The sequence below is a fragment of the Anguilla rostrata genome, chromosome 1, assembly GCF_018555375.3.
Source record: "Anguilla rostrata isolate EN2019 chromosome 1, ASM1855537v3, whole genome shotgun sequence".
Classification (NCBI taxonomy): Eukaryota; Metazoa; Chordata; class Actinopteri; order Anguilliformes; family Anguillidae; genus Anguilla; species Anguilla rostrata.
The window spans coordinates 79,390,632-79,448,703 of record NC_057933.1 but is presented as its reverse complement, the minus strand read 5'-3'; the positions used below and the strand labels follow the sequence as shown (position 1 = coordinate 79,448,703).

Sequence of the window (58,072 nt, the reverse complement as noted above, 5' to 3'; positions counted from 1 at the left end):
CCAGCAGTCACGCACAGCCGCGCCGTCCACTTAGTTTGGCCATTGAGGTAAGGGAGGCGCGGAAGGCTAGACGTAGGTCAGCGTTATGCCATAGACGGAGGCGAGCCTGAGTCTGTGGTGAGCAATCCAGTCTGTGCTGTTCTGAGGAGGTGCCCGTCGTGGATCAAGCAAGCTATCACTGCTGCTCTACTGTGATGTCAGCAAGTTACATCGAATCAGTTTTGTGCTCAGCTGGAGTTCGCTCGCTGTAGGTTTCGTGCTCAGCCGTGTTAAGCATGAGAGAGGCCCCTGTCTTTGTGCTTTGGTAACAGCCCAGTTCTGCTCGTGCACGCACTACCTGCGACGCACATGGAGCTAAGCTGGTGAGGGTAATGCCCAGCGGTCAGAGAGGCCAGGGGCCCAGGGACGGGTGCCAGTGTCTCTTTGCTGGAATACAGGGCACAGAGTGTGCCAGAGGGGGAGGGGGAGCTGAGAGCTGGCCGTTAAAACCAGCAGGATGCGTTCGAAAGGCGCCCCCTGCGGGGCGAACCGTTTTTTGGCTGAAATATGGGACGGCCCTGCTGATCTGGGACTTGTGTTTGCCTGGCCCCCGGTTCTGTGGAAGGAGGTAGGTGGGGTGGCGGGGGAGGGGGGGGGGGTGGAGGGTGACGAAGCTAAACTGAGTCTGCAGTGAAGCTGCTGACGTTCTGTATGTGCTGCAGAGCCTCTGTCCAATCAGAGACAGGCTGGGGTGGGGTGTGTGTCTGTGTGTGTGGTGGGGGGGGGGGGGGCAGGCAGCAGACAGATGGATGCTGGGATTATCCTCTGTGTGGGACATCCTGCGGCGGTGCTGACATCATAGCTTTTTTAACAAACCATCACATACTCGCATGCACACACACTCTCTCAAACACACATACTCACACACACACCCACACACGTGTGCGCACACACACGCACACATACACAGACACTCACACACACGTATGCACACACACACTCACACAAACACCAACACACGTGAGCACACACATACACACACACACACTCACACGCATGCGTGCGCACACACACACACACGCACTCACATACACACACACACACTCACACGTATGCACACACACACTCACACAAACACCAACACACATGCGCACACACACACACACACTCACACGCATGCGCGCGCACACACACACACTGGAACACCTCTGCTGTACTGAGGGGATATTGGGTATTTCAGATGCTGTAGTTGTGGGGTGGGGGCTGTGGAAGGGGGGGGGGGGGGGTGCTGGTGCTGTGGATGGGTCCTACTTCCTGCCAGCAGATAATAACAGAAATAAAATCATGGCTTTTGTGCAAATGCAGTAATCGCATTTTCTACGTGGGCGGTAATCTCGGTGACCGGGAAATGGTTCTATATATTTATAAAGCCATGTTTTTTTTTTTCATGTACAATTAATGTAAAATGTTGAGAGAGAAGTTGTTAACAGAAAAAAAAATTCAGTGTATAAATCAGCGCATATAGAACACAAAACATATGGTCCCAACTGGACTAGCACTGCGTGAACACTGGACATTTTACTGTGTGTGGGTAACGACTCCATTTTATCTCTCCTTCCCCGAGTTGTGCCCCAGCACCCATGTAATTCTCCTTCCTGAATTAAGCTCCAGGCTTCTCGGTATCTTCAGACGGTTTCTGCTTGAACGGAAACCGTCTGAAGTCATAACTGAATAACAGGTGACGTAAAGACGCAGCTCAGGCATTACCTGCTCAGGTATGCACACCTGTAAATTCGTCCTGAACGTGATGCTTACACAGCAACGGGAAAGACCCCCGGCGTTCAGCACGTGATGGCCGGAGAGGAGATAACGGAAATGTCAGGCTTTGTCTGTTCCGGTAAAATATTTTCTCATAATCGGGACTGGTGGTGAAAGGAGACCGTAGATGTGATCTCGGGTGAGTCAGGACTGCCAGAATCAGTCTGAAATCGGTCAGATATCAAGTAACAAGCAGATGTTGTTTTTTTTTTTTTTTGGAGGGCTGGAATATTTATTACCCGAAATTAGTTGATTAAGTATGTGTGAGCCTAATGGGTATTTTCTGTTTGAATCAAAGGCAGAACTGAATTGGAGAACTGTAAAATGCTGGAAATTACAGGATGAGTGCATAGTCCTGCAGTATGGTGAAAATGGTGGCGTGCTCACTATCGATCAAGAGGGCTGTTGGAAGCTTCTTTTCTTTTTTTTTCTTTTTTTTGAGGGCAGCACAAACCTGTTAGGTGTGGCAGTCATATTTAAGATTTGCCTACTGTAGGAATCCGCACTGGACCGTTTATTCCTGGGTCTGCACGAGTGATTCTGTAGGCTATTCGTATGCCGAACACAGTCTGTAAGAAACAAAATGCATTTGATAATCTACAAAAGAAATGTCAGTCGAATGGTTCTGTTTTGATAAAATTTTGAATGCAAGCCCAGTGCTTCAAAAGTAGGCCATTTGAATCGTTCCCTCCGATGTTGAGTCCGGGGCGAATACAATTAAAGTGAATAGAGCGCCATCTTGTGTGCATCATGACAATCAAATTGTTGAAAAAAATTTGGACGTTATCCAGACTGTCAAATTCATATGCTGTAGTGGCTATGCTGAACCGCACATACTTAAACAGTACAAGAAAAAACAAACATATTATTTTCAAAACCTGTACTTTACCAGGAAGCATCTTAAATTGAATTACATTCCGAAAGTGAAACGCAGAAAATGCGTCTTCCCAAAATTGATATAGCTATTATTAATGTACTTAAATACATTTGCACAACTTCTTTGGAGATATAAACCAGTTTATTTGATGGAAGATGCTGGAATATCATTTGTGAAATGTTCAAAATCGTGGAAAAAATAATTAATGACAGCCATAAATTTGAAAAGCTGTAATCAGTTTTCTACAATGATTTTGCCGTTGCGGCACTCTCAGGCTGTATTGGCATGTTAGCACGATAATAAGGCGTGTTTTCAAATTATTTAAACTTCTAGGCTCTAGAGCTCAATTGTACCGCACTTCCAGGAAATTATCAATTCTATATTTAGGATAATAAACGAAAGAAGCCCAAAAGGTGTCAATTCTTTTATACAAGCGATTAAGCAACTCGCCTCTAATGTAATTTGGGTTTTTGTTTGATTTCTTGTTAAGGCCGATTTCTTGTTAGCATAATCCTTGTCTCTCTATAGCCTCAGAGTGAAAACCAACACTGTTTCCACTTCACATGGGAACTACATTTGAAATTGGCTTCCTCTTAAAATCAAACCCTAATGACTGTAATAGGCGGTTAAATATTCTGTTTTGAAACTATATCGGGTAGGCTGCGTAGTCTAACAAATTCCCTGAAAGCAGGGTGTTCTCATTTTTTTTTTCCACATTACATCTCACTTTGGATTGGATAGGAGTCTTACACGTGTCTTGGTCAACGTTCTTTAAATTTGCTCACGGCGCTCAGACGCGCATAAAGACCGCGCGAGAACGTTTAACTGATGTGAGAAGAACAAACTGCAAAACAATGAAATCCTTATTCGGGGGTCTGCTGTACTGTTTGTCCGTACTGGTGTGTGAGGTCCGGGGAACGTACAGGCTTTACGGATACGACCCACAACGACATGCGACGAGACCTGTTGCGCGACCGCGCTTGCACCCGAATTTGCAACCGCTGCACAATACGCTCAATTCAGGAGGTAGGTTATTTCCGTTCTTCGAACCAGTAGCCTTTTCTCTGACTTGTCAATTGTACAGTGTATGCACCTTACACAAAGTGGGCATATAACTGCTAATTATTTTTTTTTAAATGTATTAATGTTTTATTTACTTTAGTGGATATTTTCAAGATAAACAAAGCCTTATGTTTTTTGACAAGGTTTTCATAACACACACACGCAAATTCAGTTGTAATGCTAATCTGTGGAAACATAAAATAATGGGACAGAAAAAGTACATTATTTGTTTATCACAGGTACAGGTTTAACGAATCTGATAAAATGTTGGAATCCAGTTAATGTTGCTTAAACGTCATCTAAAGAGTTTTCTCACTTTATTATTAGTAAGTGGCCTTCACAAAAAAATTTTTTTATTCGTACAGTGTTATACTAATATTAAATTCAAGAAGACAATTCCTAATTATACAACGTCATAGTCCTTCTTATTTTGAAATATTTTTGAACCAATGTCATGATTTATGAAAATTTTCTTCCACAGATCGCTTTAGTTTACATTAGACTGACAGTACCGGTACAGACGTATTCGCCGATATGCTAACCTAATCGTTATCGTATTATCCTCGAATGTTTGCATCCAAATCAATATCCAGTAGCATATGGGGTAGAGGTAATTTCCCAATTTCGGGATCTGGGACTGAAAGAATTGGTTTGAATTTACATTGTAAAAGTAATTGGAATGCCTTTGCTCCTTGTACAAATGTGAATGCTTTAATTGCACCACACCATTCATTTGACAAGAAGTGTCGGTCTATGGACCGTTCTGTAGCATTCAATAGTCTCAAAAAGTAAGCTAAAAGCTCTGTGTGAGTAACAGCTAGCTTCTTTAAAGCTATGCTTCATCTCTAGTAGGCTAATGTTTGTCATTCTTGGGAAAGAGTTCAATACATTGGATATTAATTCAACACCTATATGTAAAAGAAAAAAAAAATCTTGACAAAATAAATTTGGAACAGAATAGCCTAAATTAATGTTCAGATTTTTTATTATGTTTTATATAATGTTTTTTTCTTAATGATTGCCTGGTGAAATAAAGGTGAAATAAGAATAAAATAAAATGATTCAGACGACGCATTTTAATCATATATAAATTAATATATCCCCTACGAACAATATACATGCACACGTGATTTTAAAAAATTACAACGGTATTTTATTTGCTGTCCATGTACCGCTGCAGATGCACGTCCTTCCGTGCAGGGCCTGAAGCACGAGACACACATCCAAAAAGTTCGCCGGTGCTTAGCCAACTAGCGGCATGCTTCTGCTAATAACATTCCGCCGTCTCCCTCCAAAGCAGCGACAACGCCGCGGACGTCTTCCCCGCGCGTGCCGCTGCCAAGCTATTAACCAATGCTCTACCGCTTCTCCCCTTCTGGTGGCCCAAAGTACACGGCAATAAATACAGGTTTTATGGCTATCACTACTATCACCAACCGCCGAGGATATCGCCGCCGGTCATATACCCACAGCCAACCACGCCCTCGCCACCAGAGCAGCCGGTCAGTACCCAAAGTGGCATCACCCCCACCGTCACCCCCACCGTCAGTGCTGACACAGGTAGAAGATTCCTCAGTGAACGAACGGTTTTTTTCTTGACCAAACCACACCAGTCACAATCAATTCGTTTTTTTCCCCCAGCCTGGAAGAGTATCTTCTTGTGTGTTCTAGTGTTCATTCCTCCTTGCTTCGTTTCTTTCCCTTTGAACATTTACCTCTTTTCTTTTCATTTGCAGGTGACACAGATTACAGTTAGTGCAAATACTGCTATTTTATTTATGTATAAATAGGCCTACATTATGGTAGGTCTGCAGAGAGAAGAAGAGTAACATGAAATAGTTACTGTGAAATCTATCGCTTTAGATTTTCAGTTTAAAAAAAAATCATCACTGCTTTATGTTCTTTGATGGCAGGTTAGCCTACTAATGAACACATAACAGCAAGGTTTCCGTTTATTGCCGACGGCATCTGTTCATCTTGAACCCATAATCTTTTATAGATTAAGTGCTTGGCTCACTGCTTGTGAAAAAGACCTTGCCTCCAGTTAAGACCAAAAAAAAAAGGAAATTTCACCTTTGGGATGAATGGGGTCAAAGACTTCTATTCATCAATTATGTCTGTTCATATTTCTGTCCATGATTGCGGGATTCTTTTGAAATTACTTTGTTATTATTTAAGGCCAAATAAAAGATAGACAGGCTAGTACACATTCAATCTTGGAAGGCTTGTTTTATGCCCTGTGTGGAAAAACTGATTTTGCATTGTGGGATCGCTTATAATTTTTCAGATGACCGTTAAAGAATGTACATTGAAAAGTAAAAGGAAAAATTCACCAAGCAAGTAACAGAAACTGATAGATAATCTAAAGGCAATGATACAAACACCCTGAGCATGATATATGTAATTTCTAAGACAGCTTTATAAGACAGCTCTCCTAAAAGTTGGAGAAATGGCTCCTGATTAACTCCTGTTCAATACTAAAAGTATGTGTGCATTGGTATTTCATGCACTGGGTTACTAGTCATTAAGTCCACTGCAGAGTCTTTACCTACCAAACCTATGAGATGTTGCTGAAATGCTTGATGAGCAACGTGTCACGATGCCAAACTGGAACACCAATTCTTTTTCAAGCACAATGCCATTAAAAAAAAGTACATGTTACAATTTACGAAAACGAATCAAGCTATTAATTAGATTACAACCACAGTAAACAAGGGCAACAACATAAGGATTTAACTAATTGTGGTGAATTTTTCTTTTAAAGAGGGTAACCTGGAATGTGCTGTGCGGATTTGCCACCAGTCAACTTCAGCAGTCCAACTTTGCTTCTGCACAGCAAGCTGTTCTTCCACTTAATGCCTGATTCTGCTTCTCTCTACTTAATGCCTAACTGAAGCTGTTATCTGATTGGCTAAATGTGCCAATGCCTGACTGAAGCTGTCATCTGATTGGCTAAACGTGCTAATGCCTTACTGAAGCTGTTATCTGATTGGCTAAATGTGCTCAGATCTCAGAGATGGGGACCTTGTTGAGGCTCATCAGAAGCTATAGTCAAGGTGGAATATAAAAACCCGGTCACAAAGTGATCTCTCATTATTCTTCTGTCCGGTAGGTTTGAAATGTGGGGGTTTTTTTGCGGAAATGTTGTGAGCAGGGGAGCCCAGACGGTTGTAGACGGGGTGGGAGCCCGGCGGGTGAGATGAGGGGGTGTGAGCCCGGTGGGTAAGATGACGGGGTGGTTTTGGGATTGGCGGCGAGCTGCATTACCCCTGTTTGTCCAGCAGTGACGCACTGCAAGAGCCGCCCGCTGGACCTGGTCTTCATCATCGACAGCTCCCGCAGTGTGAGGCCCGGCGAGTTCGAGAAGGTCAAGGTCTTCCTCTCCGACATGGTGGACACGCTGGACATCGGGCCGGACGCCACCCGGGTGGCGGTGGTCAACTACGCCAGCACGGTCAAGATCGAGTTCCTGCTCAAGGCCTACCTGAGCAAGGTGGCACTGAAGCAGGCTCTGGCGCGGATCGAGCCGCTGTCCGCCGGCACCATGACCGGCCTGGCCATCCGGACGGCGGTGGACGAGGCCTTCACCGAGGCGTCCGGCGCCCGCCCGCGCAACGCCAGCATCTCCAAGGTGGCCATCGTGGTGACGGACGGCCGGCCGCAGGACAAGGTGGAGGAGGTGTCGGCGGCGGCGCGCGCGTCGGGCATCGAGATCTACGCCGTCGGCGTGGACCGCGCCGACATGCAGTCCCTGCGCCTCATGGCCAGCTTCCCGCTGGACGAGCACGTCTTCTACGTGGAGACCTACGGCGTCATCGAGAAGCTCACCTCCAAGTTCCGGGAAACGCTGTGTGGTAAGCCAGAAGCCGAATGGCAAAAAAATAAATCTGTCCCGCCGCACTTTCAGGGATGGCCAAAAACATTCTAAAAACATTGTCTTTTGGTATAAAATACAAAATGGCACCCACAATATATCCACATACTACTATAAAATTTGTGTTCCTTTGCCGGGGGACACAGAGGTATACACAATACAAAAGAACTGGCCGTCCATTTCATAGCGACATTTAACAGTATAGAAGCAGGATGTGGTTTTTGACGGCTTCACCTGTCATGTGAACATTTATGTGTCAGTTGGTTAGTTTGTTTGTTAGAGAGGAACATTGTCACACCAAATGAACAAAATGTTTTGGAATCCATAATCTTCTCACAGGGCTTAGCGTCTCAACCACCCATTGAATAAATGCAGTAGTACTTTGTTTCTAAATAATATGATATATCAGCATGTACATTGTATGTCCTGTGTATTCTGTACAATGCAGCGTCTTCTAGCTTCTGTCTGTAACATGTTTTATCCCTCACTTAATGAATGAATCTCAGTTGTGAAGTTATTTTAATTTCACTTAATTCAAACCCAATCATAGACGCGGTCGATTGAAGCTGCACTAATCCTGCTTGCTTGGTGACACTGTAACTCGCGCAGTCGCTGCCCCGGGGAATCTTTCACGAGCGTTTGTTCCAGGTCTGGATCCCTGCGCGCTCGGACACGACTGCGACCACATCTGCACCAGCGTGAACTCCTCGTATTACTGCCTGTGTCGGGAGGGCTACGTCCTGAACGAAGACAAGAGAACGTGTGCACGTAAGAGCGCCGGATTGCCGCCGTCGCTTATGAATTCCGTCATGGAGGCCCGGAGCGTTCACTCAGCGGTTAGAGAATGCAGACCACAAAGAGAACACAGAGGAACACAAGGATATGCATGTAACATTATCAAATGTAGTGAGCATTCACTGTTAAGGGGGTAAACACCAGCGGAGGATAACTGAATATTACCCATTTTGGAATGAACATCAGTGCAGGTCCATGAAGGTATTCTGGGACGATGCTCCGATTATTATTATAGTGTTTAGTGAGGGTTTTTTTTTTGCTGTGTATGGAAATACAACATTGTGTTATAAATCAAAGCCATTTACCCAGCGAGCGCTCCATCATGTCACTGAGAGCTAAAATAATTCAGTCTCTGCTACTGTATATCACTCCGAGTTATAATGATTTAGCCTGTAGATGAAATCCAGCACATTTTTTATTCAGTTTCTGTGTCTCATCCAGAGAATATGAACTGAGCAGTATTTGATTTATGATTTAATTTTAGTAGAACATTCAATTGCATCTCTTATGAAATGCATATCTGATATACAGTACATAGTACACACACACACACACACATATTCAGTATCTGTGGTTGCCATGCAGATGTAGAGTACTGGTAACTGTTTGTCTTTTCCTGCACAAATTCAAAAACGCTGTAGGGTGTGTTTGCAGTCGTGGGCGTGGTCATAGAATCTCCACCTTTGGAGCTGAAGGCTCGCTCCTGCAAGGCCAGGGTGCTTGACCTGGTCTTCGTTGTCGATGGTTCCAAAAGTGTCGGTCCGGAGAACTTCGAGCTGGCGAAGCAGTTCCTCAACCGCATCGTGGACTCGCTCCGAATAGCACCCAGTCCACCTGGGTCGGACTGGTTCAGTACGCCAGCGTGGTCCGGACCGAGTTCAGTCCGCGCCGGCACGGCACCAAGAAGGCCGTGTAGCAAGCGGTGGGCGGACGGGATCTGGTACATGGCCAAGGGCTCGATGTCCGGCCTGGAACTGCACCACCTGCTGGAGAAGAGCTTCAGCGCGGCCGAAGGAGCCAGGCCCCCAGCGGCCTCCGGCGTGCCCAGGGTCGGGGTCGTCGTCATCTTCGCGGAAGGCCAGTCGCAGGACCACGTCTCTGACCAAGCCCGGAGCCTCAGAGACCGAGGTGAGCTTTCTCTGCGTTTCACGATGATGCCGTGCTTTGTTTCGCCTGAACACGCAACACACACGCGCTACCGGATGATGAACTTTGGGCCAGGTTAATGCAAGGAAACTTCAAAGTTTAAATAGAAGAATTAAGAAATTAAGTTTAAAAAATACCTGTCCTGCAGAAATGCTGCTGGTTCACCTGCTAATTGCCATGCTCCTTAGACCCTCCTTGTCAAACAAAGTTGTGTAAGGTGTTAGCCTCTTACCTGAGATTTGAGGGAGTCTTGTGTTGCGTGCCCGCAGGTGTGGAGATGTACGCCGTGGGCGTGGTGAAGGTGGAGGAGCAGGACCTTCTGGAAATCACCTTCAAACCGCACAGCGAGCACTACTTCTACTCCGCCAGCTTCACGGCTATGAAGGGCATAGCCAAGACCCTAAAGAGCAGGTTGTGCTCCGGTAAGGAGGGCCAGGAGGAGGCGCAGGAGGAGATCCAGGAGGAGGTACACACGGAGGCCTGCCGCACACGCTTCCTCTCCTGCCAATCACCCCGGAACGGCTGAAGGAAGAAAACAAGGAAGTGGCGGAATGAAAGGGAGAAAAAAATTAAAAATAAAAGTCTTCTGTTGCCCTGCTTTGGGTTTGTCGCTGTGCTGGCCCGATGCTCGCGGATGTCTCGCCCTGCTTGGGGACACGCCCTCTACCGGTTTGTTCCGGTAACCATGGCGAAATTATTTTTCATTCGGCCGTTCTGCCGAGCGGCGATCTGACGTACTCACCGTGACCAAATCAAGCCCTAATCGCGGAAAGGTCCTGGCGCATGAATAACCGCTTCTCTGGAATTTGGCTTAATTGCCGGCCTGTGCTTTAATCAGCCACATTAATCCTCTTGTGATTTAGCGCTGCCACGATTCTCTGATGATTCAGATCGCTGCGCTTGTGAAAGATCTACATGTTCTCAGCCGGTCTTGCTGATTCACAGTGCCTGTGCAATCTCTGTGGACATCACAGTGGGCTGAGGTTATGACAAATATTTCTCACGGAAATTAGAGCATCATGTGTTTCTGCAATGTGTGTTAGAGATATGCAGTAAGAACACAGATGGTTAACTGAGGCCTGTGTTTAGTGCGTGCTTGTGTGTGCGCGCATGTGTGCGTATGTGTGTGCATGTGTGTGTGTGCGTGTGTGCATGTGTATGTGTGTCTTCATGTGCTTGCGTGCATAACTGGAATGTTCTCAACTCTTTTCAGTTGAGGTGGTGGCAGAGATTGTTGAAGACCCTTGCAAGTGTGAAGCTCAGGTTGCCTTCCAGAGGAAGATGCTGTCCACCATTGAGGACCTGACCGGCAAACATATCCTTTCATTTCTGTCTCACACACTGCCCAACTCAAGCTATAATTTTACTGTATTATTTATCTGTTATCTTGTTTTATGTGTTCTTCGAGAAGTTCTAGCAAGACTTCTTGGACTTTGTTGTGTTTGCTCAAAAAAATAATTTCCCCCTGCTTCATAAAGAGAAGTTTAATTCCTTGACTTATTTTCCCACTAGATCTTATGACAAAGAAGGTTCAACAATTTGAGAACAAAATGTACAATTTCTAGGCAACAAGACCACACCCCCTTCTCTTGGGAAACGCTGTAGAAAGCCACCTTGTCCGCAGCTCGCTAACCCAGCTAATCCCATGTGCAATTTAGCTTTAATCTCCTGCTGCTGGGACGTACCACCCGTTCACTATAGGCCTCTATAAACCCCTCAATGTGCAGCCATGTTGCTAACTCTCCATGCTAACCGTGGACAATAACATGTCTTTATGTGCAGGGAAGGTGATGTTCTGGCATATCCCATAATTCCTCAGTCCTGTGTGGCTCCTCCTATTTTTGACAGGCACATGAGAGACATACAGCTGTCACCCCTCCGACCCTGAACACCTTGCTACAGTAACCAGAGTGTACAGTATATGCATGTGTATCTATATTCTGTGTATCACTAACTGCTTTAAATCTTTACCTAAGCTAAGTTTTGTTACATTTTTTAAGGCACCAGTAATGAGCTGAATTTTTAAAGCAAGAACTTTTTTTTATTTGGTCCTGTATTTGTAAAAAAAAAAAAAAATTCCTTTAATTTTGTACAAATATGGAAGTAGGTTGAGTTACCCTAAGTCTAAATGGCAAAAGGTTTATTTAAATGGGGATTACAAAAAAGAAAAAAAATCATAAAAATGCGTGGAAATGTGCAGTGTGAATTCTATTCTATGTGGGACACTTTGTAAAAATGTATATGTGACAATAAAGAATTATTGGAAAAGTGTATTGTGGTAATAGTTTTTTGTGAATTGAGATCAATAGTTTATTTTACGTGCAGATTTGATTTTATAGAAGGAACAAACAGAGTTGGTGTCAATATTATATGCATCAGTTAAGGACAGGGGAAAGGTGCAAACCGTAATTATTTCACAAGTAGACATGCACAATGATAAGTATCAGGATATAATACAGCAGTTTAAAATGAGTTTATTTTAGCCAGGGATGTATTCACTTTTTGGCTACCCATAGTTAGTTAGTGGGTAACTAACTTACCCATCCAGTACAAAAATATTAGACAATATCTATGGGCTGCACGTAAACTTTTAAAAAAATAATATCAATTATAGCCTATCACCGATACTCACAAGCTTGTGCTCTTATGCTTAATAATTAAGTAAGCAAAGTTAAAATGTCTTGCAATACAAATAAAACGAGCTACATTTTTCCTTCATAAAGTGGCACTTGTGCTCGCCTGATTCTTCCGCGAATATGAAAACTTGGTTGCAGTTTGCATTTTTTTTTACTAAAATAAAAAAATGGTAGCATTGGTATTGCTATTGCCACGCACCATGAAGAATTCGCTGAAATTACAACTTCAGTTTCAAGTCTGTTCTAAGACTGGCGATACTGGTGATAGACTATATTTCAAAGTCCAGTGGCTAATCAGATTATCACACACATGCAGACAATGAAAGTTTTATAGTGGTACTGTAGTATTTAAAAAACGACTTGCAACAGTCACAGGTACATAGAAGCATTTACAGTCCCCAACAGAAGATACGTGGTTACTCTGAGTCAATAATCTTCTTATGAAAAAAAAAAGAAATAATCTTATTATTTTATTATATAATTCATTTACTGTTTAGAACAAAATCTCCTCTACTCAGGCTGATTTATATTGCTTACATTTCACATAATCTTTAAAATGTATAGTTGGGTTTAAACATGAAATTCCATGTTTTATGCAAGCTAACTGTAATGTGAACTACACATGCCGCCCTGCCAAGGCGTAACTCTTTGATAATCCCAATTATAGGTCGCATTTAATCCATGAATGGTCAAGCATCGCTCCATACTGCTTCCCCATATAGGCCCCTAATGTTCATAATCTTAATATTCTGTTATTTCTGAATGTTAAAAAAATCTCCCCTCCGTTTCTGAAATACATTTCCATGATCACAACAGCATTAAAAAAAACCCCAAACCCTACGATAAATTATGCGCCCACAGACACAAACGCTTACCACCAGCCGCAAGTGACATCACAAAAACTACAAGCACAGACTACAGAGACCATTGGCCATGGGACAGGAAGTAAGCATTAACCACCCTGTATTCCGGTTTGTGGTTACCAGGGCACCGAGGAAACAGCAGCTTCTGCAAACGAAACGTATCCATGCACAACTAAAGCTAGTGGATAATACATGGCCCTAAAACTATATGGTCAGATACAATTGGTAAAAATACGTTATATAAAATTGGTTTATGTGCATATTATTTTAGAAAGTTCGCTTTAGTTTGCTAGCTTGTAGCTAGCCAGCAAGCAACCATAGTTGGAACCAAATCTCAGTTCTATTTAACGCTGCTGGAAATATGTTTATTTATCTCAGTAAAAAGGTAAGATTGCACAAAATGACTTGAGTCCTTTTTTCAAAAGCGACCTGCGTCTGGCTACGCGGTGTATTAGCTATAGGAACGTATTTTATTTCTGTTTGTTGAAAATTGTCAGCGCTTGCAGCAAATCATTGCTCAATTAGCTAGATAAGGGAATACACTGCTAGGCTAAATAACTAAATAACAAATTACAGTTATACTGTACTGTAACGTTGGCTAACTAGCATGCTAATCGTGCATCTCGTTGGAATGCCAAGCTAGCGGGCCAACTAGCATGCAAAATAGACGCACTGAATATCCGTAACACTTTACCTTGCTGGGCAGTAACGTTATCTAATGAAAGCCAGAAAAATACCTGACGCTAGCTTGCCCGTTTGTTAAGTCTAAAAAAAAAATTACAAACATATCGTTAGCTTTTCACTACACTGTAAAATAAAACGGCAATAATGTTGATATCAGTCGGTTGTTTTTCTACAATATAACTGGTTATTAAGAAGTCTATACCATAGAACTTAATTATAGAAATAGGAGCATAGTTGTGACTAGCGTTATATCGTTTTATGTTGTCAAGTGAAATTACACATCATTTTATGGCTAGATGAAGTTGGATTAAAGTTGAACAGTTCTCGGATTTGCTCAGGTGGAAGCTAGCCATTTTCTGTGTGAGTTGACCAGCTGAGCGACTTGTTGCAGATTGCCATCCCTAACAACATACGGCTGAAATGCGTTTCCTGGAACAAGGACCAAGGATTCATAGCATGTGGCGGGGAGGACGGGCTCCTCAAAGTCCTGAAGTTGGACACACAGACCGGTAACCAGTCCCGATACACTTACTTACCTACTTTGAACCTTAAAATCCATTACTTTCCTCAATAAACTATTACAGGAGCTGCACATACAGGCCATTTTACATGCATAAAAACCAGAATGTGTGGAAACATCTATTGGTATAAAAGCATACCCAAAGCAAATTCATAGGCAGTTAATAGTTAGCCTTTCAGCGATGTTAATGTTGTAGTATTTATCGGTGGCAAAATATGATATTAAAGGCAAAGCAATGAGGCAAAGGAAAATGATTTGCCCTTGCATGGCATCATTGGATGGCACCATTTTAAAAAATGAGCATCGTACATCAGCTACATGATGTGATGGTCCTGAAAGACCTGGCAAAAGCACAAAATAATGGCAATAAGAAAAAAAAACTATATGTTTTGAAGATACTGCATCACAGTGATACGTGGGGCTATTTTGTGCCACTGTCAATGTTCTGGTATGGCCAGAAGTCTAGAACATTTTTGGTTTTAACCCAAAAGAGCTCAAACCAAGAAATCTGAATAAGGTGGCAAAATCCTGCAAAGTGGGCACCCTTCAAAATATCTCCACAAAACACTGTGGTGCAGCTTGTAGTGCTCAGCAGTGTAGCAAACGTGCATAAAATAAACCAAAAATTTTTCCACGGTTAATCTCCTTTAACTGCCTGTCTGAATTAAGTGACTTTTGGAGGGAAACCCAGTGACTTCCTGCTCCAGCAACACCACCTCCCTCTCTTATGTAACAGTCCCTGCTCTTTTGAAAATTGTGTTTTCTACTCCGTGCTCCTCAGCCACGCTCATGTGATGAAGATTTATGACACGCATCACACATTGTGATGTAACAAATAAAGTCTGGGAATCCGTAAGTCTCCAAAACCTCTAATCACGGTGTGGGGGGGGGGGGGCCCTGGTGCTTAGACAGCGGAACGGTGGTGTAGGGAGCAGGGTGGCACCGCTCTCTGTACAGGGAGAGCTCTGGCCCCAACAGCCTTGGGGGGGGGGGGGGGGAGGACTGAGTCACACGCTGTGCCTCTTTAAAAATGTCTTAGTCCCAGCTGATTGCACATGGGTGGAGAGCTTGAGGAGGACTAAAGCAGATGTTTTAATAGCTGCACTTTGATGGGAGCTTAGACTTTAAGCGGCAATATAAATTTACCTCTGGTCCCCGTCAGATTGATTATGCTACTGCAAGCGGAAATGCTGTACTGGGATGTTGCTAAGAATTCTCATGTCTCAGTTACAGTACTGCAACTCCTTGAGACAATTTCTGAGAGTGAGTTTTCTCATGAAGGTGTGCAGCCTATCTATCAGAGTGCTTGTCTCCCAAAATATGAAAGGCGCACCTGCATACCAATGATATAATAAATAGAATTTTATCACACTGCCAGGAAGGCAGCAGGGCATGTGCTGTGCTGTGCACACTGTCCATGAAGGTTTGACTGAAGCATTACTTTTAAGTTTCAGGATTTATTTCTTAATATTTCAGTACCATTACAGTATTACCTGGGGTTTGATAAAAATTGAAAAGGCAGTAATATTTCATTTTCTCTGCATATCTTTAGGTGTAGAACAGGGCTCTGCAATCCTATCTGTAAAGGGCCGGTGTGGGTGCAGGTTTTTTATTTTAGCTCAGCGCTAAGACACCTGGTTCTACTTATCTAGGTCTCGGCTGCAGAATATGATTAGTTAATTAGTTAAACGAGGTGTCATAGTGCTGGGCTAAAGCTAGAACCTGTACCCACACCGGCCTGTTTCGGATAAGATCGGACACCCCTGGTATAGAATAGGAGCCTCCTCCTCTGCAGCCTGTACACACATTTGTAGGCTGACTGTGTCGTATGCGTTTTCACAGATGATGCTAAGCTCAAAGGACTCGCAGCCCCTAGCAACCTGTCGATGAATCAGACGCTGGAAGGCCACAGCGGTAAGTTACGTGGTGTCCTTATGGGGACTTTGTGTTCGGTTGCACCAAGCTGTTAATGTGCTGTTTCAGAGCTATGGATCTCTTGAGGTAGTGCTGAAGCATAAACTTTCTTTATTTCCTGTCTGTGTGTTTATGTTGTGTGTGTATATGTGGCACAGGGGCAGTCCAGGTCGTGACTTGGAACGAACAGTACCAGAAGCTCACCACCAGTGACCAGAATGGGCTCATCATCGTTTGGATGCTGTACAAAGGTGCAGAGAGGGCAGAGATGGGAACTGTAGCCCACAGAGCCTGACTGTGTCGTTATTTGAACCAATAGGGTTCATTGTAGTTAAATTTTGGACCAATCACAATCCATAGCTATATCACTTATGATATGGAGGGCCCCTTAGCAGATACTATGCCTGTATTTTTCCATTCACATGAGGGTTCATGGGTGCTTACGTAGCGCTAGTGAAGATGTTATGTAGTCCAATGGCTTCTGTGAACAATTTGTTTCACCCACATGTTGGAGTCTTCAGTAAAAGCATTTAGAGCTTAAATTTATGTTGACAGTTGTCAACAAAAACATTGTTGCGGTTGTATTTGGCCTCCGTGCCATCTTAGCTCATATATTGCCAGAGAGGTGTCGGTTTTACCCCCGGCACGACACCTAACCCCGATCGCTCCCGGCAGGCTGTCTGGCGCCTTTCTTGGCTGCCTTGTTGGCCGTTCGTGTGTGACTCTGTGTGTGAATGGGTGAGTGAGAGGCATTCATTGTAAGGCCCTTTGTGCAGTAGTTTCTGGAAAATGCGCTATGTAGATGAAGTCCATTTATCATTACCAGAACCAGAATTCTTTCCTGAAAAATTGGGTTGACCGCTCGGCCCGTTCAGTGCAGGGGGTTGCCGGAGACTGGAATGTCCAAACGGCTGTAATACATTATCTTAGATTGCGCGGGTTTCAGCAGACGAAAACTCAGATACCTTCTCACATTTTACGGGAAGCTTTTGTACATCGCTGGTCTGTTCGTGCCCCTGATCGAGCTGAAACCCGAAACGGATTTCTGTACGGAATAGAAAATGCGTCTGCGGCGGCCGGGTCGCGGCGAAACGGCGTGTAGTGTGCGGTGGGCGTTTGGGGGACTCGGTGGGCTTTCGCTCACCTGAACTCCTGTGTTGGTGTGCAAAGGCTCGTGGTACGAGGAGATGATCAACAACCGGAACAAGTCGGTGGTGAGGAGCATGAGCTGGAACGCGGACGGCCAGAAGATCTGCATCGTGTACGAGGACGGGGCGGTCATCGTGGGGTCCGTGGACGGTGAGTAGCGGACGGTTCCTCACCTCGCGTGACCAAGCGACCTTTGCTTGTCCCAAGCCGTGTCTTTCTGCACACGTAGAAAAGCACGGCTTTGCAGTTTGTGATGTTGTGACGGTTGCCAGAGCAACCACATGTTCATAACTTTGACTAGCAATTAAAAGCAAGAATTATGCATTTTTCTTCACAAACCAAGTTTCAACTCATCTGACTCTTCAAACTGAGTTTGTGAATAAAAAATGGGTTTACTTGGCCAAATTAAGGACAAATGTTGATTGAATACAGGTCAATGTCTGTATCAGGGAGCAAGTTTAATTGTGAGGCTGTGGATTTGTCTGTACCTTTTCCACTTTTTAAAGTCAAGTCAAAGTTTATTTGTATAGCACATTTACAACAACCACAGTTGACCAAAGTGCTGAACAGACTTAAAATACCAAAAAACAAATATAAAAGTAGATAAAAATAAGAATAAAAGGAAGCAATAAACATAGTAATAAAATAATTACGTCTTAATCTCGAGACTCTTATTTTGTGCAGTGTGTTTAATGTAATCCAAAGTAACTAGTGAACAAACGGGTGTGAGAATGTTTTTGGCTCGGGGTGTCTCTGACGCCTGTCTGTGGTTGGTGCCTCCCAGGGAACAGGATCTGGGGGAAGGAGCTGAAGGGCATTCAGCTGGCCCATGTGGCCTGGTCACCCGACAGCAAGATCCTGCTCTTCGGCATGGCCAACGGTGAAATACACATCTACGACAACCAGGGCAACTTCATCGTGAGCATTTCTTCCTCGCTTTGTTACGATATCAACGATATAGCTGATTGTCCAGGGAATTGAAACCACATTGCTCAGTCAGCTGTATAAGAAGGAGTTATTGAGAGAAGCCACAGCTGGTTCTACGTCTGGAGTGTCAAACTCCTGTCCTGGCGGTCTGCGGTGTCTGCTGGTTTTTTGTGGTTTCCTGTCAGTCAACAGCTTTGGAGACAAGGTGCGTTGAATATTCAGCTCAGCAATGGCTTAAATTAAGCATTTAATCTGGGGAAGCACACTGCAAACCAGCTGCACACTGCAGCCCTCCAGGATTTGAGTTTCGAGATCTCCCCGTCCTACGTACTTCCTGTCCTGAAGGCTAGAGCTTGCGGTTCTTTTGCGTTCTTTATCGAATGCCGCCTCGCGGTCGTCGTGTGTTGCAGATGAAGATGGCGGTGAGCTGCCTGGTGAACGTCACCGGGGTGGTGAGCATCTCGGGGATCCACTGGTACCCTGGGACGGAGGGCTACGTGGAGCCCGACTGCCCCTGCCTGGCCATCTGCTTCGACAACGGGAGGTGTCAGATCATGCGCTATGAGAACGATGAGAGTGAGTATGGGGGGGGGTCCGTTAAATCATCTGGGACAGTCAGCTCCCCAAACCACGCTCCCACACCACTGTCCCAACCCCCTCCTGCCCTGTCAGCCACATATCTAACACTACCTGATTAATATTGCTATTACTTATTAATAACTCCTGTTATTACTATAGTAACTGTAATAGCATCTTGAATTATTACAAAGTAATGCTACTGCTACTACTATTACTTCTACTAACAACTGCTGTCCGATGATCATATCCTCAATGCTATTGGGCATTGTTCATGAACTGAGTGGGATCGTATTTAAAACTTCTCAAATACGCGAACTATTGTAAACGTAACCATTCATTTTACACATTGTATAAATGCAAGTATGCAAGTACGGAGTGGCTAATGGCTAACGTTTTGGCCGCGGCGCAGACCCGGTACTGATCGACACCGGCATGAACGTGGCCAGCATCCAGTGGAACCAGAGCGGCAGCGTTCTGGCCGTCGCTGGCTCGCAGAAAGCCATCGCCATGGACAAAGACGTCAACGTGGTGCAGTTCTACACCCCCTTCGGAGAGGTAAGAACCGTCCAATCCCCGGGCGGGAAGCATAATACTGTGCAATTGCAGGCAGGTGGTATTATGTGATGTCACAGGTCTTCTTCTGTGGTTTAGTCTGCTGTGATTTCCTCGTTCTACTTCTCGCAGCATTTGCGGACCCTAAAGGTTCCTGGGAAACAGATGACCGCGGTATCCTGGGAAGGTGGAGGACTGAGAATCGGCCTGGCCGTGGACTCGTTCATCTACTTTGCCAACATCCGTCCGGATTACAAGGTGAAGAGCTCGAACCCTGACAGCGGGCACCGTGCCCCTTTGTGTATCAACATGGTGCCAGTTACACTGGTCCCTTTATGGAGGAGCACCCCAGTATTAGAGAATAAACAGCCACTCAGCTGATCTGATGAATTCCGCTGAGCACAGTTTTGTCAGTGTGGATGACTCACATGTGCAGTGTGTGTGTGTGTCTGCGTTGTGCTGGCGGTGTATGGGATGTGAGGTCATCGTTAGCCAGTGTGCGTCCCTCTCGTGGCTGAAGTGCGTTCTCTGTAGACGCGCCGTGTGTGGACGGCCCTCCGGCTTCTCGCAGCATGTCGTGGGCAGTCTAAGAGCTGCTCTGTCTAAAGGCAGTCGAGTTGGGATCCGCGGGACCGCCGGTGCAGAGGTGGCAGAATAGAATAAGCTTTTAAAGATAACACTGATGGGTCTCAGAGCTCACTGGGTGGCATGGCCTGCCCCTCCTGAGCTCTGGGGGTGGGTCAGGGTGCGGCAAGCAGGTAGTACCAGTTAGTTAGACCCGCTTCAGGTGATAGTGATCTCTCTCCTTCTCTCCCTCTCTCTCTCTCCCTTTCTCTCTTTCTCACTCCATCTCCCTTTTCTCCTCTTCCTCCCTTCCTCTTCCCTCCCTCTCTCTCTCTCTCTCTCTCTCTCTCTCTCTCTCTCTCTCTCTTTCTCCTTTCTCTCTCTCTGTCTCTCTGTCTCTTCCTCCCTCTCTCTCTCCCTCTCTCCCTCTCTCTCCCTCCCTCCCCCCCCCCCACTCACAGTGGGGGTACTGCTCTAACACGGTGGTGTATGCCTACACGCGCCCGGACCGGTTGGAGTACTGCGTGGTCTTCTGGGACACGAAGAACAACGAGAAGTTTGTGAAATACGTGAGGAGCCTCCTGTCCATCACCACCTGCGGGGACTTCTGTATCCTGGCAACCAAGGCGGACGACTCGCACCCCCAGGTAAACCAGCCCTCCCTCCCCCCCTGCTTCCTGCTACCCTCCCCCCGCAGTGCCCCTTCTGACCCCAAAAGAACATCTGCCTAATGAGAAAAGGACTGGCAGGAAATCCCGCCTCTCCTCTCTCAGAGCTTGACCAACTTTACTGCTGATTGGCTGCAGGAATCCTTGATTTCCCTGCCCACCTCGTTTCCCCTGGTTGTCACAGCCAATGAGAAATCAGTTCCCATTGTCTGTGACAGAAGTGAATTCATTCATTTCAAGAAATTGAGAAAAGTGCTGAAAAAAGAAATGTAGGAAGGGATGTAAAAGCGAGCCAATCGTTCTGTCTTTGGAGTTCACAGTGAGTTCTGTTGTTGGGGGGGGGGGGTGGGGGGGGCGTGGTTTCAGAGCTAACGTGTCTCTCGATGTGTCCGTTTAATTCACCGCTGCGCAGGAAGACGCCGAGGCGGACGCGGTAGCGGCGACGGTACGGTACTTCCTGCTGAGGTCACTTCCTCTGTGCCCCGCGAATGCGTGTGCTTCAGTCTGTTTGCTGTTGTGGTGTATTTAAGGTGTTTAACCCTTTGAAGAGTAGGGATTTCGGAATGCTTTTACAAATAAATTCTCAGTCAGTGTTCTAGAACTCCACTGCTTTCAGTCACCAGCCGTGATTGTGACATCAGCATTAGAATGTTCCAGCAGTGATTGTGACATCAGCATTGGAATGTTCCAGCAGTGATTGTGACATCAGCATTAGAATGTTCCAGCAGTGATTGTGACATCAGCATTAGAATGTTCAGTTAAGAGCATTCTAATCACATATTTGCGATCTTGCACTTCAAAGGGTTAAAATGCTCTCGTGACGTGCAGTGCTTTCGTTCCTGAAGCTGCGTTAAAACGTGTTGTGGAGGTTCTGCTGTCTTGTTCCTGGACTCATTGTTGCAATTTGTTGCGTCTTGTGTCTGTTAAAGCAGAAACGTCAGTCACATGACCCTGCCGTGTCTTCCCGCCTCCTGCAGTACGTGCTGGTGCTGTGCAACTCCATCGGGACGCCGCTGGACTCCAAGTACATCGACATCGGTGAGTGACGCTGGGGACGGCGGGACGCGGGGGGTTTCTGGGGCCCTGGGACGGTGCGGTCGAGCGTGTTCGACGTTAAAGCTGAGCCCTCACCCCTCACCCTCCTGCTACCTCCCCCACCCCCCTCACCCACACACACACACAGGCAGCCGAAAGGCAAACACCATTAGCACGGGGGTGGGGGGGGGGGGGGGGGGTCTGTTTGGGTTTTGCGTTCTTCAAAGGGCCGTCGCGGTCTCGCCCCCGTTCCCTCGCCAACAGTCGCGCCTTTCATGGGCCTGCGCCGCGTCCGCGCGAACGTTTCCGAGGCATTCCGTAAAATTCCTGCCCCGTCGGGCGAGCCGCTCGTACAGCGTGTCCCGCTGCCTCTGTCTGAGGAGTCTGCAGGCAGAGCACTCTCTGGCCTTAACCCTTTGAAGAGAAGTGTTTTTAAAATGTTTTTTTTTTTTTTCCAAAAGTCTAAGTCAGTGTTCTAGAACTCCAGTGCTTTCAGTTACCGGTAGCGACTGTTACATCAGCACTAGAATGTTTGTTTTGCAGAACAGTGTTAGTTGTACTGTTCTAATGGCATATTTATGATTATGATAATACCTCAAAGGGTTGAAGGTCTGGAAACCCACATGTTGCAGGACGCTGAACGTGACAGAGTACGTAAGAAAAGTGTCTTCAGTTCTGTGGCCTCTTTTTTCCCCGTGGAATGGTTGGTTATTTTATATATGTTACGGGAAAAGAATTTGAAAGGCAAACGTTCCTTTTAAAGAAAGAGAGATATTTCGCATGGATGGGTCTGCCTCTCTTTCCCCCGTGGGGGGGGCTCTCGGTGTTTTGTCATTAAAGGATATTGAGAACGCCACTGATCCAGAACTTTCCGTCAGCTCAGAAAAAAATGCATCCCCTGTCGCTCAAGACCCCCCCCCCCCCCCCCTAGTTACGCAAAAGTTTTGGTTTGTATCGTTAACCGTCCTTTTCACGGTGTGGTGTGTGTCCCCCCCGCAGACCCGCTGTTCGTTACCATGACGAGGACGCACGTCATCGCCGCGTCCAAGGAGGCCTTCTACACCTGGCAGTACCGCGTGGCCAAGAAGCTCACCGCCCTGGAGATCAACCAGGTGGCCAAGACCAGGAAGGAGGGCCGGGAGAGGTGAGAGAGTGGGGCGCACGGGGGGGGGGGTTCTGGGGGGGCGCGGCGGGGGGTCGTCGGGGGCAGTATCACGCCTCCATGACTCATCCATCAGGGAGGAAGACGATGAGGTCACCGCTCTGTGTCACCCGGGTGATTTATCACACGTTCTTTCACTCTTGTTGTGTCTCAATTTTTAAAGCCCTCCCAAATACTTCCAGTGCCCTGAGTTTTGTTAAGGCGGTTTTGTTTTGTTGCTTTTTAACTAAGAATCAGTTTTTCAGCTGGACATTTGATGGACCCTGTAAGGGTGAAAATGCACTCTTTTCTGTTTAAAACATGATATGTTCTAATATGCCAGTATTAGTAAGTATAAAGTGAGACTGGCAGGAAATGATTTGTGGACATGTCAGTCATAGCTAAGTCACATCAAAGCCAATCAGATGTTCAGTGGCTAAACTGATTGGGAATCTGCCTCTCTTTGTTGTAAACTATCTGGATTTTTGAATAATTAATGGTGCGGCTGACATGCACAAATTAGCTTATCGCTCATTGTATGCAAGCAAAATTCCCTTCGGAGCAATAAAGGTTTTCATTCATTCATTAATTCATTCATTCATCCATTCATTCATACCCCTACTGAACCCCGCTACCGTCCTACCCGTTTTAGAGAGCGCCCTCGCTCTCTCTCCGATGAGACTGCAATCACGTTAATGTTGACCCCGCTGTGCGCTGGGTTTCTCCTTCAGTCCGTTCTTTTCCCCGCATCGTTATTTGTTATTAAGACTTGGACGTGTGAGGTCATGTTACTGCCGTGTGCTGAGTCAGTGTGAGGTGAGTCTGTAGGCATGGAAACCTAACGGAAAAGGACCGTCTGGTGGTGGGTCACACCTGAGGGTGGACAAGAGTCAGGACCCCCCTGATTGTCTATTACCGTCTGGTGGTGGGTCACACCTGAGGGTGGACAAGAGTCAGGACCCCCCTGATTGTCTATTATCTTCTCTTTCTTTTCCTCTCTCTCTGTCTCTGTGTGTCTCTCTCTGTGTCTCTCTCTCTCTCTCTCTCTCTAGGGTTTACCACATCGATGACACTCCCTCTGGAGTGGGTGAAGGAACGCTGGACTTCGGCAAAGCCTTCACTGTGAGTGGACTGCTGCAGTGAGAGAAATCCCAGTGCGTCCCCGAGAGGACAGGAAGTCCCTGTCAGCATCAGGGGCGGGGCCAAGGGGTATAGCAGGAAAAGGGACAGGGTTAAGGAAATATGACTGGGAAAGGGGCGGACCTAAGGGGTATAATGGGGAATGGGGCGGAGCTAAGAGTGTAACGGTGTATAACAGGGAAAGGGGCGGAGCTAAGGGTGTATAACAGGGGAAAGGGGCGGAGCTAAGGGGGTATAACAGGGGAAAGAGGCGGAGCTAAGTGGGTATAACTGGGAAGGCTTTCCCGGGCACTAGCAGGTACAGGGGGCCCTTAGTGGTGGAAGATTGCATGCGTCCCTGTGCCCCAGGTCATTTCTAGACCCGGCCCTGGTGAGCATCCGTAGCCTGAGTGAAACCGCACGCGTTGGGTCAGGTTGTGGCGATCCGGTGTGAGGTGCTCCTTCTGGTTTGGCTGGTTCTCGTTACGCAGAGCGCGCACCTTTCGTATGTGGTTTTCACCTGGCTGACAGTACACCTCAGTGGCACAAAAGGGCACAGAGGGGCCCAAGCTTTGGCTCTTCGTTCATGTGTGTGGTCTTGCGGCTTACGAGAGTGAGCGCGACACCAATTACAGCCCCCCTGGAAACACACTGCCGGCTTCCTCCCATGACAAGATCACACAGTCAGAGTGCCGGTATTCCACCCGAAGACAGGGGAACAAAGATTTCTTTTTTTTTTGTTTGTGGAATCTTTGCAGACTTTGTTAGCATTTTGTGTGTTTGTTTTGCTTATGTATTTATTTATCCCAGGGAACCAGAGATCCGATATGCTGCGTTACAGCTACGGACAAGACTCTTATTGTGGTACGTATTTGACCGTGTTTGGGACGCTGCCGGTAGCGTGGCTAAGTCTGTGACTGTCAGCCTGTCCTTGTGTTAGTGTTGTTTTGTAGCCTCACCTCATGTTTATTTATGTTTTTTGTAATGACTGCCTGTATTATTAACCTTGACAGAAAGTATATTTATGTCTAATCAGTGATCAGTTTGTCAAACTGTTTTCTAAGGCCCTCCTGATTAGCCTTATTAAACTGACAGTTGGGCAGGAGGGATAAGTGTGTACTTGGTGTTTGTAGAGGTGCCATTTTGTGCCCCCTGTGCTCTTGGCGTTTTTAGGCCCGAGAGTCTGGCACCATTCAGAGGTACAGCCTGCCCAACATCGGGCTGGTGCAGAAATACTCCCTCAGCTACAGGGCCTACCAGCTCTCGCTCAACTGCAGCTCCAGGTACGATCCGGCCGCGCTCTCCACGTTTTATTAGCATGTTAGCATGTTTTATTAGCATGCTAGCTCTGTGTGTTCTCTTAGCTTTGTCACACATTTTATTAGCATGCTAGCACGTTTTATTAGCATGCTAGCTCTGTGTGTTCTCTTAGCTTTGTCACACATTTTATTAGCATGCTAGCACGTTTTATTAGCATGTTAGATCTGTGTGACCCCTCAGCTCCGTTACGTGTTTTATTAGCATGTTATGTTTAGCTAATTTAGCCTGAATTATTTAGCTTGATTAATTAGATTTTGATGGCTAATTTTGCCAGATTGTTATCCCATATGTAGCTTGATTCATTAGATTTTGATGGCTAGTTTAGCTTGATTATTACCCCATATTTAGCTTGACTCATTAGATATTTATCCGCTAATTTAGCCACTTTTTTTTTTTTTCCTCCAGTCGTTTAGCCATCATAGACATCACCGGGGTGCTGACCTTCTTCGACCTGGAGCCGCGGTCGGTGGGGGACAGCTCGGGGGAACAGGCGGCGGGGGCGGGGGACCCGCTCAAGTTCGAGCGCAAGGACGTGTGGGACATGAAGTGGGCCAACGACAACCCGGACCTGTTCGCCATGATGGAGAAGACCAGGATGTACGTGTTCCGGAACCTGGACCCGGAGGTGAGGGGGCGGCTCCGAGGCGCCAGCATTCCGCTCAGACCGGCGGCGTGTGCTTGGACACGCCCCCCGTGGGCTGTGATTGGTGCGTCACCTCCGGCACCTGACCGCACCTCACTGCAAACACGCCGCTGGAAGAGCGCTTCGTTCGTTCGCCCCCGTGAGCACGCTGAGGTCCTCATAAACGATCAGCGCACATAGCGCCTGCCGGATATATTTACTTTGTGTCCGAATTCATGAATTAATTAAGAATTGCATTTATATATCACTTTTTTTTCCGAACGGTCAAAGTGCTTTACGGTGATGAGTGGGATCTCACCTCACCCACCACCAGTGTGCAGCACCTGCCTGGGTGATGCACAGCAGCTATTTTGTGCCAGAACGCTCACACACACACACACACACATTAGCTAATTAGCTTTAGCATTTCTGTTAAAAGTCCCCTCCTGAGTCCGAAATAAAAGCTGATGTAAAAGCGTTGTAGAAAGCGAGAGATTATCTTATGGCTGTTTTTGCTGAATGTCTTTGAACGTCCGGTGCGGTCAGTATTTGACCACATTAAACACGGCCTTTACCTTGTGACCGTGCTCGTGGATGTAATCTGTGTTGCGTGACTCTTGATCAGTTCTTCATTCTGTTCTGGAGGTATTTTCCTTTTATGAAATCACATCCACTGCCCTCCAGTGCTTTTGAAGAGTTGTCCAAATGAGGACATTTTCTCTGACTCGCTGTGTGTGGGATTGTGGTGACTGTAGTGCCTCAGGATGCCATGTGCGTTTGAGACTGTAAAATCTCTCTTATGCAAGAGCGGCGTTTTTACGTGCTAGTGTGTTTAGAGCAGCTCTTAGGCCACCTTTTCCTCTATTTCACCCATCCAGGAACCCATCCAGACGTCTGGATATATATGCAACTTCGAAGACCTGGAAATAAAGTCTGTTCTATTGGATGAAATCTTGAAGGTAACAGTTAGTATGATAATAGTAATGGTGTAGTAATAGTACTTTACAGTAGTTTTGCACATAGCGGTTATCACAGTCATAGTAAAATGTTATATCCGTTTTAAACAATTAATAATGTAATTCTGTTGTGTTTTCATGTATTATCAATGAGTAATTTTGCATCTCTTGAGACAACATGGTAAAAACAAATAGTCGTAAATTATTATATAGCGTTTAATAGAAATATTATGTTTTACATTAATAAATTTAAGACAGTAAAGCGTAATATCTTACTAATTGTCAGAAAGTGTGAGATATACAGGTGTAATGTGCTTTGAGATCAGTTGGTCCTTTTATGACCCCTCCCCTTCCAGGACCCTGACAGACCCAATAAGGACTACCTCATTAACTTTGAGATCCGGTCTCTGCGGGACAGCCGGGCCCTGATAGAGAAAGTGGGGATCGAGGACGCCTCCCAGTTCATCGAGGATAACCCGCACCCCAGACTCTGGTAAACACGCCCGCGTTACCTGCACAGGTAGTCCCTGGTACTGGCACTGGTAGTCTCCCATTACCTGCACAGGTAGTCCCTGTTACTGACTCAGGTAGCCCCCGTTACCTGCACAGGTAGACCCTGGTACTGGCACTGGTAGTCTCCCATTACCTGCACAGGTAGCCCCTGTTACTGGCACAGGTAGTCTCCCATTACCTGCACAGGTAGTCTCAGTTACTTGCACAGGTGCGCTCCCTGTCTGGGATACCACCGTGATTCAAGTGGCCACATTAGCAGCAACAGTGAGAAATATGAGTTTGTGATTCAGACTCGGAGAGAGAGACTCGGGGAGGAGGGAGAGACTCGGGGAGGAGGGAGCCCCGCAGCAGACGTCTGAGACGGACCGAAGCGCGTGGTCGTCTCACGCAGACGAATAAACAGACGGGTCACGGTTCACATACGGCGAACTCGCCCACCCACGCGCACCTGACCGCACGGGGTGGGGGGGGTTGAGGGGGGGGGGGGGGGGGGCGGGGGGTGGCGTGGCGGTGACAGATGTGTTTGTCCAAGCGCACAGCGAGCGGAAAAAGCAGGGGGAGGCCAACGAGAACGAGCGTCGGCGGGTTTATGGTCCGTTCGATGACGACGGGGACGAAGACGATGACGAAGGTGACGTGGGTGACGACGAAAGCGATTACGCCGGAGAGGAGAAGGGGGCCGTCGGAAACCTCCGTGCGGCGTGTCCCGTGCGTCACTGACCGGCTAGGGTCTGAAGAAACGTCGAATTTTACCGCCAAACTCTGTACCCCATGGGCTGAATGTCAAACACGCGGGACGGTCTGAAATGCGCGTGTGTTTTTTTTGTCTATGTGTAGTTTATGTGTGACGTTAGCGTAGATCAGGCATGTCAAACTCAGTTTGGCTCTGGGGCCGGATCCAGACTTTCTGTTCTCAGGTGGGCCGGATCAGTAAAAGAATGTCAACTCCAAATATTTAGCTTTGTTTTTCAGTACTATGCTTTACATATTATAATCACGGATGACAAGGGATCTTTTCTAAGCACAACACATTTATTCACAAACAATGGAAAAAAAAAATGATTTCATGTTAGGCGGTGAATGTGTTAACAACTGGTTTATTTTAACAGTTAAGTGAATGCAGTTTTACACCTGAACCCACTCACCACACTAAACAAACTCAAGTGGGAGCTATGAAAAAAATATTTTCGCCTTAATTGTCATACTGCTTTGAAATAAATAAAAAAAGAAATACAAAATAAAAGTTATAGCAGTGCATGGGCAATAAGATTAGACTACATCAGATCAAACTACTAGGCTGGGCCTACTGAAGCTGAGAATATACTGCACAATATTAATTGTCTTTAATATGAAACCAGATTAATCTTATTTTTAATGATCTGTATTCATGAGTGCAAACAAATTTCGTGTCATCACACTTTTTTTCTCTCTCACTGCACTCCTGCAGTCTACTTGCTGCTGCTGGCTCCTGAAACTTGGGATCTTTTTGCCTTCACAAGTGTATCGATATTAGGTGTCAAATCCTGAGTAGCAGCACATTTAACAATGTCATTCAAGTGTTTATTTGTTAACCTTGAGCGCTGCTTTGTTTTATTATTGTTCATTACGGAGAACACCTGTTCACAAAGATAAGTAGTCCCAAACATGGATAGAACCTTTGCAGCCATGGCTGTTAATTTGGGGTAACCTGGCACGAGATATTGATAAAACGTATCCAATCCCACGGACCCAAATTTATCCTTCATAGCGGAATCGCACTGCAAGTCAATAAGCTCGAGTTGAATGTCAGCTGGCATATCAGAAGGCTTCACTGTAAATGGCGAGCGAAAAAAGCCAAATTTGTTCTCAAGTTCACTGAATACCTGAAACCTCTGCTCAAACTCTCGCAGCAAATCTGTTATGTTGTCTTTATATTTTTCCAAATCATTATCGGGACGGTCCGGTGCCTCCGGACGCACAGCTGTGAGACAAGAGAAATGCGCCTGTCAAGTCACTTGAGTTCTGTCACCCGATCTGCGACAGTGTTCCTCGTTAGACTAATATTGGCAAAGGCAGGTCGCTTTTCAGGGCACACGACTTCTGCAGCCTTCAGCATGCATGTTTTTACAAACTCCCCATCAGAAAATGGCTTGGATGCCTGCACCAGCTCGTTGGCAATAATGTAGCTGGCTCTTACAGCCCCATCAGCGATATCGCGGCTGCGCGTAAAAGTAGACTGCTGTTTCTTCAGACCAGCCACCAATTTGTTTATCTCGTCTTTCCTTATTTGTCCTTTCAAGTGGTCATACTTGTCTTTATGATGAGTCTCATAGTGGCGCCGAATATTAAACTCTTTGAACACTGCAACTTGCTGATTACATACCAAGCACACTGGTTTTGCATTCACTTCTGTGAATAAATAATTCTCAGTCCATTTTTCCTTGAAAACTCTGCACTCCGTGTCCACTTTTCTTTTTTTTGACAGTGCCATTTTGGGAAGGGTGTGTTGACCGATAACTTGTTTAGTAGTGGTGAATTGTGAAGCAAGATTGCCGGTTTATTTTTAGTACTAACTCGTGTCAATGCCGCATGCTGGACGTGAGCTCTTTTACACATTTACTGCCCTCCCGCGGCCGGAGGGAGCATTTGGTTTGTATTTATTTTTAAAAATCATAACTTTTGATAGAAATGAGCTAGAGACTCGCTTCTTTTTTTTACATACTCAGAAATTTATGCCGGGCCGGATTAAATCATCCAACGGGCCGGGTCCGGCTCGCGGGCCGTATGTTTGACATGCCTGGCGTAGATGATAGAGGAAGCGCCGGTGCGCTGAGCAGGCCGCTGCTTCTGCGGCTGCCCTTGGCGGGTTGGCGGGTTGGCGGGTCGGTGGGTTGGCGGGTTGGCGGGTCGCGGGAATTTACGGCGCTGTTTATCCGAGCGCGGCGGTTGATTGATGGCCACCGCTCCCGGGAGGCCGGCGATGGATTTGAGCTCCCCGTGTCAGTTCTCACAGCACACCACGGAATTCGGGGGTTTGTGAAAGCGCCTCGGTGGAGTCCTGCGGCTGCGGTCCAGAATGGGGGGGGGGGCGTGGGGTGGTGGGGGGGGGGGGGTGACCTTTAGCGCTTCTCAAAAACGTGCCAAACGAAGGAGAAACCATAGCCCCAACCCGCCGGAGAGCGGCAGCTGGATGTGCTGGTCGCACATTCCCACGGGCTCTTCCGCGTTTGAGATGGATGCTCTGTGTCCGGGACACACATGAATGATATCTATAGGCTGAGGGGGTCGGGGTGGGGGGATGGGGGGGAGGGGAACCGGCCCGGTTCGGTAATAAGGTGCCGATAAGTCCCTCAGGTCTGATCTATCGCGCTGAACCTGGAGGAACACCCCTGGAATGTCACGCCCACGGGATAATGTGGGAAAGAGGGCCTTTCTGTGAAAGAGCGGCGAGCGGCTGTAATATCGCACGGCCGCCGGGGCATAAATCTTCCTGCGGAACGCCGAGGGCTTCGCCGGCCGCTTGAGCTGAAAGGGGGCTTGTGCTGCCTTCAGACTTCAAAATTCGGAACGGCGTGAAAAAAGCGTTTTGGGCTCGGCTGTCGTACGGTGTGGGGGTGTCTGGGATCGCGAAGGCCTTTCGGGGGGTGGGGGATGGGCATCCCAGAGAGAGGAATTTGGACGCGCTCGGGCCCGGTCACGCACGGCAAGCCGGGGGGGGTCGAAGGTCAGGGGTCTGGAATCCTGACGGTCCACATGACCCCCCCCCACCCCTTGTTCCCTTTTCAGGGTTTTCCACGCCGTCGAGTTTGCAAACGGCTCGTAAAAAACCAGAGAACGCCGCTTCTGCTCACGCTCGGTCCGCGTCACCGCCGCCCGGAGCAGCCCGGAGCGGCGGGCTCTGTTGACTGTCAGAAATAAACCTGCTCTCCCTCTCTCACATTCGGGGATGTACGTGTCTGGCCCAGGCTCCTGGTGAGTAATGGCCGAGGGGCTGGAATTCCCATGTGTGCTCGTGCCCAGTTCTTGCTTTGTGTTTAGCACAAGCAGGAACTGCTCCAAACTGAGGCCGTTATGGATGCGGTAATGCAGTTCTTGGCTTTATATCACTTTACCGTCAGAAACTCGCTCTCTGACTTGATTGCCTGGATTACCTGTAAAGCAGTCCCAGTCAAAGTCACGGTTGTTGAGTTCGTACAGGGCCTGTTGAATTGTGTGGAATGATTGTGACAGCGGTCGGTTGTGTGACCGGTTACAAACATATTGCAATCAATATCTTTTCAGATATAGAGTGTTATTTAATGTGTACCACTTGGTTTTTATGGATTTTTTCCCAATTCTGAATGCCCTGATGCATTTCATTTTTATCAATGCTTAACCGGTACTATCGCTGCTCTCGCCCTGCCCCCCTCCCGGCCCCCCCCCCCCAGGCGCCTCCTGGCGGAAGCGGCGCTGCAGAGGCTGGATCTGAAGACTGCAGAGCAGGCCTTTGTGCGCTGTAAGGACTACCAGGGCATCGAGCTGGTCAAGCGGCTGGGCAACCTGCAAAGCGAGGCCATGAAGCAGGCCGAGGTGGCCGCCTACTTCAGCCGCTTCGAGGAGGCCGAGAGGATGTACCTGGACATGGACCGCAGGTGAGCACCTGTGACACCTGTGTGATATCAGGCATTACACACACACCTGTAACACCTGTGTGATATCAGGCATTACACACACCTGTAACACCTGTGTGATATCAGGCATTACACACACACCTGTAACACCTGTGTGATATCACACATTATACACACCTGTAACACCTGTGTGATATCAGGCATTACACACACACCTGTAACACCTGTGTGATATCAGGCATTACACACACCTGTAACACCTGTGTGATATCAGGCATTACACACACCTGTAACACCTGTGTGATATCAGATATTACACACACACACCTGTAACACCTGTGTGATATCAGGCATTACACACACCTGTAACACCTGTGTGATATCAGGCATTACACACACCTGTAACACCTGTGTGATATCAGGCATTACACACACACCTGTAACACCTGTGTGATATCACACATTATACACACCTGTAACACCTGTGTGATATCAGGCATTACACACACCTGTAACCCCTGTGTGATATCAGGCATTACACACACCTGTAACACCTGTGTGATATCAGGCATTACACACACCTGTAACACCTGTGTGATATCAGGCATTACACACACACCTGTACACCTGTGTGATATCAGGCATTACACACACACCTGTAACACCTGTGTGATATCAGGCATTACACACACGCCTTTAACACCTGTGTGATGTCACACATTACACACACCTGTTACACCTGTCTGATATCAAACGTTACACATGCACACCTGTTACACCTGTGTGATATCAGATATTACACACACACACCTGTAACACCTGTGTGATATCAGGCATTACACACACACACCTGTAACACCTGTGTGATATCAGGCATTACACACACCTGTAACACCTGTGTGATATCAGGCATTACACACACCTGTAACACCTGTGTGATATCAGGCATTACACACACCTGTAACTCCTGTGTGATATCAGGCATTACACACACACACCTGTAACACCTGTGTGATATCAGGCATTACCCACACCTGTAACACCTGTGTGATGTCAGACATTACACACACACCTGTAACATCAAATTACACACACCTGTAACACCTGTCTGATATCACACATTACACACACACCTTTAACACCTGTGTGATGTCTCAGGTTACACACACCTGTAACACCTGTGACATCACATTACGCACACACCTGTAACACCTGTGTAATTATCATACATTACACAGTAACCAGGTCTTCTGTGTTATTCATACACAGAGTACATTTAGAGTGGATGTTATGAACACAAACAAGCTCACACACATACCCCCACTCATTCACATACACTCCCACCGAATTAACTTGTGTGTGCATATCCTCATATTGCAGGTACACTAAAAATAAATACTTCAGCCTGTTTAATAAAGTACTGTACCATGACGCGGACGTACAAGCCCATCAGAAACTCCTAAAATCACATCCCGTCCCATGTAGTCATAGGTGGGAAGTGTGGAATTTCGGAAGGCTCTGAGAGCTTGGAGCGGATTATGGAGAAAAATGGGCAGGGCCAGGGAGCTGCAGGGGAACCTCATTCCTGTCTTGATTGACAGCCTGTGATCAGTCAGGGCAGTGCTGCACAGGCTTATCCCAGGTGTACAGCTGCTGGCACTTCTGCCAACTTAGAAGCCCCCCCCCCCTCCTGAATCACTGTCAAAACTTTGCAACCTTTCAGGACTTTGCAACTTTTGCGGCTGCTTTTCCCACTAAGTAAAATTCCTGAAAGGGCTGTTGTTATGTCCAGTTTTGTTTTGTTATTTCCGATAATTGCATTTTTATAAATATTTCTGCTCCCAGAATTTCATAAGTAATGCTCTGTATTAAAACACATAATTATGAGTATATGATCACATTGCGATGTAATGTCATTGCCTAAATACATTATCACCTTGTGCTTCATTATGTCTCCTAGCAACAAATCGACCAATCACTAGCAACATTTCCTACAAAAAAACCATAAAAAACATTTGCTTGTCTGTACTGAGCTGACTGCAGGTGTATGGTTTGGGTGTGGTTGGGGCGAGGGTCTGTCTGTACTTTGACAGTAACAGCGCTCCCTGCTGGCCTGACTGTGCAGGTGTGTGGTTTGGGTCTGGCGAGATTAGGGGTGTGTCTGTACTTTGACAAGAACAGAGCCCCCTGCTGGCCTGACCATGCAGGTGTGTGGTTTTTTGGGCAGTTCTTTGCAGTGGTGCCTGGCTGACTGACGGATTAGTGGGTGGCAGGGTGTCTGTATTGTGACAGTAAGAGCACCCCCTGCTGGTCTGACCTTGCAGGGACCTGGCCATCAGTCTGAGGATTAAGCTTGGCGACTGGTTCCGCGTGCTGCAGCTGCTGAAGACGGGGTCCGGGGACAGCGACGACGCCCTGCTGGAGCAGGCCTACAACGCCATTGGGGACTACTTCGCCGACAGACAGAAATGGTGCCCGATCACGTTCCCATAACTAAAATAGGGTTGTGCTGATGATAGCGCTAAGTTCTCAATTCTCAGTGAATATGAACTTTGGGGGATTAAGCATTAATGACAGGTGTTCAGTCATAGACAGTGAGTATGGATGCTGTGCGTTTAGGCATTAATAGCAGGTGTTAATGGCAGGTATTTTAACAGTAATAACAGACAGTGAGTATGGATGCTGTGGGTTTAGGTGTTAATAGCAGGTGTTTTAACAGTAGTAATACACAGTGAGTATGGATGCAGTGGGTTTGTTGTAAGCGGTGTTTAATAGAATCCAGGTACGGTTGGTGTTAACGTTTAATAATACACAGTGAGTATGGATGCAGTGGTTTGTAGGGTTTTAGAGTTACCAGTGAGTAGGATGCGTGGTTAGTTATAGGTTTCAACGTAGTAATACACAGTGAGTATGGATGCAGTGGGTTTAGGTGTTAATAGCAGGGTTTTACAGTATAATCACAGTGATATGATCGGTTGGGTAATACGGGTTTACAGTGTAACAGTGGTGTGGGTGCGGCGCTCTCCTCAGGGTGAACGCGGTGCAGTACTACCTGCAGGGCCGGAACCAGGAGAGGCTGGCCGAGTGCTACTACATGCTGGAGGACTACGAGGGCCTGGAGAGGCTGGCCAGCTCCCTCCCCGAAAACCACAAGCTGCTGCCGGTGAGCCCCCGTCCTTACCCGTAATCAGGGCTACCATTGGGTGGGGGTTCTGGGTCCTCTGGAGGGGGTGGGGGGCTGGGTATGCTGGAGGAGGGGGTGCTGGGTATGCTGGAGGAGGGGGGGTCCTAATGGTCTGTGAACCTGTGCTAAATATTATTGTCCCTGGCCTGGGGCATAATTACATTACTGTATTATTCCTGGGCCATATTGTCACCTGGCAGCCCTGTGTATTATTACCGTTTATTAGCCTGGCAGAAGCCCTTAGCCACAGCTAGTGGCACGCAGTTTTACACACACTCAGTCTGCACAGCTGGATATACATAAAAGCTACATAATTTTTATTGTTTTGTGTCTGTAGTCCAGCACGTTGGATTTGAAATGAAGTAATATGCATATGTGGTTAAAGTGTGGGGTGTTTTCATCCAAATCGGGCGATCCGCGTAAGAATCATCGCCTTTTTTTGGTACACGGACACTGTCCCGATACTTTTTCATTTAACTGTATGCTGTAGAAATTCAGGTTAAGCACTTTGCTCATGGGTACAATGGCTGTACCTGTGGCCCCACCGAGTATTTGAACTGGCAACCTCCTGAGGAGTTCCCTAAGCATTATCCTTCACTGCAGCCGCATTAGCCTGAATGCTAACAGCCCCAGGTGGTTGTAGCAGTGCTGGGAGTTCTGTGCGAGTACCTGGTCTTGGTAGAAGCAGATTAGCATGCTGAGCAGAAGATGGCCGCCGCAGGCTAGGCTAGGCTATGCTAGGCTTGGCTAGGCTAGGCTAGGCTCTGTAAGCTCAAACTGCAGCGCCTCTGGAGCGCTTATCCCTCTGTCCCAGGGTACGTCTGTGTCCTTGCGCGAGGTGCTGGGCTTGCCCTCCCCCCATGTGAGTGTCCGTCTCCTTACCCAGAAGGCCGAGCATCAACACGTCACAACATGACCTCTTGTGCTCCAACATGTGCAGCCACTGCTCCTGTGAGAAAACGTAATATGTGGATTGGGGGGGGGGGGGGATACGGAGCATGTGGCTCAAATCATGCAGTGAAAATATGTGTTTCCATAATACCTTCTGCCAATCTGCTTCAATATATGTGCTTTTTCTCCCCTTGTGCGTGTGCGTGTGTGTGTGTGCGTGTGTGTGTGTGTGTGTGCATCCCTCTGCTCGTACGGGTTGCAGGATATCGGTCAGATGTTCGTCACGGTCGGCATGTGCGACCAGACGGTGAACGCGTATCTGAAGTGCAACCAGCCCAAGGCCGCGGTCGACGCCTGCGTGCACCTGAACCAGGTAAGGGCCCACTGACCATTCAGGGGACAATGTGTCATTAAAAAAAAAAAGAGTTACAGAGCAGAGGAATTTAACAAGAAAGTCAGAGTGAACAGTGGGACAGTGCATCAGCATGACTGCATATGATGCAGTTATTTTAAACAGCTAGAATAATACAGGTGAGTTTCCTAATACAGGACACCTGCCCAAATCTCACGCCATTTTGCTACAACTACAGCTAGAACAGTACAGGAGAGCTAACCTGACCCCCGTCCACCTCTGACTCCACAGTCCAGTCACCTGACCTTTGCTTGTAGTCTTGCTTCCTGTGTGTTTCGCGCTCTGTGTTGAGTGTTGCCCCGTGTTTTGGATGGGTTTGCTGGACAGACAGCGCTATTCACCGACGGTGCTAATTACACTGAAATTAGCCTCTCCCCGCGTCGCCGCTTCCTCTGCACGCAGTGCTTCACAAAGCCGTCCGCCTCTCAACTTCCTTTGGTTGCCGGGTTACCAGATGCCCCCTTGCTGTGATAATGGTCTGTTGCTCGGGAAACGAATGGGCGTGGCTCGTTGGCTCTGATCAGTGTGTTAATGATGGTGCTTTTCCTCAGTCAGGCTGGTTATATTTAAAACTGCAGGTGGACGGACTTACCAGCTTTAAATGCGCATGTGTGTGCCATCTACTCGATGTGTGGCATGTGTCCCATCTGCTCGATGTGTGGCATGTGTGCCATCTACTCGATGTGTGGCATGTGTGCCATCTGCTCGATGTGTGGCAGGTGTGCCATCTGCTCGATGTGTGGTGTGTGTACCATCCACTCGATGTGTGGTGGGGTACTTTCAACATTTTGAGCTTTTGGTGGGTTCTTCAGTGTCCCCACAAGAAGAAAATTTTGTGTAACTGGGACTTAAAAATACCCGCCATCCTATCACCAGAAAAATAAAAAAAAGTTTGACTCAAGTTTCATGTTCGATGTAGATGTGTTTGTTTATACTGCATCTGCAGTTGTGTGTGCGTCTTATTTTGTGTCTGCACAGTGGAACAAGGCCGTCGAACTGGCCAAAAACCACAACATGAAAGAAATCGGGTCCCTTTTGGCCAAATACGCTTCCCATCTGCTGGAGAAGAACAAGATCCTGGAGGCGGTGGAGCTGTACAGGAAAGCGCATCACTTCCTGGACGCGGCGAAGCTGATGTTCAAGGTAAAAGCGCCGCCTCGGTCCGAGAGGACGCGGTTTCGCCACGCCCATGCTCTCTGTCAGCGGCGGAAACAGGCGGGGGCGGGGGGGACAGTTCACAGGGTTCCGGAACGTTCTGGGCCCTTGCGTTCCGGAACCCTGTGGAATTCCTCTGTGAGGTCACACAGGGCCTGCGAGCCCGCTGCCGCGGTGCAGAGATCGGGGTGTGAGTTTTTTTTCCGGAACATGCGTGCGAACCACAAGCGTGCCGGACGTCGGCCGGACGGATGTCTCGGTCTCAGCGTAAACGGAAGCGGTTTTATTTGCCCCTTCACAGATTGCCGACGAGGAGGCTGGGAAGAGGACCAAACCCCTGCGGGTGAAGAAGCTGTACGTGCTCGCCGCCCTGCTGGTGGAGAGCTACCATGACCAGGTGAAGAGCTCCCAGCAGAGCAAAGCCAAGGGCAAGAAGTCTGAGGTAAAAAAAACCCTACTGTGACCCACAGTAACACCCAGTACACAATAACACCATCGACTTGTGAAACACACACACACAAGGCAGCCTTCGTCTCTATATGAAACGCCAGTCACCTGAGATTGAGTGAGATGTTACAGACTTAGCTGAGAAACAGAGGAGACAGCCCAGGAATCCTGAAAGCTCTGCTTTCTCTTTGATTTTCTCTGCATATCTAAGCGTATGCCTGACTGAAAGAGCGTATAGATTTCCCACTGTGTAAGCCACTGTGCAGCGGATTGGATTATTGGAAATCCGTGAACCCTTTTGGCTGGATTTCCTCCATCACTTAAAGGAACTGGTGACAGCAGAGCAGAAGACTTTGTCTCTTCAGATGCTTCCTGCAGTACTCTGTGCCCCCGCAGTCACACTTAGCCGTAGCCTTAGCCCACCTCGCCTGCTGCGGACAGGACGGTTTATGAAGATAACAGAGAAGCCGATAGGCGGGCCTTCGAGTTTCCACTCAGTGACGGATTTACGTGCCCGCCTGTCGCTTCCCCCCCACGTCCCCCCCCCACCCCCCCGCTCAGGCCACGTCGGCGCTGGAGGGGCTCCTGGAGGAGGACTCCGCCTCGTCTCACAGTCGCATCGTGGACAGCGCCTGGCGCGGGGCTGAGGCCTACCACTTCTTCCTGCTGGCGCAGAGGCAGCTGTACGACGGATACGTGGACGCCGCCATGAGGACAGGTACGGCACGGGCGCCCCACGCCTGGGTACCTCAACACTGAGCTGTGAGGTCCTCAACACACTGCAGTTACTGTGGCACCTCAACACTGAGCTGTCAGTGCAGAACCTGAACGCACTGCAGTTACTGTGGAACCCTGACACATCTCTGCCTTTACAGCACCTCAACACACCGCTCTGACTAGCACGCCTCAACACAGCACTTTCACTGATTCTTCGGTGCTGTCAGTACAGAACCTCAACACACTGCGCTCTCTGCAAAACCTGAGCACACTGCTGTCTGCAGAACCTCAACACAGTGCATTCACTACACCCTAACAAAGTGCTGACAGAGGCTTTTTTTTCCTGTTGTCTTTTGTGATGGAGGAATTTTATTAAATAACTGTTCAATCACAAACAGTTTTTAACTGCTGATCAGTGAGGAAGTTTGGATTAACCAATCAGGAATTCATTGTGTTAAAAGAATAAACAAATAGCCAAAGATAGCGTCTAGGAAAGATATAAGGTTGAATGAAGCTGTCCATCCACAGTGAGGTACCTACAGCCAGACAGCAAAGATGGAGACAGGAGACAGATTTATCTCTCTCAGCCTGTCTGCTAGAAGAGCCCGTGTAATTGGTGGATATTTGGAGTCAAAGGTCGCACTGGGGTCAGCAGGTCACTACGCAGTACAGTGTAAATGCGAAGCCAGGTGTGATGGACAGGCCGCTCAGGGGGAGGTCTGAGACTTCGGGGTCAGAGGTCATGCATAACCCTCGGAAATGTGCATGTTGCCCTTCTAAATCATACTGACTCCCAGGCCGAGCCATTGTGAGCTCGACGCCACCCGTTAAAGGGGTCAGAGTCAATCATCTCACGTTTGATAATGCGTGAAAGTGGATAGAATTATCTTTGTATGCCAGAAAAAACAAAAGTGTGTAATAAGCTGAACGTGGTCTCAGAAATACACAGAGCTGGCAGAAGCGCTGCCCCTTTAAGAGAAGTGAAGGGCTGGATGCTCTGTAACACTGTTGAGTGGTTATTGGGCAGAAGGGTGACAGTGTAAATGCTCCCAAGCAAATTTAATGGTGCAAACAACATATAGGCCCGGCATTGTCAGGTATAGCTGTATGGACGGTAGATCTCCAGGTGCAGGGTTGGGCTGCCCTGGTTTACCTCCTTTGCTCTGTGTTCTTGTGGCTCCAGAGCCTGTAAGGAGTGAAAGGTAAGCGCAGTCAGTCACCTGAGACCCAGCTGAAACTCTGCTGAATTATGGGATATCAGCAGCAGGCTAACTTCAGCAGCTCGCCTGAGCTCACCCTCTTGTACAGAGGCACTAAGGAGAGACACACAGAGGCACTGAACTAACGCGAGACGCTCAGAGGAGTGTTTTAGCCTCCAGAGGCCGAACACACAGCAGCAGCGGGCGGAGACACGACGCCTAAAATAAACAGTCTTCAGACGGACCACCTGCGTGTTCCTGCGTGTTTCTGCGTGTGTGTATATTTCTTCTGTTTCCCAGCGTAGGCGCGATCTCGTAAATTCAACGTGGGCGATATTTCTGACCCGTCGTGTGGCTGGGACTGGATCGAACGCAGCGGGAGCCCGTCTGCAGTGTAGTGGGGCTCTCTCTGCCCTCACAAACCACTGTGGAATAGGAGTCACTTTTTGCAAGAGGAATTACTTTTCATAAATTGGTTCATTTGATTAGTTGATCAAGCTAATGGTAGATTGATTAGTTTATTGTCTGATTTATCTGCCATTTTATTCATTGATTTATTGGTAGATTGATTAGATGGTCAATTGATTGATAGATTGAGTGCTTGATTAGTTGATCCTTTGATTTTAGCAAATTAATTGAAGAGACTGGTTGATTATTTAAGTGATTTATCATTTTATTCATAGTTTGACTTACTGATTAGCTGATTCATGTAAGGATATAAGGATTGTTAAAATAATTAATTGGTTTCTGGTTAATTACTCGATTGATTAAACTATGGGTTAGTTAAATGATTGGTTGATAGACTGATCATTTGATTGAATTAATGCTAAGTGATAATCAATCAACAAACCCATAAATAAAAGAATCGGATAAAGCAACCGACAATCAAGGATGTTTTTGATTGGCTGAGTGACTGACTGGGCGGGCTGATTGGTTGTTTTGTCATTTTGATTAACAATGAGTGATTGGCTGGCTGGTTGATTGGCAGCTCTCCACCTGCGGGACTACGAGGACATCATCCCCGCGGTGGAGATCTACTCCCTGCTGGCGGTGTGCTCGTCGGCCAATCGGGCGTTCGGCACCTGCTCCCGGGCCTTCATCAAGCTGGAGTCCCTGGAGAGCCTGGCCCTGGAGCAGCGGCAGCACTACCAGGACCTGGCCCTGGAGATCTTCACCAAGCACAGCCCCAAGGACAACAGGAAGTCCCAGCTGGACAGCCCGCCCGAGGGGTGGGTAGCCCCGCCTTCCTATTGGCTGGCCCGGGAGTCATGTGACCTGCGAGGGGTCGCCTGAACAGGGCAAGGGGGAGAGTGAGAGAGAGATCAGTGTAGTTTAGCTGAGCCCTTGCTACATGCCACTAAACTGTAGGTGCTCTACTAGAGAGAAAATTCCCCAACTCACTGCATTGCATGCAATCATAGAAAAGGACACGGCTTTACTAAAATATTATATTATTTACCGAAGCACTTCCATAAAAATGGCAGCATAGTTTCAGACAACTGAGCTCTTTTAAGCCGTGCAAGAGGGGAGGCTTCTGTCTTATGCATCCTGAAGTCCAGCTGATCGAAACACTGATGCCGTTACTATGCAAGTGTCAAAAAATAAATAAATAAATAAATTTTATTTAATATCGTTGCACCTATTTGAATTACGGAGAGATCAGCGTGTATTTAAGCCAGAATATAATACATATTTAAAATTTGTGGGAGAAAAGGCTGTTCCCTGAAATGTGAGTTTAGTATGTGTTGCTCTGCGAGGTGAAACAGGCTGAAATGATGCTCTTGAAGCTGTTGAGAGGGCGGCAGTGTGGTAATTAGGGTGGAGTGACAGCTCCTCACTCCAGACTGTTATTTCCTTTGGAAATGGGCTGCAGAGTTACTCCAGGGCTTCCATCCAGTGGCTCTGAAGTGCTCGAGCCGTCCTTACTGCATACCGCTATCCTTACCACATAACGCCGTCCTTACCACATACCGCTACCCTTACCACATACAGCTGTCCTTACTGCATACCGCTATCCTTACCATGTACCGCTGTCCTTACTGCGTACCGCTACCCTTACCACATACAGCTGTCCTTACCATGTACCGCTGTCCTTACCATGTACCGCTGTCCTTACTGCATACCGCTACCCTTACCACAACCGCTGACCTTACCAACTGTACACGAGTACCCTATTACAATACCGCTACTTACCACTCGCTACCCTTACCCCAGACCGCTACCTTACCCATACCGCTCCCTTACCACAGACCGCTTACCTACCTTTACGCCTTATCCTTACCACACCCGCACCCTTACACAACCGTTCCTACCCCGTCTGCCCCTTACCACATCCGCTACCCTACCACAACCGCTACCTTAGCCGTCCTTACCACAACGCTACCCTAACTACAGACCGCTGTCCTTACTGCATACCGCTACCCTAACTACAGACCGCTGTCCTTACCACAGACCGCTACCCTTACCACATACCGCTACCCTAACTACAGACCGCTGTCCTTACCACATACCGCTACCCTTACCACAGACCGCTACCCTTACCACATACCGCTACCCTTACCACATACCGCTACTTACCAGACCTACTACCGCTACCTTACCCCGCTCCTACCACAGACCGCTGTCCTTACCCAACCTGTTCCTTACAACGCATCGCGCTCCTTACCCAACCGCTACCCTACCGTACCTATACAGACTGCTATCCTTACCACTACCGCTATCCTTACCACACCGCTACCCACACAGTACCCTTCCCTTAGCTGCACGCACTTACCCAACTACGCGCTGTCCTTACCACATACGCTATCTTTACCCCATACCCCTACCCTTACCAACCGTGTCCTTAACCATACCCTTCCCTTACCAGACCGCTACCCTTACCACACCCGCTACCCTTACCACAGACTGCTACCCTTACCACGTACCGCTGTCCTTACCACAGACTGCTACCCTTACCACATACTGCTATCCTTACCACATACTGCTACCCTTTCCACATACCGTTGTCCTTACCGCATACCGCTTCCCTTACCACATACCGCTACCCTAACTACAGACCGCTGTCCTTACCACATACCGCTATCCTTACCACAGACCGCTACCCTTACCACATACCGCTATCCTTACCACAGACCGCTACCCTTACCACATACCGCTATCCTTACCACATACCGCTACCCTTACCACATACCGCTACCCTAACTACAGACCGCTGTCCTTACCACATACCGCTATCCTTACCACAGACCGCTACCCTTACCACATACCGCTACCCTAACTACAGACCGCTGTCCTTACCACATACCGCTATCCTTACCACAGACCGCTACCCTTACCACATACCGCTACCCTTACCACATACCGCTACCCTAACTACAGACCGCTGTCCTTACCACATACCGCTACCCTTACCACAGACCGCTACCCTTACCACATACCGCTACCCTAACTACAGACCGCTGTCCTTACCACATACCGCTATCCTTACCACATACCGCTGTCCTTACCACATACCGCTACCCTTACCACAGACCGCTACCCTTACCACATACCGCTACCCTAACTACAGACCGCTGTCCTTACCACATACCGCTATCCTTACCACAGACCGCTACCCTTACCACATACCGCTACCCTTACCACAGACCGCTATCCTTACCACGTACCGCTACCCTTACCACAGACCGCTATCCTTACCGCGTACCGCTGTCCTTACCACAGACTGCTACCCTTACCACGTACCGCTGTCCTTACCACAGACCGCTATCCTTACCACATACCGCTATCCTTACCACATACCGCTACCCTTACCACATACCGCTACCCTTACCACATACCGCTACCCTGTACCACATACCGCTATCCTTACCACAGACCGCTATTCTTACCACATACCGCTACCCTTACCACACACCGCTATCCTTACCACATACCGCTACCCTAACTACAGACTGCTGCCCTTACCACATACCGCTATCCTTACCACAGACCGCTACCCTTACCACATACCGCTACCCTAACTACAGACCTCTGTCCTTACCACACACCACTATCCTTACCACAGACCGCTACCCTAACTACAGACCGCTGTCCTTAGCACATACCACTATCCTTACCACAGACCGCTACCCTAACTACAGACCGCTGTCCTTACCACATACCGCTATCCTTACCACAGACCGCTACTGTCTTACCCACATACCAGCTATCCTTACCACAGACCAGCTACCACCATCTACCCACAAACCGCTGTCCTTACGCGTGCACGCTGTCCTTACCACTGACTGCTACCCTTACCACGTACAGCTGTCCTTACCACCACGACTACTATCAACATGCTACCACATACCGCTGTCCTTACCGCATACCGCTACCCTTACCACATACCGCTACCCTAACTACAGACCGCTGTCCTTACCACATACCGCTATCCTTACCACAGACCGCTACCCTTACCACATACCGCTATCCTTACCACATACTGCTACCCTTACCACATACCGCTGTCCTGTGTACCGTGATTGCTAATTTCCTGCCGCTCTCCTGGAAGCAGAACTCGTTAGGGCACTGGGCTGGTTTTCAAGTCAGAGTTTATCGCAGTGAGAAAGATCTTTAGAGCGTGTATGAGGGTGAAGTGTGGACTGCTCTAATGCGGCTGTAATGTTGTGTGAGGAGATGTGTGGAACGGGTGCGGTACGGCCCCGAGGCTGTTCGGTGTGACTGAACCCGGCTGTCCCGTCTCCCGCAGGAGCGAAGGCAAGCTGCCCACCTGCATCGTGACGGGACGGACCATCTCAGAGTACCAGTTCTGGATGTGCAACACCTGCAAGCACTGCGCCCTGGAGCAGGAGATCAGCAACCACCGCTACTGCCCGCTGTGCCACAGCTCCCTGGCATAGGGCAACCACCGCTTCTGCCCGCTGTGCCACAGCTCCCTGGCATAGGGCAACCCGGCTCTGATGCCCTCTGTGCCACAGCTCCCTGGCATAGGGCAACCCGGCTCTGATGCCCGCTGTGCCACAGCTCCCTGGCATAGGGCAACCCGGCTCTGATGCCCGCTGTGCCACAGCTCCCTGGCATAGGGCAACCCAGCTCTGATGCCCGCTGTACCACAGCCCTCTGGCATAGGGAAACCCAGCTGTAATGCCCACTGTACCACAGCTCTCTACCACAGGGCAACCAAACTCTAATGCCCACTGTACCACAGCCCTCAGGCATAGGGCAACCAACCGTTAGTGCCCGCTGTATCACAGCCCTTTGGCTGTGAATAGGGCAACCATACTTTACACTGTTCTGTACATGGCCTCAAACTAAACACTATTGATGTAGGGCATCTATTAAACTGTAGCTTAGGGCCGTCAGGCTGTTGTGGAACATATCTGTGCTCTGCAAATTGATTAATGTGTTAAGCCTAATGTTGCACAAGATGGGTGCCTGGTTGGTACAGAGCATTTAATGTTGCCTCTTCTGAACATATGAACAGTTTCTTTTTTATAGACATTTCATATTGTGAGTTTTATACTGTAGCTGTTCTGCATTGTTTGATATTTTATTCTTATATGGTATAGTAAACCGAGTTTGAGCCCCTTTGCTGAAAATACATGGACACCTTTCCTCACAGAAACGTGGACCAGAATGTTTTTTATCCGGTACAATACAAGCCCATGGCCAGAGGCCAACCAAAACTGTAAATGACAGAAATTTTATGAGGATCTCTAGACGTTTTTACATATGAAAGACACTCATGGCATCCTCCATTTGAAAATGAATTTTCGTTTTTTTCATTTTTTCCCATGTAATTCCATAATTTTGTAAATATGTAATAAATTATATACGAACAGAATATTGCTGGGCACTGTTTGTGTTGTTGTGAGAGAAATTAGGGTATATTAAAGGACAGGTAGTGAAACTAATTTTATATGCTAGAGAGATCCTATCTAGTGTTACTGCTGTTACCGCTGTGCTGTTGCAGCTGCAACTGGTAGGTGTACTAATGCTACTACAGCTCTGCCCAATATCTTGCACAATACTGCCACCTAAAGGAATAAAGAGAGAAATACAGTTGAAAATACCGAGCGTGTTAGTCGGCTTGTTGATAACTTGTTGATAACGGAAGACTTGCTGATAACGGTCTTCAGTGTGATTTTGCTGTGAATACTGTGCAGGATTTAAAAAAGTAACTTATGCAGTGTTTTTTTAAGATCTTACAGCGAAGAGTAAATTATTTGTTTTATAATTCCATTATCATTTCTGATTCAATAATTACATGACATAGCTGTTGATAATAATATAAAGACAAAGTAAAATCATCATCTAGGGAAATGCATTCTACACAGGCTTCAATAATATCTATGCATATTTCACCTGACGAAATTTGTTCACATTTATATGTATATAAAAAAAATACTAGCCATATACTGCCCATGCCTTGCATTCCTACATTTTGATTACCCTCTGTAGCGTCCAGTTTGAACTTAATTTCCACATAACCACAGGAAGTACCCCCCCCCCCTATGCTGATAGTGTACCTCAATATATGTCAGGATGTCGCATAGGTTATTATAAAGCCCTCGATATTTGACCTTTCGCTCATGGCCTTACTGTATATTGCGTTACGTTATTTATTATTTATAACTTCTGTTATAACACATTTCATCAGCGTACACAGCAGGCTATTCTTTTATGAAGTAGTTATTCTAAAGTGTCATGCTCGCAGGCACAATACGGCACGTGCTGTGAATGTTTCTTGCACAGTTGTACTGTAATATAATACACAATTCAGCATTGGAGCAACCTAATGGCAACAGTAAATATTGGTTAACGTGTAATAATCACGGTCAATACTATGGCTTTCTTACTCATTTTTATTATTATTATTATTATTAGTTGTTGTTGTAGTAGTAGTAGGCTAGTAGTAGTTGTCGTTGTTGTATTGTAGTTGTAGTAGTAGCTATCTGTACATGTAGATGATATGTTCGGTCATATCTTCTCACCCTTTCTTCAATTAAGTATTAACAGGAAAGCGGATGTCTAAGTTTCATAATATGGAATCGGAACAACGACTGACTTACTGCGCTTTCTCGATAAGATCAACAGGCCATTATTGAGTCAGACGCTAGAGGGCGCTTAAACATCCAAATTGTGAGGTTACCATAAGCAATAAACACCCCACCGCGCCAAATAATTACATAAAATATTAAAGGATGGATTCAATGCCCAGTAGGATGTGTCCTACCACGTGTTTATTTCCTTGCACAAGCACTAGGTTTCAGTGTCAATTTTAATGAACATTATTACTCTCTTATTAAATAGCCTACAGGTATGTCTATGCTTTGAATAACACGGTGCGATTTATTAAGATATGACGAATAATTAAATAGCACGATACGTGACGCTTTAAGTACGGAGTACAATTAATCTTTCAGGTTTTTCATTTACAATATGGTAATTATATCCTCCCACAGTTTACTGCCACTTTGGTGATGCTGCTGACCCGCGGGAGCATCGCCGTTTCCATCAAGAAGTTCTGTCCTTTTTTTTTTTCTCTCCGTAAACACACACGCCCAATAGAATCACAGAGCGTTTTTGCAGAGCCAGAGGAACAGGAGAGAGAGCACGCAAGCCAATGACCATGGACCACTGACGCAAGGAGACCGCCCGCGGGCAGTCGGGCAGACCATTGCTGCCCGACGCACTCCGTGGGAGCATCCTCACGCAACAGTATGCAGCGGGACCGGGATACGCCATACCGGGCGTGACACGCTTCGCGTTAGTTCTGTCGAATAAGTTTGTGAAGATGGGACGCTTCGTCTCCAGAGTTTTATTTAGTAGAAAGAAGGACTCGAACAGAAACAGGTATGTTACAGTGGGTTTTTTTAAATAAGCATTTTACCAGAATTTGACAAGTTCACCGTTTTTTTTCTGTTAACAGCCGGAACTGAAACGTTAACTCCGGTTGTTTGTGGTTTCTTGATTTTCGATAAAGATCCATTCGTTTTCAGAATGGCAACCTCCGATGCTTGGAATGGTAATTATGAGGCTACATGTTTCTTATATATGAGCGAAATCTGATAATAGCTTGTTATATGTAATAGCAATTTATTACGATCTATTTGTGGTGCCTCCCATGAAGTTCATGCAGCGGTTTTAAATTTTACAAAATCACTGGGTCTATATACTCAAATGCAGCAGCGCTTATTCGTGTAGATGTGACTTTTCTAGGACCTTTCTGCAGTTGCAGTGACACACACACCTGTGTGCGTGTGTGTGTGTGTGTGTGTGTGTGTGTAATATGTAAAATAGAGTCTGCTTTTTTGAAGTAACTATAATGCAGTTAGTAGTTTAGTTTGCTAAACTGAATGCTCCCGGTCCTCATTAAAGTCTGCAAAGAACAACCAAAAATGTATTGCAGAAGAGGCACCATGTAATTCTTGCATCGACTCGACCCAACTCTTTCCGCATTACATTCGGTTGTGCATTGATTATTATTTTTTTTAAACTGCTGGCTTTATCAAGTAATTGCACCCGTCCTTCTCCGAATGAGCTCTAAATTATGCCCATGTCATTGAAATTCCACTCAAATCAGGCCATTTCTTCTCATAATCAATATCACCATCACAGCAATTAGTTTTATTCTACGCGAAGTCTGACTGTTACCATTTGTCGCTCAGTACGTGTCACTTATCTATAACCAGCAGTTATGATTATTTTATACAATGCAGTAAGCCAGGGAAGGCATTTTGGTGCTCAGAAAAAAAACAATCAGACTGGTAATTCTGGAGTATAAAATCATTTAACTTGTGACTTGATCTGGCCGGTTTTTCCGTAGTTCTGAAGGGAGAATTGCTGAGCGCGGGGGCCGATTAAGATGTCATCTTGTCCAAAGAAACGGCAACGCTTTAAATTAGGAATTCCGAGCATGAGCGCAGCTGCCTTTTAAACAGAGTTGGGGGGGAGATCCCACAGGAAAGCTGCGTGTTTGGCAGCGGGAGTTTGGGAAAAGAAAGAAAGGGAAGAAAGGGAAAAAAAGGGGGAAAAAAAGGCAAATAGGTGAGAAAATGTTTCCGTCTCTTAGGTGATGGGGCCCTGAGGCTGGGCGGGACGTGAGCTGGCAGCTGGCAGCGAGCCGCCGCGGGCACCATGGTTTACGGGCAGATCCTCCACACCAGCGGGACCGAGGAGGAGGGGGGCTTCCTCAACCTCAACGTGGGGGGGTTCAAGCAGAAGGTGGAGCGCAGCACCCTGCTCCGCTTCCCCCAGACCCGGCTGGGCCGGCTGCTGAGCTGCCGGTCCGAGGAGGCCATCCTGGAGCTGTGCGACGACTACGGCCGCGCCGAGCGGGAGTACTACTTCGACCGGAACCCGCGCTTCTTCCGCTACGTCCTCAACTTCTACCACACGGGCAAGATCCACCTGATGGAGGAGCTGTGCATCATCTCCTTCAGCCAGGAGATAGAGTACTGGGGCATCAAGGAGCTGTACCTGGACTCCTGCTGCAGCAATAAGTTCCAGGAGCTGCTGGAGTACGCCGGGGAGAGGGACTGGGACCGCCGGAGCGACGACCAGCAGCAGCAGCCCAGCTTCGACTCCTCCATCGAGGAGCTCTCGACCCTGGACAAGGACCTGGAGAAGTTCGAGGGCGCCTGGTGCTCGGAGGTGCGCAAGAGCATCTGGCTGCGCCTGGAGAACCCGGGCTACTCGCGCTCGGCCAAGCTGCTGGCGGTGGCCTCGCTGGCCGTGGTGCTCACCTCCATCGTGGCCATGTGCGTGCACAGCATGCCCGAGTTCCAGCAGGTGGACGCCAACGAAAAGGAGGTGGAGGACCCGGTGCTGGCCGTCTTCGAGACCATCTGCGTGGCCTGCTTCTCCGCCGAGTTCGCCGTCCGCCTCTCCGTCACGCCCTGCGTGCGGAAGTTCCTCTCCAGCCCGCTCAACGTCATCGACTTCGTCTCCATCCTGCCCTTCTACGCCACGCTGGCCTTCGAGACCATGGACGAGGAGAACGAGGACCTGGAGAACGTGGGCAAGGTGGTGCAGATCCTGCGGCTGATGCGCATCTTCCGCATACTCAAGCTGGCCCGCCACTCCGTGGGCCTGCGGTCGCTGGGGGCCACGCTCCGCCACAGCTACCACGAGGTGGGCCTCCTCATCCTCTTCCTCTCCGTGGGCATCTCCATCTTCTCCGTCCTCATCTACTTCGTGGAGAAGGAGGAGGAGGAGTCGGAGCTCCAGACCATCCCCGTGGGCTGGTGGTGGGCCACCATCAGCATGACCACCGTCGGGTACGGGGACACGTACCCCGTCACGCTGGCGGGGAAGCTCATCGGGACGCTGTGCATCATCTGCGGCCTGCTGGTGGTGGCCCTGCCCATCACCATCATCTTCAACAAGTTCTCCAAGTACTACCAGCGGCACAAGGCCATGGACGCCGACCAGGGCGACGGCGACGGCGGCGGCGGCGACGTGGGCGGCCGCGACCCCGATCTTCCGTACTTCAACGTGCGGGACCTGTACGCCCACCGGATGAACTCCTTCCTCGCCAGCCTCTCGTCCGGCGGCGGCGACAGCGGGGACGACGACACCGACGCCTCCAGCATCCGCGACGCGGAGGCGGCGTGCGGCGGGGCGGCGACCGCGCCTTGCCGTCAGGGGGCCGGGTGAGCGGCGGCGGCGTTGCCGGCGGCGATGGCGATGGCGGTGATGGCGGCTCGTCTGCAGGGAAGCTCTCGCAGGAACGCGCTCCTCCCTCAACTTGAAAGCACTTTGCGCTTCTCTCAGGGCCCGGTTATCGATTCGACGCGCGTCTCTTTATGTTGTCCTCCGCCCCTCCCCCCTCCCAGGGCGTTATCGGAGGCAGGCTAGGCCCGGACAACGCACGTGCTCAGTGCTAGCTTCGTATCAGCAACTGAAATTACATTATTTAAAAAAAAAAAAACAAACAAACAAAAAAAAATAGTAATTTAGGAGGTCTTCCCAGTCAAGCTCCATTTTGTCCCCGCTTTCCAGACTGAGAACATTCGGAAGAAAATGAACCGATTCCAAAAACGTTGGAGAGAACAAACGAGCGGATTAATTATTCATCTTGTTGGAAAACAATTAAGTATTTATGGTAGTGCCTGGAAAAAAAAGGAAAAAAAGCTCTGAGAGTATTTTATGATATTGATACCTGCGGAAAATGTTTGAATTGATAAAATGGCATGCCGTTGCAGGTCCTGCTCCTGGCTCTTCCTGTTTGGGATGGGATGAATGCATGCACAATCCCTGGACCAGGGGAAATGGTACGGACATTACCATCGAATAAAGCTATGATCTAAAACAGCTATGCATTCTCCTTCATCATTAATTCAATAATAACATGCTTATATTTTTGTATTTATTTCTTACAGAACGTGTATGTATCATATGAATGTGCTAATTGCGGTATTGCAGTTTGCTCATTTTGGGTAATATCTGACATTTTTAGAGTTGTAGATGTCAACAGCATTTTGCCTTCAGTTTTATTCATGCACTGTTCTGTTAATGATGATATTTATTTTGCTGCCGAATATCTTGCTTGTCAGTCAGAGAACTTTGTTTATTATTTTATTTGAACAAAATCATAGAAGAGACGTGACCCTTGAAGTATTCATTGAATATAGTTAAAACTCCAGCTGTGTCCTGTAGTTTTAACTATATTTACGGAGGTTCACAGTAAATATCAAGCTTATAAGACTATGAGTTGCGTCAAATGTTTCTTACTTTATTGGATAACACTTTCTATGAACAGTCGTTCATGAGAGCTATTTAACTCTATCTTGAATTCTTATGTCAATAATGTCAATAATGCCATTTGCTGAATCAGTGTTGTGTTGACATGACATACAGTATGTCTATTATTGGCATAAACATATTTGAATGTTTATATAGTGCTTATGAATGCATTATAAACTGTTCCTGAAACAGTTACAAAGCTCTTATAAAGGGCTGTTCATAGAAAGTGTTAACCTTAATTTATTGACAAATAAGAATATAAGAATATATCCCCAACCCCCAATCTTGATGGGGGAAATTAATCCACGGTCCACCCCTGTAACCTGTAGGCTACTTCCCTTACGTTTGAAACTTCATTCCTCTCAGCATTCTGTGTCCTCATCGTTGACTTACGGTGTGTGTAGCAACACGAATAATGCAAACACAAATCCCATTTTAAGAACAATGCCTTAATCTTGCTAACGTAAGAGGTACTGTAAAGGAAAGTGCCTCGCTTGCGAGATGACTCTCCTCTGCTTGGTTTCGATTTGGCCCGGTCAGAGTGAGAGAAATACTACTACTATCAGCGTACATTAAGAGCGTGTGTTCGGACCGAAGGGAAACAAAATGGCGGAGCTTTGACCCGCTGTCTCACAGGCGTTAGCGTGTTTCCGGTGCGTCTGTCTCCCCTTAACAGGCCGGATGACAACGCGGTTGGCCTGTCGTCGTTTAGAAGAGAGCACCTGTTTATTTTGTCGTATTTTGCCAGTCTTTAAGAGGAGAATGTGGCAGGTGTTAACATTTGCACTAATCGCCAAGTTTTTATTTCAGTTAAAATGGGCTCGTTTTTTTTTTTTGTAATTTTATTATTCTGTCACGGTAGCCACTTTTGTGCTGCATTTATTTATTTATTTATTTTAGTCAGTTTGTTTTTGCATAATCATATTTCTGTTAAGATGTGAAATAAAACACAATGCAATTGATGGTACCTAGTATTGCCTATGATTATGTTATGATTTATGTTCTGGTTTTATGTTATGTTTAGTTCTATATCATCTTTATTCTCCTCTGAATCATTTTTTTTCCCAAGCCAGGCTAAAACAGGCAGGGCCATACAGTAACTACCATTGAGGACAACGAGGTCACATCCTGTCAATTTCCAAAACCTATTATTAAATTCCATTCTTTAGTGAGAACATCAGTTACAATTAATTTAGGAGGGGAAATGGTCTTTAATATTTTCTCTAATTTAAGCCTAATCTAGAGCCATGTGTACAGCATTTACACCCGAAAATGACGAAATTAAGGGGTAAAAAGAGAATACCCCAGCCTAAACCCCCCACCCCACCCCACCCCACCTCACCTCACCTCACCCCGATCAAGTCTCTTGACCTCTGTGTTTTTTAGGGCCTGGTCACACCCCTGAAAACCCCCGTGTTGATTGGGGCTACAGCAGGACTGGTGCTATTAGGAGGAAAGCGTTTCTGCTGACACATTAAAAACTGAACGGTTGTACAGTCCACCACAACAGCAGTGACATATTTATTTAAGAGGTAGATGTGAATTTATATAAGAAAGTAAGAAAAAAAAATAAAAACAGAGCAATTTTGCCAGGAGATTCTTTCCCTTAGCCACGTTGATTTTGTATCTGCTGTAAACATTTCGGATGGCGGTGAAGGGCCAGGTGAGCGATGTGATGCCTCCTTTATAACAGGATACGCGTCAGAACTGCGGCTAATTGCTTCAGATCCCGCCTGATTTTTTTCCGAGAGGAAATGCAACCGCAGACAGAGCCGCGGCTGTTTACCGGTCCCGTCCGGTCCGCCATCGAAATGTTTCAGAGCCGTCGGTCTGACGTTTCGATTGGACGATCGAAACGGGTGAACCCGAGAGTGCTATTGCGCTGTACCTGTAGGCCCCTGTCACTCCAATCACGGTCCTCGAGGTGCCGGGGGGAACTGCCGGATTACTGACGGGAGGTGGAACTGAGTGAGAGTAATGGGGTGAAGACACTGACTGCCCTGTTAATTACCTGGGAAAAAAAGTCAAAAAACCAGGGCCGGACTTGGATTCAATTTGAGCGACCATGCTGTGGGCTATACAGTTTTGAAGAACCACTAGTTTTTGTGATTTCCTGTCAATCAGCAGCCACTGTATAGCTGATCAATCACTTAAATTAAGCACTTAAGTGCAGGAACGCATCAAGAACCAGCTCCAGGGTTCGAGTTTGAGATCCCTGCTAATTTGCAGCTAAACGCTATCCTTTCTCCAGGCAGACTTGCATAGCTAAAACTTTGCAAAGTTGGTTCTCCATTTTATATGCTCCAGATATTAACGGTCTCATGTTCGGTTACGGGTCACAAGGAAGGTTCCAAGGTACTGCTGCGTGTTGCGGCTTAATGTTCATTGGTGATGTCACTTCCTGGATTTCTTGCCATGTGCCATATCTGGGTGGACAGCATGAGGAATCACAACCTCGGATGTGCTGAAGGGTGATTTAAAAGTCATGCACCTCTGAATAACTGGAGGTACACAGTAAGATGTCCAGTGTTAATTCAACTCTAACAGACATATGAGTACTGGAGTACATATGCATCCAGTTGGGACCATATATACTCTCCATGAGTTGATTGAACACTGAAAACTTTATTGTGTACTTATTCCTCCTTTAATCCTTTTTTATATACATGATATCAATGTAGTGCACTTGTGTGAAGACCAAAATGAAGGTACCAGCAGAAGAAAAGATCTTATTGACCTTGAATTAATATTGAATTTAATGCAAACCTCGCTGTTTAGGGAGAGTTCCCTGGGTTGTTACTGATGCTAGCTAGTGGCAACCCGGGGGTTTCTTTCCCTCCACCAAGATGGCTGCCATTTTATTGATGACTCCTCATGAAAGACCACTATTTCCAGTGATTGTGAGCCACAGACTTATTGATGGAAGCTCAGCCCCTGACCCCACATGTTAATGAGCGCCCCGTGAAAGTCATCAATATTCAGTTATGTCTTCATTGGCAGCGGGAAGGGAGTTCTCCTTTAGATTATTTTCAGCTGGAGAGTACATGTTTGATGACATATATTTGAAAAGCCATAACTGGAATTGGGCCAATGATCCTCAGAGACCCTGCCAATGATGGAGAGATTTTGGTAGAGAGAGAGAGAGAGAGAGAGAGAGAGAAGGGGGGGCGGGGGTGGGGTGGGAAAGAGAGAGATTTAATATTTATTGCTCTTTACTCTGCTTTCAAATGAAATGGCCATGAAAATAAAAATTCACCTTGTGTCAACTATGAGAAAAACCTAGAGAGAGAATGAGAGAGAGAGAGAGAATGCAGAGTGTGTGCGTGAGAGAGAAAAACAGACAGCGAATGTGTGGGTGTGTTTTAATATTTATTGCCCAATGTTCTGCTTCCAAATGAAATTAACATGTGCAGGAAATAGCCTGGATTTAGAGAGGAACCTGTACTATCGCATCGGATGATGTTTTTGAGAATTACATCCACTTTTTAATAGCGAAAAAAAGGTAGATGAAGCTGGGGGTGATTCTTTTGCTGTGGGAGCTGCTAGTTTAATGGCCTGGCATTTAGCTTGCTGTGTTTTCAGTCCAGTGGTGTCCTTGATGATCTTTTTCTTCTTCTTCCCCCCCTCTCTGGTTTTGTCGCTCAGATCTGTGGAGGCACTTTGTGGGATTTCGTAGCGTGTAACTCTCATCGTTATGGCGACATTAGATCAGGGTGAAGTGCCGCGGTTATGACAGTTATGCGCCACCCGACTCGCTGGAGTGAGCAGGACCCGCTAGGACACGCTAGGACACGCTAGGACACGCTAGGACCCGCTAGGACCCGCTAGGACCCGCTAGGACATGCTAGGACCGGCTAGGACCGGCTAGGACCGGCTAGGACCGGCTAGGACCCGCTAGGACCCGCTAGGACACGCTAGGACCCGCTAGGACCCGCTAGGACACGCTAGGACCCGCTAGGACACGCTAGGACCCGATAGGACACGCTAGGACCCGCTAGGACCCGCTAGGACCCGCTAGGACACGCTAGGACACGCTAGGACCCGCTAGGACCCGCTAGGACACGCTAGGACATGCTAGGACACGCTAGGACCAGCTAGGACATGCTAGGACCCGCTAGGACATGCTAAGACATGCTAAGACATGCTCGGACCCGCTAGGACCCGCTAGGACACGCTAGGACCCGCTAGGACATACTAGGACACGCTAGGACCCGCTAGGACACGCTAGGACCCGCTAGGACACGCTAGGACACACTAGGACCAGCTAGGACCGCTAAAGCACCGTGACAAATGACAAACCGTTTAAAAAAAAAAAAAGATTTCAAACGATGTTTTCAGCTCTTTCACTGTGAACGAATCTGAACTGATTCAGCCCTTGGCTGAGCTCCACAGTCGTCTTATCTCAGCACAGGAAAACGGAAGTACAGTTTTAATTAATCTGATAACTAGACTGGCAGACAGTTAATAGCATTACTGACAGTGCTTTTACCAACGTGGACGTGTGGGGAGAAGTCGTGTGATTTCTGCTCTTAATGCTGTTTTAAGACATGAATCACTGATTAATTTTAAAAAAATCATTTTTTATTTTACTGTTTTTTGTGGCAAACCAAGGCCAAAAAAGTAAAAAAATTGTCACTTGGCAGAGACACTTGTAGCTTTCCGACACCATCTGGGGACATTAAATCAATTTACAACTGTGTGGTCGGAACAGTACCGCACTCATTAATATGCTAATATGATCAGACTAAAATCAACGCGACACTATTTTAATATTTTAACATTCTCTCGTCCCGAGGCCTCGGCTGTCTGTAACATGCAGACAGGAACGTCAACTCTGATTTAGTCCTTTTCGCCTCCCAGTTTGTCAGCAAACTGTCCCGTCAGAAAATCACTTTGCCAGTAAAAACTGAGTCAGATTTACGAAGATCACTCACAAGTTATATGGGCAGTTACGCGTCCAAAGAAATTTATGGACTTGGGACCTGAAGACGAGCTCCATCACTTGCCCGGATGTTCCCTGGCGTTGGCCAATCTCTTGATCTTGGCACCGGGCAAGCGAGGAGTGGCTCCCACCTAATCAGGCAGCGTCGGCACCAAGGTCAGCCGTAAATGAGAGGCTGACTCAGAAGTTCGACATCTGCCCGGAGACTCGACGGAGATGATCTGGCAAAAACGGTTCCGTGCCTGGTGACCGGAGGCACGTCTGGTGCGACTCCGGCGATGACGGCTTCTTTCGAAGCGACGAATGGATGTGACGCTCGCGAGCGTGGCGCTCTGTGCCAGCCGAAGTTTTGTCCATGGCGTGACGTGAATCCGGGCTAACCGAAACCCTCTGGAACCTTGGGCCACGTTGCCACCGTTTACGCGTTGCCCCGCGATGCTAGCGCCCACCGTTGGCACTGGCACGGTTAAAAATTCTGGGTGGCGGTGCCCATCCGCGCGATGCATCCAGCGGTGCCCTTTAACGAGAACGAGACGCCGGGCAGCTCGCGTGTAAATTCCTATTAACTCGGAGAAGGGAAAGGGAGTCGTTAAAATGCGTTTTAGTGCTGCTGACGGCCTCCGCCTCTTTTGTAAGGAAGCTGGAATCGCTCCAGAGCTGACGCTGGAGCGCTAAGCGTTCCCGACACGGAGCGATTACCGTCTAAGAGCTAAGCGCTCGCGGAAAATGGACCGGAATGTTCCGCGACGGCTCCCTCAATTGCCCGGCAAATTAAGCCAAAACTACGAGCTCAATCATCCGAGATGGGATGCGGCCAGATATAAAACCATTGCATTTTATGAATGTCTTAACGGATGTTTTTTTTTTTTTTTTGTAAATGTACATCCCGTTTTTCAGTGATCAAATTGAGCCCCTAGCTCCACAGTGTCTAATCCAGCCATATGTCAGTTAATCTCCAGTCATAAAAACAGTATGCACTTGTGGTGAAATGCTGTCTTACGTTACCAGCGATAGATATTTTATCCATGAAGATTTTTTAAATTTATCCTTAATAATCAATATGTATTTGCATATTATACTTAACGCAGTGCTTGCTAATCAATCAGCCTAGTTTTAATTATGCTAATGCATTTTCCTTTAAATGCACTCGCGTAATTAATTCATTTAATCATTTAATAGCAATGTGGGTTAATAGGAATAAAATAAATGATTGAATGACAGAGCAGTAGATGTAATGCTGCTGAAAGTCTGGTGGTCTAGTTGCTGAAATCATGCACATGAAATCATCTGTGGAAAGCGAAGACATCGGAAATAGAAGAACAGGGATCAGATGCGTTCACATTGTATACACACAGTAAAACCCAGAGGTTCAGTTTAAATGGTTTGAGAAAAGCTGATTGCTGTGAATCATTTCAATAGGGGAACTTAGGGCCTCATTTACTAAGACGTTTTAGCATGCTCAAAACCTTTTAGCA

At 47.2% G+C, this 58,072-nt stretch overlaps 2 protein-coding genes and 1 pseudogene across 6 annotated transcripts; all 3 read left to right on the top strand.

Annotated features, from left to right (window-relative positions):
- The first annotated feature begins 1,330 nt into the window (after positions 1 to 1,330).
- Positions 1,331 to 10,132, top strand: LOC135236774 (cartilage matrix protein-like; annotated as a pseudogene).
- A 2,997-nt stretch (positions 10,133 to 13,129) lies between these two features.
- Positions 13,130 to 45,749, top strand: wdr35 (WD repeat domain 35). 5 transcript variants are annotated; one of them, XM_064303290.1, is made up of 28 exons: positions 13,130 to 13,435; positions 14,126 to 14,243; positions 16,097 to 16,168; positions 16,327 to 16,419; positions 17,339 to 17,467; positions 18,102 to 18,235; positions 18,655 to 18,820; positions 19,233 to 19,378; positions 19,508 to 19,633; positions 20,401 to 20,586; positions 21,020 to 21,052; positions 21,585 to 21,645; positions 22,642 to 22,786; positions 23,836 to 23,905; positions 24,713 to 24,766; positions 25,076 to 25,185; positions 25,628 to 25,847; positions 26,723 to 26,803; positions 27,157 to 27,293; positions 31,720 to 31,923; positions 34,227 to 34,373; positions 34,933 to 35,065; positions 36,240 to 36,350; positions 37,368 to 37,532; positions 37,846 to 37,986; positions 38,553 to 38,709; positions 40,896 to 41,136; positions 44,655 to 45,749. In XM_064303290.1, the coding sequence occupies exons 1-28, from the start codon at positions 13,412 to 13,414 to the stop codon at positions 44,803 to 44,805; spliced, it is 3,555 nt and encodes a 1,184-aa protein (XP_064159360.1). In that variant the 5' UTR covers positions 13,130 to 13,411; the 3' UTR covers positions 44,806 to 45,749. The 5 variants fall into 5 exon arrangements, with proteins under 5 accessions (XP_064159360.1, XP_064159333.1, XP_064159349.1 ...); XM_064303263.1 differs by having other exon boundaries at positions 21,540 to 21,645; XM_064303279.1 differs by lacking the exon at positions 21,020 to 21,052 and having other exon boundaries at positions 21,540 to 21,645.
- Positions 45,750 to 47,524: 1,775 nt separating this feature from the next.
- kcns3a (potassium voltage-gated channel, delayed-rectifier, subfamily S, member 3a) lies at positions 47,525 to 52,567 on the top strand. Its single transcript, XM_064303252.1, has 2 exons — positions 47,525 to 47,761; positions 48,981 to 52,567. Exon 2 carries the CDS (start codon positions 49,046 to 49,048, stop codon positions 50,564 to 50,566), a length of 1,521 nt encoding a protein of 506 aa, XP_064159322.1. The 5' UTR covers positions 47,525 to 47,761; positions 48,981 to 49,045; the 3' UTR covers positions 50,567 to 52,567.
- Positions 52,568 to 58,072: the final 5,505 nt, after the last annotated feature.

Excerpts from the sequence above, each read along its gene's own strand:
- kcns3a (XM_064303252.1), top strand. The coding sequence starts at position 49,046 with ATGGTTTACGGGCAGATCCTCCACACCAGCGGGACCGAGGAGGAGGGG.
- wdr35 (XM_064303263.1), top strand. The coding sequence starts at position 13,412 with ATGTTTATTTATCTCAGTAAAAAG. Across the intron at positions 19,379-19,507 it reads TCTACACCCCCTTCGGAGAG|CATTTGCGGACCCTAAAGGT; the intron begins GTAAGAACCGTC and ends TACTTCTCGCAG. Across the intron at positions 21,646-22,641 it reads CTCCAAGTACATCGACATCG|ACCCGCTGTTCGTTACCATG; the intron begins GTGAGTGACGCT and ends TCCCCCCCGCAG.